The following is a 71,775-nucleotide window of genomic DNA, read 5'->3' on the forward strand; positions in this document are numbered from 1 at the left end:
CCGTGTTTAATCCATTGAAACTTCAGTCGCTACATTTTAATTGAACATTCTGTTTGCATTACTTTTTTTAAAAAAAAATGAAAATAGAAAAATAAATTGGCTAAAGAAGTGATGATAGCAATGCAGGCAATGAAGATGCCGGTAGTGTTGGTTGTAGTATAATGAAAGCGGTGACAATGGCTATAGAAGTAGTAGCGGTGATAGGAGTACTTACGATATAGTAGAGACAACAATGATGGTGACGGTAATGTTGTGAAGATGAGAGTGATGATGGTGGTAGCAATGGTACCGAGTTTGTGGTAGAGGCCATTATAACGGTGATGATGGTATTTCAATATCAATAATTTTGTAATATGGATATTGACAAGATTTCAAAATAAAATTTTCTCATTTTCATTTTTTATAAAAAAATATAAAATAAAAATAATAGTATCATACATTTCTATTTAATTTTAATTTTTTAAAATAAAAAATAAGAAATAAAATAACACCAAACAATAAATTATATACATATATATATATTATTATTTGCTTACCGCCTTGTATTTAAGATGATATTGTTTATCAAAGAGTAATAATAGCAAAGTGATATATTAGATTTGTGATTTTCAAGTACTCTTGTGCATTCAAATTCTTATGGTTTTAACAAAAAATCTATAACCTTCGGTAAGCACCGAATACATGACGTCTACTTATCGCAAGCAGTCGCTACATTCTTGTGCATTTATAGTGCAAGCAATTTATATATTGCACCCATTTTTTATTTAGACTAATTTGAGCATATTGCTTTAAGATTTTCTTGATAGGGCATTTGGCAGCATCAATATATACGGTAGTGTTCGTAAGAAAGTCAAAAACGTCAACTGCATGTGCATAATACACATTTACATTCAATTTCTTAACAAATGCATGAAAATTTATATGAGTGCATGACACATAGGATAGATTATTATTCCATCCATTGGTTTATCATATCACACCCAATGAAAATTCTCTCTCAAATGTCGTCCATCAACGATGGTCTGAAATATGCAAAACTCAAATTAGCCTTTGCATAGAGCTTCTATTTATTCGCTTAAAATTTTGTCTTATTAACACAATATTGGAGGTTACTCCATTTGATCCAACTTGGCTTTCTTCTACCAAGTAGTTGTCTAATTAGCTACAACTCAACTCACTTATAGGGTGAGTTACAATGCAACCTAACACCATTGTTTGGAAGCTTGTGAGTTATAGGTTGAGCTGCAGCCTATCTGTACATTAGCTTGCAACTTAATCTATGTCTAAAATAGTAGTAGGTCGAACTACAACAACTCAAGGGATAAAAAATGGCATTTGATGTGGTTCATCTCATTTCTTCTAACCCTCTCTTGTTCACAAGTGAAATTTTGAGGACCCTCGTTCGAGAGAAGGCCACATTAGAGATGTTCTTGGCAAACCTCATCTGTATGCTGGAGACAATCTCGACATCCCTCATCTCTATGATAGAGCCGATCTAAATAGCTCTTGTAGCCCTCTGGCCATGGTTTGTCAAATTGGTACCAAGGGGTGTACCAGTTGATGACGTTTTGGTATAGTACAGACCTATATCATGTCGATTCGATATGTACTGAACTAGGAGAGGGAGAGAGAGTTAGAGAGAGACAGAAAGAGAGGCCCATAGGGATGGGGAGAGGGAGGACTAGGAGGGAGAGAGAAGGGCGATTGAAGGGGTCAACAGTTGCTAGAGAGGGGAGGAGTGGGAGAAGAAAAGGGAGGGAGAGATGAGAGAGAGAGAAAGAGAGAGAGAGAGAGAGTGAAGGGCAGTCCACAATTACCCCAAAGAGCGAAGAGGAAGAAGAAGATGGAAGAAGGAATGGAGGGAGAGAGGATAGAATGACAATTGAAGGGGGTTGATAGTTGCCGAAGAGTGGGGAAGGGGGGGAGCATGAGGGGACCTAATATTGAGAGAGAGTCAGAGCTAGGGTTCCGAAAGATCTTTGAGCTAAGGTGGATCACGAAAAGTCCATCGAATCTTGGAGAGAAGCGCCAAAGAATAGTTTAAGAACTAAACTGACTCGTATGACCATACCTGATGTTAGTTCAGTTCAGTACAGGCCGAACCATTCAATTTAGGTCTGTTTGGTATTTCTTGCCTTCAGCCTTTACAATGAACAAGAAAAGAAGCTCGAGGGCAAGCAAAAGGTTGCTGTCACCGTCCCTTGGTTTGACTCCTAAGAAGAGAGTAATAAAGTTGACGATGTCCACAATCCTAAAATTGGCCATGATGCCGTCCCCTCCAGATCGTTGTAATACCGCTATTGCTACCCTCTTCTCGTCCCTTGCTTCCTGCCCTAGACCTTGTCCTATAGTTGGTGCCTCCTACATCATTGCTGACCCCTTTTCCTCCCTCCCCTCAGGCATTGCCCCTCCTCCTCATCGATGGTGCCACTCTCTCCTGCCCTGACCCTACCCTTCCTTCACTTCTACCCTGAACCCCAATGCGGCGCCAACCATTTTAAAACCCCTGCAGGTGGAGACTCTAGCGGCATTGCAGTGCAACTCCGCCAATGGGGGTCAAACCACCCCTAATCGCAGGGTTTGTCCGCTCCAAATTATATTATTATAGCCTTCTCATTCTCATTATTTAAAATATCAAGCAGGGCATGTTATGGCCATCACACCAATCCTCTAATGCCATGTTGGCATGAAAGGCAGATTGTTTTCCCAAGTTAGTAACCCAAATTTGTCAGTTTAATAAATAATTATAATTTATAAAAAGGGTCGACATTAATTTAATTAAAGTTCAAGACCGCGCGAGGACGGAGACCTTCCTTCCCCTCTCCTAGCCTCTTCCCCCACCCCAACCAACCCTATCTCCCGAGTCGTAAATTTCGTACCACCCGGTTTTAGTAAAAGAGGTTTTTTTATAGCTAAAATCTGGAAAAAAAATTCGACATTTTTTTGTCCTCCTCCCCTCGCTTCCCGTGACATTCTCACGAAATCCCCTCTCCAGTGATGATTTCCGGCGCCGATTTCTTTGCTTTCTGATCAAATTCGTGGAGGGGTGGTTCGATTTCCTGCGGTCGTTAAGTTGGATATCGGTTTTTCTCTGTTTCGCCTTTTGTCTTGTCGCTCTCGTCCGAGTCGCTCTTCCTGTAGCTCTCCGCTGGATTTGAGTCCATTTGGGGTTTTCGATGGGTCGTGTCGGATTGGATGGGCATAAGGAATTAGGGTTTTTAGCAGCCGAAAGGGAGTTTTTCTAATTGTTTTTGGTAATTGACTCTGTGGCGAATGTGATCTGTTCTCATCTGTTTTTCTCTCTCCCAAAAAAAACTCATTTTGCAACTGATCTTCCTCATTTATGATTTTCCCATCATTCTTTAGCTCCTATCGTTTGATAATTCTTCACAATGAAGCTCCTGGTGCATGTTATTGAAGCCCGTAACCTCCAGGCGTTGGGTCTCAATGGCCTGAGTGATGCCTATGTAAAATTACAGATCGGAAAACAACGGGCAAAAACTAAGGTGGTCAAGAAGAACTTGAACCCTGTATGGAATGAGGAGTTCAGCTTCCTAGTCGGGGACCCCAGCGAGGAGCTCACGGTCTATGTTTTGGATGAAGACAAGATCTTCAGTGATGATTTCCTGGGACAGGTCAAGGTGCCATTGTTGAAGGTCTTGGATACAGATGATCTTTCACTTGGGACGCAATGGTATCAGCTGCAGCCCAAGAACAAGAAGTCTAAGAGCAAGGACTATGGTAATATATCTCTCTTAATATCTTTTCTATATTGGTGGATTTTTATATGTGTTTTGCTTGACTTTTGTGATCTTTATTTTTTTTTATTTTAATATTCGAAATAAGTTTCCACCAATTGAGCTTCATAATAGTTTCCCTTGATTACAGTTTTAGTGAATATTGAGCAATCTATCTATGTGGCATTTTGCTATCTATGTGCTGCATTTGAATATGTTTGTCTCCTAGTTGAAATTTAGGATTCTGTTTCATGATTCACGGTTTCCAAGTGATCCAGGATACAAAGGGTAGGCTAGCAGCCATTTTGATCCAACTATTTGTTCATTGTGTTAAATTTATCTAATGATCTGATACGCTAGTCACGATTAAAATAGTAAATAGATGTAACATTGTCATGTGCTGTAAATGTCTAAGTATGAAGAAGAAATTAATGGAGACTTCAGATGGAAAGAATGCTGTGACTGTGTGGTTAAAGGGTCAAGTTTCTTCTCTTCTTCTCTCGTAATTGTATTCTTTTGGTTTTGTCCTGCAGGAGATATTCGTCTCACTGTAACTTTGTCTCAGAAAAACACTGATGAAATACCCATAGTCACTCATTCATTTTTTGTTGATCATTCATCAAACTCTGATAAATCATTCGAATTAACAAGAGGACCAACCCCACTATGTTCTAATAGAATCTTGGAAAGATATGCTGTACCAGTGATTGACAAAACGGAACCTGTCAAGGGAGACAAGTTGAATGCACCGACATTTGTTGATCGTCTGTTTCATATTTTTGCCGGGAAAAATGCAGAGGCTGCATTGCCTTCTAGCAGGAATCTTGACTGCCCAGAAGACCTACAAGAAGCATTTGCAAGCCCTGAGACTTCTGAAAGACAAACTAATGATACATGCTCTAATATCACATTTGATGAACTACTGAAAACAATTGAATCGAAGGATCAAGGAAGCGAAATGCCTGGAAATCTACGAGGAGGAGTACTTCTTGACCAATCTTATGTTGTTGCACCTCGTGATCTGAACTCTCTTCTCTTGTCACCAAGTTCAAATTTCTTGCAATCACTTGCTGAGCTTCAAGGAACTACAAGTCTGCAAACTGAACCTTGGAGACTTGAAAATGGTGGAGAGAGCTTGAAAAGAGTGATTACCTACACAAAAGCTGCGACCAAATTAGTAAAAGCTGTGAAAGCCACAGAGGAGCAGACTTATCTGAAGGCTGATGGAAAAAATTATGCTGTTTTAACAAATGTGAGTACTCCTGATGTTCCTTTCGGTAATTGTTTCCGGACAGAGGTTCTTTTCTGCATAATGCCTGGGCCTGATTTGCCATCTGAAGACCAATCTTCACGTCTGCTAATTTCCTGGCGCATGAATTTCCTCCAGAGTACTATAATGAAAGGTATGATCGAAAATGGAGCAAAGCAAGGCTTAAAGGATAGCTTTGCACAGTTTGCTGATTTGCTTTCGCAGAATATAAAACCACTTGATCAAGAAGACACTGGGCACAACAAAGACCAGATCTTAGCTTCTTTGCAAAATGAGCAGGAGTCAGACTGGAAGCTGGCATTTAGATTCTTTGGAAATTTTACTGTTATATCATCAGTTTTTGTGGCCTTCTATGTTCTTGTACACATCTTGCTTGCAAGCCCTAGTATAGTTCAGGGGCTCGAGTTTCGTGGCCTAGATCTGCCTGACTCAATTGGGGAAGTTGTGGTTTGTGGTGTTTTGGTTCTTCAAGGACAGCGTGTTCTTGATATGATAGGACGCTTCTTGCAGGCCCGGAAGCAGAGAGGTAAGACTTGATTTCCCTGGACCATATCTTATATTTCAATCAACTTTTTCTTTTAAAATTCTATCAGTATGAAGAGTTTTTTTTTCCCATTACTAAGAGATATTGTAGTTTCTCATAATATTAGTGCAGTTCTAATATTGAATTTTATGTGATTCAGAAGGTGTTCGTAACCTTTAGTTATTTGATATGTAAGGTTAGTACTAATATAGTATTATATTTATAGCAAAGCGTAAGACATCCTCCTTCTTTGTTGTTTTCAAGCCATTTGTATATTGTTCAGAGGTAATGATGCTATATTCAAGGGGTAGTATCACTTGCTGGAACTTTTTGCTATCCTTGAAAATTCATGCCTCTATCATTTTGCTTGACTTGCTGAACTTAAAACATCCGAAACAGGTTGACGAGTTAAGTCTTCTATCGTCCTTACAAGGAAAACCATAATATGATACATAATATGCATATATCCTTAGTTCTAAAGCTTAGATACTTCCCTAGAGGAGACATGCTGGTGTCTAATATGTATCAGATGCAAATAGTTCTCAGTATACAGTACAGCACTTGTTAAATATTTTCGTACAGACTCAATTATTTAATAAAAATATTGTGGTATCTAATTACTTTACCTGATTTCTTCTTGCATTGTTAGATGTTTGTTATATAATTAACTATGTAAATGATTTTTTTTTAATTTCCATGCAATGACCATTTTCTTGACAATTTTTTCTGGATTTGCCGATACCAACATGTCCATTATGTGTTATACATGTAATTTGTATCCATATACATGCTTCATAAATTGTAAGACTTCATTTATATTGGTACCTTTATCAATTTCAACTTCGACTTATGGTGAATAAAGAATTAAGTTTTCCTGCTTATAGCAACTGCACTCTGTCTTAGGCTGGAAACCATCAGTCTTAGTTCCCTTGTTTTAGCTTGCCAGTAACATATCTTATTCTTTTTTCAGTTAGTTGGAGACTATCCACATGCTGTAGAAAGTAACTTATTTTCCTTAATGCAGGCAGTGATCATGGAGTCAAAGCACAAGGGGATGGATGGTTGCTAACTATTGCCTTAATTGAGGGCAGTAATTTAGCAGCAGTGGATTCAACTGGTTATTCTGATCCCTATGTGGTTTTCACATGCAATGGTAAAACTAGAACCAGTTCAATAAAATTCCAAACTCTGGAGCCTCAATGGAATGGTAATTAAAGATATCTCTAATTCTTGAAATTCTTTAATATTCTGCATAGATTACTACTTTATATTACTAAATTGAACCACCACCATATTTGCATTTTTCAGTTTCCAGCCTAGAATTTTCTTAAATAACGGACTGTTGAGACTTGCTAACTTTATGTTTGATGGACCAGTAACCAGTGAGGATGCCAGCTAGTGTAGTTGGCTGGTAAAGTCATTGGGGGTTGGTATGCATGACATGGGTTCAAGTCCTGGAATCACCTGATTTTCGGTGAGGTTTCCTTCTACAAAATTTTAGATGGTCATCAGTTAGGGAGAACAAAAGACATATGCAGACTTAAAAAGTATTGATAATACAGGTGAGAGTGTTCAAATTATTAAAGCAATTTATTATATTAACAGTATAATAAAGATTTGGACTACCCAATTTACATTAACTCCTTGAAAAGAGGATTTTAATGGTTCAAAATCAATGGACTATCAAAATTCAAGATCCAAACTTAGAAACCAAAGTTGATGTGTTTTGATGGTCTCTAACTTAATTATCAAGTAGGTGTCAAAATGAAAGATTTTAATAATATGATACTATATTTTACTATATTTTGATGATCGAAACATAATGAATTTAAATCCATCCACCCATGTTTTAAGATGTATGGATCATGATCCATAAATTGGATTTTCAATTTATGTACCTCATTATGTATTTTATCACACGCTATAATTGATATTCTTCATTTTTGTACCAACTTGGTACAAGATTAGAATTTAGAAATCATAAAAGTATTTGAATCCTGGTTTTGAGCATCTTTTTTATCAATGTTTGGATCTTCGTTTTGGATGGTCATTAACTCATTTAGCAAGAAGTTAACTTAGAGTGTGTGGTCCAACTCTAATATAAATTACTTATATATTAAAATGATATATGGCATTGTAATAAATTTTTATGTTTTCACATATAATAATTATCTTATAATTTGTACACTACAATATTAGGTGCATCCTAATAATATGACTTTATTGTAGGAATAATATACTGCATAAACTGTTGGTCAGCTGTGTCAGAATAACTAAACAGTTTACTGAACCAAAAGAGTGTAGCAAGGTCATTTCCAAGGTAATCACAGCTCTTTCTATCCTAAACAACCAAATATAGAAATTAAGCTAGTCAGTTGTAGGTGATGAAGACAATAGTTCCTGCAACTGTAACTGCTAGCAAATTAAACAGAAAGTTGTTAATTGAATTGTTGCATTATTAGTTGCACCTGCAACTTAAATTGGAAGCAAGTGGAACTATAGGCAATTAAACAGTCCTATAATAGTTCAAGAACATTTTTGACTCTCTTCCAGTCTGATGCGTTGTTCATTTATAAATTGGTGTCAAACTATATAACTTACTGACCTGCACTATAATATATGATCAATATACAGAGATAACACATTGACTGAAACCTTGTGTGAATGAAATAACAATATATGAGAGGTAGGATACTATTATCTCTAATCTATAAGTTTTCCATTCACTAATTCATTTTCTGTTGATTTTTACAGAAATCTTTGAATTTGATGCCATGCATGATCCTCCATCAATGATGGATGTGGATGTGTATGATTTTGATGGGCCTTTTGACGAAGCTACATCTCTTGGTCATGCTGAAGTCAACTTTGTGAAATCTAATTTGTCAGAACTAGCAGATTTTTGGATTCCTCTTCAAGGGAAGTTAGCTCAGGCATGCCAGTCTAAGTTGCACTTGAGGATTTTTCTGAACAACACACGGGGCACTGATATTGTGACAGAGTATCTAACAAAAATGGAGAAAGAAGTTGGAAAGAAGGTGGGTACTTATCTCTTATTTGGCATCTCTCATAACTCAGTGTGAAACTGTAGCTTATACATTCCTATTTTAACTAAGTTCGGGACAAATCTATGTGTAGATAAATTTGAGGTCTCCTCAGACAAATTTTGCATTTCAGAAGCTTTTCGGTCTGCCACCAGAAGAATTTCTCATCAATGATTTTACCTGTCACTTGAAGCGCAAGATGCCCATGCAGGTACTTATTTACTTCCATTATGTTGTACTCTATTGGAATCCTCAGTTTGCCCCCATACTTCACAATGCTGTCTGAAAAATTTGTTCTCCTCAATCATTTCACATAGGATGGCAATAATATATTTGGTCTGCTTGTTAGCTACTCAGTCGTCATCACTGTTACAGTCATATAGTGGGCCAGTCAGCTTACTTCAGCAATCGGCAGCTCACCATGCCAACTTGCAGTTTTTAAATTTTTGACGACTCGGGCAATTTAGACAATAGTTTCTTGGCATATTTATGGTCTGAATGTCGAGGTAGTGATTAAAGAAAATGGTAGCCTTCAAATGTTTGACATTGTCCAATCAGGTTCAATAATGATATGATCCAATTACATCTATTGGTTGATTAATGGAATAATGTGAATGCAATTTTGATGGCCTTTTATAAACTGAGTCATGTTATAAATTTTGTATAGTTCGTCAGACTATATGACCCATGCCTTATTGAAAGTATATAATGTTCATATGATATAAGGATCAGCATACATGCCAACTGAAAAAAATTACTGGTTTTTTTTACTTTTTCCTTGCAGGGCCGCCTCTTTCTATCTCCAAGAATAATTGGGTTTTATGCAAACTTGTTTGGACACAAAACAAAGTTTTTCTTTCTTTGGGAAGATATTGAGGACATCCAGGTGATTCCTCCAACTCTGGCATCAATGGCTAGCCCATCTCTTTTGATTATTCTCCGCAGGGGAAAAGGTATGGATGCAAAGCATGGCGCAAAGACTGTTGATCAGGATGGGAGACTTAGGTTTCATTTCCAGTCATTTGTATCATTCAATGTAGCCAACAGGTAATACTCTTCACTTATTTCCTTGTACAATATTTTGAATCTTATGTAAGGCATACATTCAAGTTAAAGAAAATTTGTTTCCTTTTTTACTCTTATCAGTTTGTTTTCTGCATGGGTTGATGATACATTAGTTCCTTATTCTATTTAATTTTTGTACTGCCCTTGCTATTAGTGGTTTATAAACCTACACAACATGCTCATACATTGTTTTTCTAGTCCTTTGGATTAAGAAAGTGCTGTTTTTTGGTTTAATGCCTACCAGGGTTTTCATGTATTCAGATCTGGATTTTAGGTTTTTTAAGTTGCATGTCTGATTCTCCAATACTTCACCTCTTGATAAAGAGAATATATGTAATTTTAATGCCTAACAGGACAATCATGGCATTATGGAAGGCTAGGTCCTTGAGCCCTGAACAAATAGTGCAGATAGTTGAAGAAGAATCTGAAGCAACCCTCCATAGTGAGGAGAGTGGATCTTTCTTAGGGATAGAGGATGCCAACATGTCAGAAGTTTTCTCATCTACCATTTCAATTGATGTGAGTTTTCCTCCTTTTTTTTGCCCTTTCTCCACGTATATATATGATATGTGTGTATTCTCAAATTGAGCTTGCCTGGGGATCACCAAAATGACAAGGGAACTGCGACCATTGATGTGTCATCAGATGAACTCATTGATGGAGGTATTTGAAGGAACTTCATTGGAGCGAAGGGTAATGGAGAAAGTTGGTTGTGTCAACTACTCTATATCAGCGTGGGAACCAGTTAAGCCTGACATTTACCAAAGGCAAGTTCATTACAAATTTGACAAGAGTTTATCTCGTTATGGAGGTGAAGTAACTAGCACGCAGCAAAAATGTCCCTTGGCTGATAAAAATGGATGGATTATTGAAGAAGTGATGACACTCCAAGGGGTTCTGCTTGGTGACTACTTTAATGTAAGAACGTCTTTTTCAAACTAATGTTTTCGCTGTGGCTTTAAGTGTATGGAAGTACTGTATATAGATTGTACAGATTCTCAATAGTGGCTTTTCTGAGATTTTTGTCCAATCATGTGCTCTTTTTTCTCGTGCAGCTTCACTTGAGGTACCAAATGGAGGATCTTGCCCCTAAACTGAAGGCCTGCAATGTTCAGGTATCCTTGGGGATTGCTTGGTTGAAGAGCACTAAGCATCAGAAGAGAATAACAAAGAACGTAATGTCCAATTCATCAGCTCGACTCAAGGAGATGTTCAGTCAAGTTGAAAAGGAATTCATAGGGGGAAAGTAGAATGATTCTTTTCACTGCTACATGCAGCTATTTGTGAATAGCAGCACCACATAAAAAAGATAGTGTGAATATCAGCTTGGATTCTGAGCATCAAAAAACAGATGATCCGTATTCAGAAGTTTGATTATTTTGGTTGGAACGAAACAACTTCAAAGGTTCGGCTGCGAGCCTGAGAATTGGTTCTGAGCTCTAGATTTTGATTCTTGCTCATTCAGGCATCAAATAAAAGAGTACCAAGAGTTTTCATTATGGATTCTTCTGGATATCGTATGATGGATCATCGGCGGCTTTCTCCATTCTCCTGTCAATTAGGGAGCTTTGGTAAGAGAGGGGCGTGCCGCGCTGGTGAAGCATGATGAAATTCTTGGGGGCATCAGGGTCTGAAGTGGTAATGACTTGGAAACTAGCTGGCCAGTGATATTTCTTGCTAACATGAGTAGCAAAATTATTGAAAGGAATATTGGTTTCATCCTGCCTGTACACCTATAGTCCAATCACAAGGTAAAAACATGATAAATGATTCTTTTCTGCAAGTAAAAAGGTTTTGATGATCTTTTTTCTTTCCTGGTCCACATACCAAGTATGTAGAGGGAGGTAAAAAAATTTGTATTCAGAATTTATCTTAGATGAACATGTTTTTCCTAATTTTTAACAGTGGGCACTGTTGTTAAGCCCCTAATTTTCTTCCTGAAGGTAGGCTGAACAAAAGGAGGGTCTTCTTAGCCTCTTAAATGCAGAGCAATTCTTAATGCATCCACATTTTGACAACTGAAGCCTTTTCAGGGGTCTCATATTTGGCCTATTAGAGGATTTATCCAAGTAATCATCACAAGTCGTTCCATCTTTTCTTTAAAAAGCTAACTTCGATCTATAGGAGGGCCAGGATGCCATAGCCTCCAATTTGTCATCCAGGATACTAGGATACTAAAGCCCATATCCTTGATTTGACCGTCAATTCACTTCCCGAGAGATTAAACGGAAAATAAGCATTTTCCGACATTCTGGTTTCTCCGTGGTCATCCGCAAATAGAATGCCAGTAAAAGAGATGCTCTTTCTCGGTAATAATCTTAAAGTCCTTGCATTTAACTAGCCGAACACCCTCTAGCTTTCTTCTCGGCGATAGGCACTCCACCTCCAGGTCCGAGGCGGCTTTCACCACCACCTTCCGGCGGTCCGCATCCCCGACCCTCAACCCCACCGGCGCCCTCACCGTAATGTCCAGCCGCACGCTCCGTGTCCTGGTCCCGCTGCAGCATCGCCGCTACCCCAGCTTCCAGCTTCTCCCGCCCCTTCAGCGACACTGTCATCATCGCCAAGCTATGCGCCTCCTGGTAGAACACCGGCGGCTGCCCCGAGCATAACTTCACCCTGTGGTACGCCACCACGGCCCACCCTCCCTCCTTGTACTCTACACCGACTTCTTGTTGGGGTTCTCGGCCCGCACTATGGCGACCGCCAGCTCCGCTGCGACGCTCCTGTTGAAATCACCACTTGTCCTAAAAGCTTAAGGTCATAGGACGAGGTAGATTTATTTATATACTCATATTTTCTTACACTCCCCCTCACATATGGGCAAGACTTTTTTTTTAATGGGCGAGCCCAACATTTGATTTTTTTTTAATAATGAGGTTAAAGAGTGCGGAGACAGGATTCGAACTCAGGACCTCTGCTCTGATATCATCATGTTAAAATCATCATTTGTCCTAAAAGCTTAAACTAATAGGATGAGGTAGTTTTATTTATATATTTATATTGTCTTACAGCTCCGTCCTTGGGATCGATGTCGAGGGCGGCTACGTACGCCAAAGCGCTCGACCTCGTAGGTGGGTTGATGATGTGGTAGATGCAGAGGAAGGAGGCGACGGAGATGAGGAGGAAGAGGTTGCAGAAGCAATAGAGGCGGCGGCGGTGGCCACAGCCCATGGAGCGGTGGCTGCAGGGATGGTAGTAGCTAGGGGGTGTAGGACAGCGGGCGAGGGACGCCCATGCTGGGTGGAGGGGAGACCTTGGAGAAGGAGGAGGTTGTGAAGGTGGTGGCCTCTCCCTGTTTGGTTCGCGGAAAGTATTTTCCCTCCTAAGAATATGATTCCTGGGAATCAGATTCCTAGGAAAAGGATACATAGGAAAGTACCCATTTCATTACTTTCCCGTTGACCACACTTTCCCCCCTCTTTTTCCTGCGTACACCATTAGAGAAAGGTGTACGTGTTCGGTTTGACGTCGGGTGGCTGGCTGGAAGGGATCAAGGGATGCAGTGGTTTTGGGCAGCCTTGAACAAGAGAAAATGGCCTTGCTCTTGCCTCTTGGCAAGCAGGCCAAGCATTGAGCTAGTTGTGGGCATTTGCAAATACAAAGTTGTAATTGGGCACAGCAGTGTAAACTTCGTAGGGGTACCATACCAGCTCTCAAAAGTCTTCACCAGCTACACTAGTTAACATTAACAGACAGCAAGTTTCTGTGCTAACTGAACTTCTTGGCATCTCTTTTCATTTGACAAAAATATAGGATTAAGCTTAGGTATGGCATCCCGGCCGCAACTGCAATGTCCCTGCAGTAGAAGCAGGGATGGCAATCTATAGTCCGGACCTGATCGATTAGTTGTCTAGGCTCATCTGAAATGAATAGACGAGTTAAAGATTTTTTATAACTTAGTCAAGTATGGAATATTTGACTGGGACTTGCTTGATTATAACTTCCTGAGTTAAACAAATCTTAAAATTTACTACAAGATCCAGCATGTCAGCGCATGCTGTCATATACCATCTCCGAATTGATACATAATACAGAGGGCATACTGAATGTTAGTATGCTGAACCAACTCTTGTACCAGATATTACCGATATTGTACGGAAATATGAAACCGAAATAGGTGAATCTTGATTTATTCCTACATCTCTAATAACGATAGCAGAGTAAAGGTTTGTTTCGCATTATTCTAAAAGTTATTATTATGTATAAATCTCTTACTATGGACAAATTGCAAACTCCAAATCTTCTCCCGTAAAAATTTCTATGCATACATACCAGAAATATACCATCACCATATAGGGCTGAAAGCGAGTCGGATTGTATCCAACAGTATCCATTTCCTTATCCGATTTTTGTCAGATTCAGATACTATTTTTTTTTTATCCGATCGGATCCAGACAGTCAGTTCAAAAATCTCCCGGATATGGATGCTGATACATCTGATTTTTCCAAATTCAGATCCAGATCCAAATATCCGTATAACAAGAATAAGTAAAAAGAAGATGTTTAAGTTAAGTTAAAACAGAAAACTAATTAAGTAATTATCCAAACCTAAACTAAAAGAAACCTAGATATCAAATGACTGTCACTTAAGATAGTAACTCAAATACGAAATACTTGATTTAAATAAAATCCTTCGAATCACTCTGCACGTCTTAAAGGCTCAAACCTCTCATTCGTTTGTTTCATCCTTCTTTCTTCTTTGTCATTTTCAAACAACTAGAATTTCTAAAGTCCTATCCACTTCTTAGTTTTCACCCGACAATTATAACCAGTGATAGCTGTGAGACTTTTGGAGGTGCTATAGATCTCATCTACTTTAATGATGAACACTCTTAGGCTGGGTAGGAGCTATGCCCGATAAATATTGCGGGCCAAAGCAGTGATGACGTAAAAGGCTGGGTCTATGCCCAATCACTGCTGTGGCCCGCAATATTCATCGGGCATAGCTCCTACCCAGCCCATGCCGCTGCCAGTTCAATTTCCGACGCCAAGGTTGTCTTTGATCACAATCCTACAAAGGGAAGTAGGGAGGGTAGACACATTCAATATTTGAAATTATCAAATGTGGTATTCACTTACACATCAAGAAAATCAGCTTAAATCTTTCATTACTCAAAACCAGCTTATGATCAGTATTGCAGCGACCAGAAATGTTTCGCATATGATGCAGCCTATATATCAACCAAATAAAAAAAAAATCAATCAGCACTTTTGAGTTCAAAATCGACGTATCATCCGAATTTCAAAGGTCTGACAAGTGACAACTCAATTGAACCTTAGAGACATCATCCAACCCAGACCAAAATACAAAGCAATTTCACATGCAAGCCTCCCACTCAAACCAGAGCTCGAACCAGATTCCTCGTAGGTCTGGTACATGTCTATTAAGTGGCTAGAGTAGGCCCAAATCCAAATCCTAAACACGATACGAGATTCAGATAAACATGCACCCAAATCCAAGAATTAATCTTGATTAACAAAATCCCAACAAGATGACAAGAACCAAATAAATATTCAAATTTAGAGAAAAAAGGGCATTTTTAGTTCCTCACAGAAAGTTTAACCGTACACACAAAAGTCGTCATATATTTACAAGGAATAAAACTACAATAGGAAAAAAAAATCTAAAAAAAGATACCGCGTATCATCACCAAAAGTGTACACACAACAGTCGTCATATATTTACAAGAATTACGACCACAAAAAAAAAAAGAAATCTGAAAAAAAGATACCGGGTATCATCACCGAATCAAACACTACTGAGAACCCTCTGCGCAGTGGCAAGCGCCGTAATTACTACTAATACCAGAGCGAAGAAGAGGCGGCGGCGGCGGGGGGGACGGTGGCTCGTCGGTCGGAAGGAAGTGGGACCGGCAGAGGGGACACGTGGCGTGATGGTAGTCGAGCCAGCGCTCGAGGCAGGCCTTGTGGAAGAGGTGGCCGCAGGAGAGGCGGTTCACCACCGACTCCGGCTCGAACCGGGTTAGGCAAACCCGGCAGTCGACCACCTGCTGGCGCCGCCGCTCGAAGGCCGACCCGAACCGGATGGGCTTGAACCGGCTCCGGAAGCGGTCGGTGAGGGTGGGCTCCGGAGGCCTATCGGAAGCGGAGACCAAACCGGTCGGGTCCGGAGCCCGGGGGAAGGGGCGGAAGCCGAGGACGTGCAGGACGAAGCGGACGATCTCCTTGAGGACGGAGACGATGAGGGCGGTGTTCACCAGGAGGAGGGTCAGCATGCCCTCCGAGGGCGTCGGCAGGCTCGAGAGACCCATCGCCGTCGGATCAACGAGATCGAACGGCTCCGATTCTATCCAATGCCTCCTTGGACCTCGTCCAGATCCGGCCCAAGCAAGCTCAGGGATCACGAAACGATGCTTTCCCACTTCTCGATCTAAGCAGCTGCGATCTGTGAGTAAACAACAAATACCAAAAGAATTAGATCAAATAGTTCCCCTTCTTTCTATTGAAGATGGAGGTAAAAATTGGATCTTTGATTGCCAAATACATCGAGAAACTTATCAGAGCTCTCGAAATTTGAAAAAATTTGGGAATTATTGAGAAAACCAGAGAAAGAGACAGAGGATTACTCTGCTTGAAAATTTTGAGCTGAGATTTTGCTTCTTGGGTTGGCTTTGGCTTCAAGTACAGGGAAGAGAGAGAGAGAGAGAGAGAGAGAGAGAGAGAGAGAGAGAGAGAAGAAGGTGAGAGAAGAGAAGCGAGAGGGCGGAGTCACGGAATCCAATTCCCGTATGGGGATGGGAGCCTTGGTCTCACCGCCCCCTACTTAAAAAGCCGCCCTTCTTTCTTGGACCGGACTCTAACTACGGATTTAACCATAGTTAGTTCCACCACTCCCACCTGGGGTTAATTTTACTCCCACTCTCTGGCTGGCTCTATTAATGATACCTAAAACTCAATTATGTAAGATTCCTCCATCCATTAGTGCTATTGATGATATGGTTTTGCCGTTTAGGTTAGAAGATATAAAGTTACTTAGTACATCAACCTCCATTAGTGCTAATAAAATGATTTGGAATAGTCGATGACTAAATATAGAGTTACTTATTACACCCACCTCCAAATCACCCAACACTAGACCTTATGGCTGAATAATGGGTCCCATTAGAGGGTACCATTAAGGATGTGGGTGTGGGTGCGTCCAATAGATGTATTAAATGTCCTTATTGAGACTGCAAGCAGCTGCATTGATTAATAATTGAACTGGTGTTCAATATGGCTATCCATAGAAATATCATAGATTTGGCCATTGAAGTGATGGTGGTGAAGTCGAGAACCCACTTTCATTGTCAATGGAGCCTTCTCGTTCAGCCGGAACAAAGACATTCAGGGGAAGAGTTTGGTGATATATAAGTTGTTGTCTTGATGACATGCTTGTTTTGTTACATTGTAGGATAAATAGTTCATATGTTGTTGTCGTGCATCATGTATTTTTTTTTTCTTCCATATCTTGCACCCTTTGTTTTTATCATTGTTAAAATTATAATAATTTAAATCAAACAATGTAGGTAACCCATTATGAACTGGAAAACTAGATGAAAAAAATCTCTCCAGCTCATAAGTGAGAGCCAAAAAAACTTGCAAATCTTATAAATTAATAATGAAAAATTCTCAAAAAAACTGATAATATCAGGTAAGCAAAAATTCTCATTATATCATTGAATTGATCAAATCAAAATCATAGAATAAGGAAAAATTTTAAATATATTATGGAATCGATCAAATCAAAATCAGAGATGGTATGATATTTGAAATGTTAAGACTAGCTCCCTGTAGGAGAGGATAGGCAAGACTCATAATGGTTTTTCTCTAACCAACAATCTCATAAGATTGAAGAATTAAAAAAATACGAGCTACCTTTCAGGTATGCGATATCTGTCTAATGCTGATAGAATGTAGTGCCTTTCAAATAGTGCATGTGTATCAGAAGACGAACAGGGCTGCAGACTAGGTCGCTTCCTATACTACGCAGCATTCTGAAGAGGTTCTTTGGCTATATTAGGAGCACCTCCTCACATTTGTATTAGATTATAATTCTTGATTCTGCTGGCTGTACTTATATTAGAGCTAAGTGAGCAGCCGTTGTACCAAAAAAAAAAAGAGCTACTTTTTCATGTGCCATATATTATTTTATGTACTGATTATTTTAAAAAATATATATAGAAATCCCTATGCTAAGTGTGCTATGGAATCTTTAATTTATGAAATATCATAAATTTCCTTGCCTCGTTGATGGTGCATTGCACTTGCTAGAAGACATGAAGGCATATGCGTAGGGTTCATTTCCTGCATTCTAAATTTTTCAATTCATGCATTTATTCCAACGCCCATCAAAGATGGTCCCTGGGGATGGCACGGTGACATTTGTCCCAATCCTCATTTCCACCGTTCAGCAACGCGCCACCTTTGCAAAGCCCGCCAAGCTGATGTTGTCTTATAGCAACGCTAGAGTGCTAGGTTTGTGGCATTCGTTGCACCCAGCCCCTTCGGTAGTGTCCAACGTGGCAGGCTCTTAGAAAATGTCAGGCCATCATAAGCCTCTTTGGCGACACATGTACACGTTGTCAACATCAAAGTTACGAATGGGAGCTCATGCATTTATCGATTCCTTTACTTCTTTGGATTCCTGCCCGTGTTCCACCAGCCAAAGAAGAAGACGATAACATATTCCCTATGTCACTTCCTTTTATGTTGGAATTCCTCATTGGTGGCGAATTTGAATCTTTTGAAGGTAGGAAAAAGAAAGGCATGTATATATGTGTGCCGATAAGGCTATGAGTTGCTATCACAAAAATACCATCCAAAAACTCTCTTCCCCTTCAGTAGGCCCTGTGATGAGATTGCACAAAAATGTCAAACCTAGCATTCTCTAGCTATATTACTGCTACTACCATTGACTGAAAGCGATTCCCCGAACAATATATATATGCACTAGATTATTTGATTGCTCCCCTATAAAGCTATTAGGGTTCTAAATGAACTGAATAGCTCGTGAATTACTAATTGAGCTCGAATAGCAAAATACTCAGTTTGAAAGCTTGCAAGTTTAGTAAAATATTTTTTATTTTTAATAATATTATATTTTATTTATAATATATTATTAGTTTAATAATTTAGAATATAATATTATGTTATATTTTGGTTTAATCATATTTTTAATTATGATCAAGGATTGAAGTTGAGCTCAAGCTCGAGTATTGCTTGGTTAATATCCACATCAAGTTGAGTCGATTTTGAGTACTATTTATTTTGGATTGATTTGAGTATGAGCTTAGATATCAAAGCTCGATTGGTCTCAAATGAAGATTCGAGCCCAAATATTTTGGACTAAGTTGAGCTCGAGCCTTTAACTACTTAGCCCGGCTCATCCCGATCGATTGCACACCTGCGATGCTGTCTATGCAGGAATAGTTTCGGCATTCATTAATGTTATTAATTCTTCGAGCATGGTTAGGTAAACGTCGCTGCATGATCTCTGGGTTATCTTTTGGTTGGCTGCGGGATATATATATGTACGAGTCCAAATGGGTCCACCCATCAAAAAGAGCGAGTTTGAGTGTAAGAATGTTCTCGATCCGGAGGCCAACCTAACCCATGCACACAAAGGGCCCTACTTCTTTGCGAAAGATGAGGAGAATGATCGGCGGTGGGTTGTCTTCTCGTGGTAGCGATGACTCCTTGCCTCGTCAGTTGCACGATGCCAATGCAATGGTCGTTCTGTTCGAAAAAGCAGTTAAAAGTGAGTCGAGGTGTGATTGCTGTAGCTCCTGAGCTGGGCTCTAAACGTCCCATTGGTCATGTTGCTGCAGAGAGAAGTGCACTACCATCGCGGTGGTAGCACGGTGGAAACGAAACTTTAATTCCACAAGAATGGTTCAAGTTCGAAACGCATGGGCATCGATTAAACGTAGGAATCAGATACCCCCTGCCAGGGCCGGCCCGAGCCTTAGGCGACCGAGGCGGTCGCCTAAGGCCCCGGGCCAATGGAAGGCCCCCGGAAGGTGGAGAGAGAGAGAGAGAGGGTCGGTCTAACCGTGACCAAAAGGAAGCAAAGGCCCCATATCGAGTCTTCCCCCTTGATGGAAGGGAGGTCGAGAGTTTCTTGACCTGCAGAGGGGAAATTTAGGAAGTTGGGGACGGTAGTTTTGTTTTGGATGGAGAGAGAGAGAGAGAGGAGGGATTTGGTTGGCTTGATACACGCCTGAAGCCACTCTTATCTTTCATCCCTTCTCTTGTTTGGTTTTGGTCTTGGTTTTCCTTCCCTCACATTACTCCTGATCCAGCTGGGCCATCAGGAAGAAAGGGGGATTGGAAATGGACTTCTTGGAGGGTGGAGATTCTTTTAATTTTCTCCTCTCGGTTTCTTCTCCCCTCTTGGGTGGTAGAGAGAGAAGGAGGGAGGGGGTTGAATGGCTGCTGTGCTGTGATGTTGCGGTTGCTGCTTGGGTACTCACTTGAAGGGGAGATGGGGGGATGGGACTTTTATTAATTAGATGGAGTCAATTTCCCATAATGCCCCTACTTTCTTTTATAGAGAAGCTCCTTTCTGGACAAATACTTTTCTTTACCTTGACCAAGAAGTGCGATGAGATGACCTTTTCCTATTCCGCTCTTGCTTGGCATGATAAACAATATTGCCAAGCATTATCTCAGTTATTTAATCAATTTTATGGCCCTTTTTTTAGGATAATTACTTTTCTGCACTTCCATTCAAAAATAATATTAAATTAAAAAGATTTCTTGCCTATCTTTGTTAGATTCATGTATCTTTGTTGAAATAGTGTACTTGATAGCTATCCATTTTCATATCATTTTTTTAAACATTTTATATTTATTAAAAAAAATTATTATTAAAAAAAGGCCTCATTCATTGGACTCGCCTTAGGCCCCCAAATGTATTGGGCCGCCCCTGCCCCCTGCCATGGTTTATCTAATGGAATCGCTATCTAGTCCGCTGTTACTTAGGTGGTGCTGGTATGACGTACTCACACGTGAGGCAATCTATGAGTAGGGGAAGGTATGAGTAGAACGAAGTCTATCCGCATCGAACATTCTTCAGTGCGGGGGGAGAAACAGTGGGAGTTGCTACGCGGGTGAGGTTCTCCTCACCCTGCTCTTCCCTTTTGTTTACCGAAAAAAATAAAAAAGAGAAGTGCACCCGGTCGCCAACTTGTTATTCATGCCGATAAGGAACCTGCAAGCGTTCACGGCCGATGGCCACAAGCTTGTTATGAGCGTCAGAAAACCTATAGGCCTGCATTTGCTTCCCGACCTTCAGCAAGCCGCCGAGGTTGATTTCCACCACCTTGACATTGCTATCGCCAGGGAATGGTTTCGGTGGATCGTTTGTTTTGTTGCAACTGATGTCAAAGCCATCGTGGTAGCCGTTGTCAATGATGCCGAGGGGGGTAAGGGATACTGAGGGCTTGTTTGGTTTGCGGAAAAAGAAAGAGGAAAGTGTGGTCAACGGAAAAGTAATTAGATGCCTCTTGTTTGGTTTGAGTTTTCAAAGAAGAGAGATGTAAAAGTTGTATTCCCATGAAAATATGATTCTCACATTCATGAAAAAGTCTTTCTTATGAGAAACATGGGAAAGTTACTTTCCCATGAGGCGGGAATCACTCCATTTTTATTTTTTCCCAAAAAAGCCCTTCAGCATTAAAGAAGTATTAAAGAGGTATTAAAGACCTAATTTTTATTAAGGGCATAATAGAAATTATACATAACTCTTCTAGGAAAGTGGATGGCCAACCAAATATAAGCACTTTGGAAATTTGTCACTTTTCCATGGCCAACCAAACATGCCAAAAGTACTTTCCTAGGCATTCTCTTTTTAGGAATATGATTCCTACGAACCAAACGAGCCCTGAGGGTGCGGCAAATGCTGCGGTTGAAGCAGTATCACTCGGCAGACTATTTCCTTCGTCGGCGATGCTGCTATACTTCTCATTCTTCCTCTACTTCTCCCGTTGCTGCTGCTTCTAAATTTTTTGTTGTTTTTAACTTTTTTTTATTCCTGTGCTTCTAAATATATACTTCCGCTTAAATACTGCATATGCAGAATCCGGGGAGCAGTTGACCGGATTCTTTTTGTTGTTCTTGCGCTTCGTGTTGACTTTTTTCTGAAAATTTCATGTGGTTGACCTGGGTTTAGAATTACATGAGCAATGATTGCTGTGATGTTGGACATTTTGAACAAAAAAATAATGGGGTTTGTGTTCAATGGAAAACTTGCCAACCAACGGCAAACAGCGGGAAAAAGAAAAATCAAAGTAGTTGAAGGATTATAATACTAAAGATTGCTAATATGCTGAAAAGTTGACCACGCTTCGTTGTTGCTGGTCTTCTTTTCTTCTTCTTTTTTTTTTCCGAAGGCGGGTGAATCATAACTAATGAGTATGGATGCATCCAATAAAGTCAAAAAACAGAATGCCTCGGAGTGCCAAGGGCAACTCCCCATCATTAGCCCATAGGGTGCTATAGGAATGGCTGGCTACATAAGCAGTTACCTAATCTGCAGCTTCATTAGCTTCATGGAACATATGCTGAGATACCAAAAATGCTGAGATAAGGAAAAATCTAGAATGAAGAGGTTCTGGTTATATCTTTCACGCGGAAGAATGACCAATCACCTTTCACAATATCAACCGTTGGATGGAGCCTCATGTAGATCTCAAAGCACGGCAAACAACATTATTCACTGCCTGCACAAATCTCAAAGCAGTTATTGCGCAATCCAACAGCAGTCGCTTGAAGGAAGGTGATTCCTTCTTTCACACAAAAGATACAACCCAAACCTGTTATGTAAGATACCTATGATTGCTAATTTGTTGAAGAGCTTCTTTGTGGCTAGTCTTCGGTAATTGAAAATGCTGTCTAGAGGTAAGAAAAGATATGCCCTATCGGACTAACCAAACAAACTAGCGGCAAAGAATAGGGGCGAATCGGCCGCCAAGCAAACTTGCTGCGTTAAGTTAAGACAAAGACTTCTTTTTTATTGAAATTCCTTCGAGCGTTAAACCCTTAATATATGCTGATACGCATGGTATTTTGCTCTTAAGAACTTAATTTATGGGAGTTTAAGGTTGAGGTTGTATATTTGCATAAAAGAGTGATTCATCTTCTTGCACAATGAAAACCATTGGATCTCATCTTACACAGATCTCAAAGCACTCCAAATTTTTTTATTTATTTCTACGTAGAACTTAAAGCACTCATTACACCATTCAATGGTGGATTTGTGAGAATGAAGGTGAATCCTTCTTTCACACGAAAGATAAAACTCGAACCTGATTTATAATGCCAAAAATTAATTACTAATATTCTTAAGAGTTGACAAAGCCAATAAGGAAACTAGGAAAGGTCTATTATGTCTAGATGTAAGACTATGCTGCCAAATAAATTATTAAATTTAATAATTATTTATAAAATAAAATATAAATAATTTTAATATTAATTTTAGATTATTTAATAGATATTTATATATCAATATTTTAAAAATGATTCTTGGTGCGATGATAAAGTTGTTTCAATATGGCTTGATGAGCAGGAATCCAAAATATAAAAGTAGTAGCCTTTCTGTAAATAGGATAAGGTTGCATATCTAACCAAGTTTACTGTTTCTGAATATTTTAGCATCCAACCAACCCAACTTTCCGAATCCAACGAGCTTGCATAAACCAAGTTTACCGACTGTTTTAACATCCAATTAAACCTTCCGGATTCAAGAAGCTCCCACCTCCACCGTCCTTCATCTTGAACAAATTTTGCTTAAATTCTTGTTGGGTCTATAGTCTGTCCAGGTGCATAGAGCACGATCATTTATTGGGTACCCACTCTGTTTGGACTCCGCACATATTAGATGGAGATGCAGGTCCTAAGCAGATAACATTATTTAATAAGCTTAGATTGAATTTGGTATTAGTATTACTTTTCTTTTTAAAAAAATAATATTAGAAACAGAAATTTAGTTACTATTTTTTCAGATTTATAGCAATAGAAACATGTTTGGTAGTCACTATATTTTTTTTTCACTAATAGAACTACAAGGACATATTTAGTAAGTAGGGTCAGAAGTGGAGATGGCCCAGGAAGTGGCGCATAATAATGCGTTCAGCCTTGGCAAAGCTGAAAACTATTGCGTAGGGGCGATCAGAGAAGGCGCAAACCATAGCAGAAGAGGAGGGAGTGGCGGACGCGAACAATAGAAGCCTCAATAGAGGTCGGCAATGGTGGAGGGAGGAAAGTGGGAGGTGAGAAGGTCGGCGATGACAATGAGTGGGGCGACAGAGGACAGTGCAATGATAGGATGCTGAGGTTGTTGAATAATGCTTTTTTTTCTTTGTATTCAATAAGTATTGCATGACCGAATAATTCGAGGGGCGCACAGCGGGGAGGGTCCTTTTTAGTAGATGGCTCATCGGGCGCGACTTCTTTGGTAAAAAGAACTTGAATTGCTAATCCATGTTAGGTCAACATCGAGACGGAGCATCTAAATTGGCTCTGTCAAGGAAGTGAAACAGGCATTCCTAGGTTGAGGTTACCATAGGATCGACCCTCAGTCAGGCCTCCAATTCCAGAGAGTTGATTCAGCAAGTTCCCTTTGCTACTTCGCGGGAAGTCTAATCGGAGCAATCGGTGGTTCCGTATTGAGTAGTCGAATACACATTTATATTGGAAGGAGTTGGGAAAGAAGCTGGAGTAGACGAAAAGTCAAAGAGAGTCGGGGTAGAGGGAGAGTTGGAACACATAGAGGAAAAGAAGCCTCAAAAAATATTTTTTTAAAAAATAGAAGTAAAATTTTTTTACGTCCATATTGTTAGAAATACTAAAATATTTTTTAAAATAAAAAATAAAAACAAGACAACTAAATAATTATTTTTATCGAAATTTGTATTTCTATTTAATAAAATGAAAAAAAAAAGGCCCGATTTCCTTTCCATCTTCAAGCTATTTTACTAGTGGCACCGTATTAAACTAAAACTAATAAATTGCATCAGAAATGCGAAAGGCACAAGATAAAAGCACAAATTATATATCGACTAGATAAGCTTTCAAGTTTTTCCTAAAAATTAAATGGGTTATAATAGGGCGATGAGATATCCAAAAGCATCGGAAGATTGTGAACAGAAAGAATCGGACTATTTCAGCAGACCAAGTGATGTATCGTGGATTAGTTCTTGGAGTTATGATGATTGTAAGCAATCTATTCTTTTATTGTAATGCATATGTTTTGTTTCCGATAGCATGTACTGCAGTTCTCGTTCCAGGCATGCATGCATTATGATGTTGGATTGCTCGCATGCGATGTAGAAGTGTGGTATCTGCTAATTAATCAGTTATTGGCTTGATCATTCTCAAGTAAATACTAAATGGGATGACAGTATTAAATCCTTTGATCTTGTCAGATGCCAAAGTAGAGTCATTGGACAACAAAGTTTAGCAAATATTTAGATAAAATCCAAATAAAAGGTTTTGCATTGGAAGCGTTTGCTCAAGTTGCCTGCCTGGATTCATGGTTCTAACATCATTGTTGCTTCCAACACTATCTCTGCCTTCGTTTACTCCCATCCCTCGAGGGAAGGAAATCAAGCAGCAGATTTTCGCACCAATTTCGCTTCTTCCTCGGCTACAACCCATATCTGGATTGCTTCGCTTCCGAATGATCTTGCTTATTTAGTTTGGGCTGATGTTTAGCTTTTTCAATTTTAGAGTCAAGGTTAAAGAGTCAAGATGCAGAGCAACCACCATCCAAAGGTGCCTTTAAAGGTAAGACCGATATCTATTAAGACAATAGAGTCCAAAATTACCATATGACCACAAATTAATTATGAACCTTTTAAATATTTATTCAAGTAACAACTAAGCCCGTATTATATAATAAATCAAAGTAAAATCAGTCCATAATCAAAGAAAGCCTAGCTTACAAAAAAAATTACAGCCCAGCTCTACATCTTTATTGCCGCCCAACACTATATAGAAACAAAAGAAACAAAAAAATTTCAAAAAATAGAGAGTTTTATGAAAGGAAGCCACAAAACCCTTTGTGGCTGATCACAGTAGTTTATGACCTCTTTTCTACAGGGTTCTCTCCGAGATATTATAGCTACCGATGCAAATTGTTGTATTTATTCAAGAAATACATAAAATAGACAGATCAACAACAACAATAACAAAAAATGTCAGCATTATAACAACAAAATTTCTCTTCTTGGACACTCCTCTTCATAATGATGTACCGCTAGTAGATTGGGAAACAAAGATTCTGTCATGAAAGATGGTGCAGATGTTTCTAAAATCTTTGCTTGGTCAAGATCTATGACACTCCTCTTCATAATGATGTACCGCTAGTAGATTGATCAGGAAACTGGAAGCAAATTATACAAAGAAATAAACTAGATTGCTTCCATCCATAAAGGCAAATGATGGCCACTAGATAGGACCCGAAACCTCTAATTAATAGTTGAACCATTAAGGCAAAAGGAAAATAACAAGTACTTAAAACTACGCAAGTGAAATAGGCTGGCTTGGGAATTAAAATCATCCTGATTCACAAGATCAGAACATGAAGTTCCATTCCATTCACTCCACCAAAGTTACAGGACTGTTAAGCTATTCAGACTAAACATTGCTATGACAAATATGCCTTTTTATATGTTAGGATGAACTTCCCATTCAAAAACAAACAAAAAAAAAGTTAGGATGACTGGCCTCGAAAATGGAACAAAGGAAACATAGAAAAAAATGAATAACAAAGCTAGCATGAGCAGCAGCAGCAGCAGTAGCAGATAGCTAGCACTAAAGAGTCATGACTGAAGGGAAGCTAGAACTTAAGGGAGCATGGTAAATAAGACCATACAAATAAGATTTTTTAAGGATTTTTGTAAATATAAGAAATCAATCGGCTTAGCTATAGACTTAAACAGAGATCTACAGAAATTCAATTACAGTATTTTCTACAGTTAAAGGCAAAAAAGACCAACTTTACAGCTTTTCCAAACCTTCAGTTACATAAGTAGTTCTCTTTCACATGTGAATAAATACAAAGTGAACTCTCTCAGTTACAACAGACTGTATACTCTACAGATTACACAAGAAAAAAATTAGTACGTACAGACATCTTAAGTAAAGCCAAAGTTGGTAGGAGTGCTCTGCACAGGGCAAGGCATGGAAACTGGATCCAAAATTGGAGTCAGGCAATAATGAGCAAAGATGAAGAGGCATGAGATAGGATGGAGGATAGGATCGATGAACCAGAATGGATACCTGTTCATATGTACTGGAAGAGCGGCTTAAATGCCTCCTTGTCCAAAATTATAGAAAATGCATGATCCATCAGATAGAGCAGAGAAAAGGAAGAACAAACTACTTGAATGCTGGGCTTCTGGGGGCTGAGTTGACCCTAATGCAGCTACATGACTCAGCAAATTTATCCGGAATGACTACTTCAAGAATTCTGAGCCAACCATTGCAACCTTCGTCTTTTTTATCCTCTTGCTTTCTTTCTTCTTCTTTTTTCATTTTTTTCGCCTTTTTTTGTTTTTGATTAACCGATGGGCATATTAATTCAAGGGAAGGGTACATATCAGTCTGGAGTATCCCAAAATATTTATCAGCTGAAAGTAACTCTTACACTAAGTAAGGATGTTGGGCTGCTATCAACAGCTTCATGCCTGGCAGAGTGGATCATAATCATAAGCTTCACCTGCCTTAACAAATCGTCCCTTCACCCGCCGCCTGACATCTGCCCTTGCTTTCCTAGATGCATACCTAATTTTTTTCTCAAACCTGTTTGAAAGCAAGAACAAAATTGTTGGTTTTGCAATTCAAATTCACCTACAAGTTTTACTAGCAATCATTTTGTCAAAACAAACTAGAACATCGAGAGTTACTCTAGCTACCTGTAACATTGTATCAGCATAGCTGATATACAACCAACTATTTCCATGCAGATAATTCTACAACTACAATGCTTTTTGTCATATGCCAAAAATGGTGCATGAAGATAAACAATAGTATTTTAATTGAATGATAACATATTTCTAGGGTTTAGAAAATAACAGCAATAGCTAGCTGATGACAACAGGAATGATGATATGGATGTTGTTTTGAGGTTTTATGATATTTTTATGAAGTTGACATACTCAAGGATATAATTCAGCAAACCTGTAAGCAGTAGACAGGCTCAGGGAGCTGTGGAATCTAGCTTGGACACAAAGTTTGACACAAGGAGGTGAATATGAATTTGGACAGTGGGTGTGTTGCATAAGATGCAGACTTCATGTTCATTAGTTTCACGTGAGGCATGTGGTCCATCTGAAAACTAGTCAACAATCCAAGTCCCTGAAGTGCCTATCTTTTAAATAGTTTAATCCTAATTATTCTTTTTGGAGGATCCTAAACTATCAATTGCATTAACGGAATGCTGTTCAATAAATATGCTAACGATGGTATAGGATAGCAAACAATAAAAATATAAGAATGAATAATGATATATATTCTAATGCTCATCAGAATGTCATGGCATTAACAACAAATCAGTGAAACATAATACACTGACAGAACCTGGACTTCATAATATCTGATTCATAACTTCCCAAAAGTGGTTGATGCGAATTGACTAGCACGTGTAAATTGTGCTGATACATGGTCACAGACAATTATATATTACACAAGAACAACTTCCATATATATAAGGTTTAGAGCCATGAAGTCGACAAAGATACTGGCATTTAGATAATGATATGAGAAAAGCTGGGCTCTTGGACAGAATAAAGGGAGTTTATTCTGACTGGGTGATTGTAATTATCCAATCTAAGCATCTTTTAATGGAAAAAGATAAACAGTACAGCCAATAAATAAGCTTTCATTAAGCTAAGCAGTCAGTTGACAATCAAATTTGGGCATAGCCCACTTGGGAGGCTTTGTCAAAAGCATAATTCATGTTATTTGTCAGGTAACAGGCTACCAAATGGTTTGTTTACACACACCGCATATCCAGAGAATTTGATATCATTTTCTTGTTCATATGTGAACTAAGGATCCGTAATAGATACTCCCAATGCTTTTAAATTTCTGATAGGTTTTGATGGCCTTGGTACTCTCAAATAAAGAAGATCCATGTGCAACTGAATTGGATGTTCTAAAATCCCATATTTAAGACCAACACCTATGACAATAAAAATATAAATATAAAAGGCATAAAAGGCTGGTGTGTGCGCAAACCTGCTTGCATCTAAGAATGTAATGACAGATGTATGTTGTTAAAAACTTACTGGCGTATTTTCTTCTTTTCCTTGTAACGCATCACAGCACTGTCCCTGCCAGCCGGAGTGTATGAGGAACTCTCTGGACCAGTAGGGCACCAAGGAGGCTCGCCCATAAAAAGCATCGATGACATCCCACAATCTTGATAATCTCCAGCACTGCTCTCACCAGTCAAACCAGAAAAGGAAAGAGATAGGCTGGACCGAGCTTGCCTTCCTGGGAAACACAGGTTAGGATCTGCTTTACTTCCAAGATTTGGCATCACAGAATCAGCAGATACTGCATTGCTAAATGTAGCTCGCATAGGTTCGGCCTGTCCACCAGATGATGCCTGAGAAGTAAAAAAGAGAATAAGGATCTAGCTATCTATCATATATACGTAGTGTGTATGCGTGCATATGTATATGTATATGGATATAGATATATACGAATACACACAAGCGCTCAGATATGCCTATGTAAAGTGTGCACGTGCACAGAAACCTATTCGAAACTCCAGAAATCTAGTTTACAGTAAATAAGACCATGAAAAGATTTTTGACGGTTGAATTGAGGGCATAAGATCAACTTTTGCAAGCAAATTCTCATGAACATACAAGGAAGAAGATGACATATTAACAAAGCATATTTAATGTCGAAGAAAAAAATTCCAGATCAGATAATGCAATAGAAATTTATGGACTTGAGGAATAAAAGCAATTTCTTAGTAAAGTGTATATACGAAAAAACACAGGCCACGAGCTAGTTTTTTAGCTACTTTTTTATTTTCCTTGATCATTTCCCTTGGCAGTTTCCACTGGCAGTAAATCATTGTAGTTGACATATGTCGACTATCAAGGGAACTATGAAGTTTAGGTCATCAAGAAGTCCATTCATTTGCTAAGAGGAGAAAAAATAAATAAATTGGGATGATTCAATTTTTGATTTGAAGACTGCTAAGAAGAACAATATGCCAAAACAAACTGAAAATTTATGGGAACTACAAAAAGCTGGAGCTGCCAATACTACTAAGTATCTGGGATATAGTTCACTCTCTTGGCTACTATACCTGGATTTCTTTTTTCCAAGTTACCATGCAGCTGATTCCTTACAAGAATAATTTAGAAAACCATGCATTATGTTTTGAAAGTTGTAGAAATCTCACTTTTATGGCCATAGCATATGAAGACCCCTACCAGAGGCACTTGAAAGAATTTATAACATGTACCTCTGCAATAAATTCATCCTGGCAGTTGGAATTGAAAGCTGACATTTCCTTCAGTTCAAAAAAACTGTCAATTCCTGCATCATCAAAAAGCTGTTCAGCAGTACTATGAGACGCACCAAATAGTTCTTCATAATTCCCAAAAGTCAAGTCAACATCATCCATGTTGAAATCATCATAGAGGTCATCCTTGCAGAAAAGATCCTTTGTCCCAGTAGAGTATAGCTGCAATATTGAATTATAGAGTAACTTAGCACTTAGCAACCACAAAGGAAGCAAACAATTTTTCAAACAAACACAAAGTGTTGAGAACAGCATCACGTCTTGTTGTTTTAAATGACTGTCCATAATTTTTATGCACTCAAAAGTGATAACTTAATTGAGTTTGAAAATAACATAATTTTTTGTTCAAAGTGAAACATCACGTCCATAAAAATGGTCATTCCTTTCAAACTGAAGTGATGCCCTATGTAGTGGGCTCAGATGAAAAGGGAAACAGAACATTCCAGATGCTTTATTTAGTGTTTTGGGGAACACTTGCGATGCTTTATGAAGCAGGCTCAGATGAAACTTATTGCAACAAACATGAACATAACTGCAGCCAAAACTTGGAATGGACCTTCACATAGCAGCAAGTAGTACACTATACACTTGAGTGTGAACAGACCAAGATAATTTACAAAGCATGCTTGATAAACAACCTTTTTATTAGTACTTTCAAGAAACAGAGAATTCTAAACAGATACTTCATATGCAATAAGATAAAGAAAATACAAAATAAGAATTAAAAAAAGTGCATAAGGTGTTCAACAGATGAAATAGGAGAAGCTTTGAACATGGCACGTGAATAAAAAGACTTCCACCAGAATACACATACATAAATACATATACAAAAAAAAATACACAGACATTCAAAAACACATATGTCTACACAGACTAACAGACTGATCATTCATTCAAATCAATAAATGGAAATAGATTCTTTCAGCAAAACATGACATAACTGATTGAAACCAAATCTAAGTGACAGAAGTCAGAAACACTCATTGTTTGGCGGTAGAGGGGTATTTTAAAGCCTTCATGCACCTTAGGAGTAGTAGAATCCACTGAACCAGCTGGCTGATCTGCACCGCATATCATAGGATTTACTGCAGTTATTGAAGATGAAACAATCCGAGGATTGAGCTTATTAGCAGATTCCATATCATCCATCTTGCCTGTGCTGGCTATGTCTATGGTACTGCTGCTCTCTGGAGCTCCCCAGAAGTTACTGACACTGTTATCATTGATGCTCATCAAGCCCATCCCCTGTTCACAGTTAGAATCTAGCATGGGAGGAAACTCCAGAACAAAGGACCAAATTCTCGAAAGTTCAGCTGCTGATGGGCATCCTGTGTAGCTGTTGATTGTCTGCTTTTTATGACATGAAGCCGAACCACCATGCCCATTCCAATCACAGTTTTGGCAAAGTGAAACATTTTCTTCGATGCACCTAACTATGGCTGGTTGTGTAATGCATCTATCACACATAAGAGTGCGAGAGTGACGTCTAGAAAGTGCATTTGCAGAATGAACATTGCGGTCACATGACAAGCATAAGCTAGCAGCATCAGGCCTGCAGTACACCACAGATCTTTGCTCGCCACAGAAATCACAAAGAGGACCCATGCTTCCTTTTCTGGAACCAGATAGGTGGCCAAACCAGCAATAATACTCCTTGTTTTGCTTTAGAAAAGTTCTGCAACCTACACAAGAGTCTTCCAATTTAAGATTATTCAGCATCAAAGCCACTAGCATTTCCTGCAACTTTCAAGCACCGTTACAGGGATACTAGGTCATGCCTGAGAAAATGAACATCGGCATGTGTGCACGTGTGCATACAACCAATAGAGCATAATGAGCACAATTTTGATCATTTTTCACACCAAAAATAAAGAAAGAAATATATAACTCTTTGAACATCAAAAGAATAATCTCCCGATGCAATCACCTCAGATTTGCTAAAAGCATAGTGCATCAAAGATGGATGAATCTCACCATAAACAGTTCATATTTGATATCCATAGCTATTAATTATAAAAAGCAGACATATGTGCAGCTCCAATTACCCAGATGCCCAGCTTATACAATTGCCTATCCACGTTCATATCATATTTCAATAAGATATTCCAGTTCATGGAGTCATAAGCAAATGGACTCTCCCAATTTGCCGCCCCCACCTTATAAAATTCATCAAGAGTAACAGGACATGAGTACCTCCAAGCCTAGAATCTTCCAATTCCAAAAGAATTTAAAAGATTGTTGCTTAGTGCATATTCATTTAAATCACCCTTAGAACATAAGGCAAAAACAAAAGCTAATCACGTCAACTTCAAAGAGTGGTTCAGCCCCCAAAGTCTATCATAAAACATAGGAAATCGCCCAAACATTTCCAGCGGATCTCATAGACTCACAACCGGAGGAATTACTTATATTAGCAGTAGGATCCTCGCAACAAATTTAAATAAAAAACAACATGCGGAAAAATCTAAAAAAGATCTTCTTTTCCAAAAATTCCACAGATTTCCATAAAAAATAAGCATTCTAACATCAAAAAGAAAAGATAATTTAAAAAAGGAAAACAAAGATGAACCAATCTAAAATATACAAACAAAAAAGTTAAAAAATCTTTCTTTAACATAAAGATTTAGCTAAAACACGTAATCTCTCGTCAAAAATTCAAAAAGAAAAGAGAAAAATCACCTCAAATTCTATATTTGCACTCAAAATCCACATCCAAATCCAAAAGAGAAGACAATTCATAAGAACGTTACTTCAGAAAACAGTCAACTACCAAAATTCTTTAAATTTCTCCAAAAAAACTGAAAAAATAAACACAATTTCTACGCAAACAAGCCGCTGAATATCCAAACCTGACAAGAAAGATTCCAAGAATACTTGCCGATACCGATATATCTCTATCAAAAGGAAGCTCCTTTTTCCCTTCTTCGTGCCAGTTCGTCTTCAAACCCTAGAGAGGAGGAGAAGAATTCCGGGCTCCCTCTTGGCTCTTGCCAAGCTATGGAGAGAGAGAGAGACGAGGGGGTAGAGATATGATGGTGGGGTTTGGCGGGGCCCAAAGAGCTAATGGGAAAAAAAAGCCTCGCAGCCTTGTTGCGCTTTTATGGGGCATTTCCGCAAATAAGGGGGAGGATAAGGGGGGGTTAGTGTTGGCGCGGGTTACAGGCCCGACTCGAGATCCAACGCCAACTCGAGACGTACGGCGTCAGGACGACTTTTTCCATGGCCCTGCCGAATGACCCATTTGCCCCTCTCCGTTCCGTTATAATGGACTTCCCGTGTTAAAAGAATAAAAAATAATAATAAATAAATAATAATTTAATCATGACCATTCAAAGCCAATGATCATTGTCTGCCATGTTCTTAAGGCCGTTCGAATTCGGCTTAAAGAAAACTCAGTATTATCTGTTGGATCTAGCATCATTGCCTTATTTAGTGGTGAACACTTTTCTGCAGAATTTTTTGGATACTTGGATCACCTACGTACTCCAAAGAATGAATAGGACGGCCGACTAGGTGGCATTCTTCGTTGCTCACCACTTCGATGGCCTGATTTGAGATAATTTGAAAATTTTTTTCTTTTTTATTTTTTACATTTTTTGCACTTGCACTAGATGTGATGCTTTTTGTGTTAAAAAAAAAAAAAAAACATGCCCACTATTCTAAACGCAGGAATTCCGTAAGGCGTTCAATGTAAATAATGCATCCAACGATGGTACTAGGTGTAAATAAAAACTCTGACATGGACATCTATGACAAAAAGGCACCAACATTTGGAAGCTAATGACAATAACTTTTTCTCCGGAATAAATAACCCGGGAAAAATTTTGGGAAATACCTCAAATACACTTTTACCCCTCCTCCACGAGAGAAACCGATCGGAGTACCCCTCGCTTATTAAACAGTCGAAAGCGAAAAAGGTCGACCCCACCACGACAAAGAAAGCTTACGCTCGCGTACGGTCCCCACCGTCTGAACAGGAAGACCACTCAACAGACACCTTGCAATCAATGGTCCCCTCTACCAATCAAAAAATCATTAGTCTTCCATTTGGTGGGACCTATTTCTGTTTCGACATGTAAAGTGCATATTTTATAGTGGTGCACTAAGATAAAAATTTGATGGATAAGATCTATAAAAAAAACAAGTCTTCGATGATTCATGGTGTGCACCATAACATAATACATACCGTATAAAATATAATTTCTAGCTATTTAGTATTTTTTAAAAAATATATATATATTACTATAAGCATCATATGGTGGCACATGTAGATCTAGTTTGAAAGAGCTGTTGGTAGTAGAACTTTTGGAAACTATCGGAAGTAGAGTTTTCTGAAATAAAAAATTTTTAAAAAAATATTTGCTGTTTGATAACTATATTTATAAAATGCTGTGGTACTTTAACATGTGTTTGGTAAACAAACTGAAAAAATACTTTAGTTAGGACTCTAATAAATTTTTCTGTTCGTAAAGAAACAAAGTGTGTAATTGTTATATTTTATTATATAAATTTTGGTAAAAAAAGATAAAGCTCAAAACAGTTTTTTCTAAAATAATTTTTTAAAATTTTTATCAAATATTTTTTTATATAAAAGCATTTTTTGGAGGGCCAGAAAGTGTCTTTTGGACCTCCAAAATTTTTTCGGAGTCGTAGTCAATTATAATTATTTTTTCTATAAATTTTGTTCATCAAGTATTTATCTTGATAATGGCCGTAAAAATAAGTGGCTGTGATTATTTACGCTGGTAGGTAGGGATCTAGAGTTCATTGATCCGACGGTCAGGATAGGATCCACTAGATAAGCTGCCGGGAGAACCTACAACGGCCGGGTCTAGCGGCGAATTTTGTCACGTACGCAGCCGCCAGCTTTATGGGGAAAGGTGAGGGATCTTTTCCTGGGAAAATTATACTTTTATGTTCGGTGCATGATGACCGTTGGATGATCAATCATCGTGAGAACTTTAATTTTCGTAAAGTGGGCTACCACGTGTCAGCATCTGCGTCCTTGTCGTTGCTCCTGCAGATCTGAGCGAAATTTCGGACTGATCATTTCAACTGAAACACCGGATCACAGCGGTCTGATCAGGATCAGATGGATGGAGAGACAGAAGTCGGCGAAGCGATATTTAGTTTAATCCAAGGGGCATAATTGTATCGATATTTCCTAGGAGGATTAGGTATTACCGGACGGCGGGACGGGGCGAGGTTGGGCCACGTCATAGGCAATATTGGATGGTGACGTCAGCGCCACGCGGCTCTGTCGCTGCTGAACTGGCAAGATTATCTGCAACGCCAACGGAAAAGTGCGTCTCGGTGGTGCACGTGTCGTTAGATGGATCGCTCATGTGGGGACCGCAAGGATAGGAATGGCTAGCTGGTGGGTTCTGATTGGCTGGTCGGGGTAGTGGGAACTGAGATTCGGGCGATCCAGTGAATGGTAGAAATATTCGGAAGTGTGATATAGACGCGCCGTTTATTTACTCTGGATGCGGAAATGAATGGTCTTTATCAGATGACGTGGCGCACTCGACACCGACGTGATTTAGTTAAACGGGAAATTGGGATTCCAGGTGCTTCCTTAAAACGTTATGTACGGTCCTCTTCGGTCAAATTATTGCCAGGAGGCGTTTAGGAGAGCATCATTTGAAAAACCGGAGTTGGACACGGAAAAGAGAGAAGTGGGCATGTGATAGTGTCACGCTGGCATGAGATGCTGCACTACAGTCTATTTTTCTAAATATGAATGAATTTCCTACAAGAGCTGTTATTATGGCCGAAAATAGGCTCAAACCGACTCGGGTCCATCGGGCCTGGCCTACTTCTGACCCAGCTATGGACTAAGCCTAAAAAATTTAAGACCGATTTAGAATTAAATATATAGCCTATTTATTTTTTATGCCAAACTGTTCGGTCTAGGATCGAGCCTGAGCCCAAACAAAGTCTGAAATGGAGATCGAATTTAAGCCCACATCATCCTTCCTTAAATCTTTAGGCTCGCAATTATTGAATATTAGCATTCTCAAACTTCTGTAGAATCTTCTGAATGTATAATAATTGGATACAATTCAATATATGTTAAAATGACTGGAACTCTGAATTATTAATGAGAAAATCGTTTGTGATTTAATGAACTAGAGTCCATTCCACAAATTTGGGCCGACCAAATCGAGTTCAGGGCAGGCTTAGGCTTAGGCTGGCTTGGGCCTAAACTTTCCAAAAATTTCCAAACTTAAGTCTAGCCCAATGCCCGAAAAAAATTTGGGTGGGGCTCAAGTAGGGGTGTAGCCCAACCTAGCTCGGCCTATTTTCAGCCCTAGTTGTTATATAAAAAAAAATAATTTCATATCTTGGTCTCTATTAAATTATTAAAAAAAACATGCAGTCATAAAATAATCCACATCCTGATAGCGAGTGATTATTGATTGGACCAGGTCCACCGCTTAGCTAATGGACCAATCCAACTATGGAGCAACATCACAAGAACATACAACTTAGAAAAGAGCGCAATCTATGTGCTTTAATGCACATTGCTTCGTGGTTGGACTAGTCCGCCAGCTCAATGATGGATCTAGGCCAATTAAAAATTATACCTTAATAGCTACAATTTTCAAACTATACAATTCTAAATCATCTGATGACCTACCGCCAACTGCTTGTACACACCTTACCTCTAAAACTTGTCCTTTAAAGAATCCAAGATTGATATTGCTAAAAAAAAAGTTGATTATTAAATTCTCCATATAATACACTGCACAATGTTTAAGATATGTAACTGATGAAAGTATAAGGGCATGTCCAAGTGCTATATATAAGGTTATAAATCTAGACACCCAATAATATAATGTGTGGATGAGGAAGTAATAGCAAATTTAGATCACCCAAAATTATTTGAAAAAAAAATTACAGTATGTTCTTAACGCATATTCACGGGAATATAGATTTAGGATTAAATTCTCAAAAAAATGATATAATTTATTTTGTCCAAGTCAAGACAACGTTATATAACAACATAGATTTGCATGTAGACAGTTGTAGTTCACCTCGACTACTTTTTCATGTATATATCACTATTGTTTATATACTTGCAACTAGGCAACAATGATAACCCAACAAAAAAAATTAAATGAACATGGTTGAAGGGTTTCTAGCATAAATCCATGCTCCATTGGGCTAGGATGCAATGCTTGTGAACACAACACTTGGATCATAATTTTACTTTCTTTTCCCCCCCTCCCAAAGTAAGATTTTTGTCGATATATATTGTATTCGAGGTAAATTTTCTTTAGTTAGACCTTCATTATAAAACTCTTGTACATAAACTCGTAAGCTATAAATCTTCCTAAAATTATTAGCTCTATCTAAGATAATCAAGTTCTTAATTTAAAATCAATCATCATTAAATATTTAGAGCATCTCTAATTTAAAGATGTTCATCCTGCTACTCCTTGCATATTATTTTGGACCAATGTTTGACATACCTCACAATGCGGTATTTTTCAGATGTAAACAAGTAGAGGTGGGGCTGAGTAAAGACTGACTAGGACTCAAGTATGGGTTTTAAATAATTATCGTTGTTTGGAAAGTTCAAGTTCTTTCCTGTCATCATAGCATGGTCTAAATAACAAACATTACCATGTCAAATGACTGTTATAATGTTCCCCCATCATTACTACATGAATAATATCAAGGAAAAAATAATGGCCATTACAACAAGTTACTTAGTGTTATTATAAATATAAATAAATGTCACTGTCTGGCATTTGCATGTTCCCTTAATAAAATAATATATATTTTTATTTTTTTCCAAAATATTTTTTTCATGAAAAGGTTCATAAAAGAAGAAAATTATTTATTATTAAACCTAGAGAAGGACAACAACATTTTACCCATCATAAAGGCTATATAACCACTCTAAAATCACACAAGACGAGATAAATAATGTCTATTATAATCACTATAATGACCAATTATAGTTTCTAAGATCGGATATAACAGAATATCATGTTAATGGAATCCTATTAGAAACTTTTAACCAATAACTCACCTCGTGTGGATTTTATTAAAAAAATTTGCAAGGGATGTAAAAATTAAAATTACACATTATACGCCAGGCTGAGATTACACAATAAATGCTATATCATAACATTATATATATAGGATTTTTTGCATAGATGCTTTTTTAAAAAATTAAATTTACATAAATATTCTTTTAAAATTTATATTTATTTATGTACTTTTATAAAATACTGTTTTTTATAAATATAACGAATTTTCTAACACCATTAATAAAAAACATATTTATTTTTAATTTAAAATAAAATAAAATTTTAAAATTATTTTTTAGTTTTCCATCGCGATCGCCTTATAAATATTCCTTTTGCATATTTACCTATTAAAGATATTTTAATTATTTTATTTTAAAATCGTTATTTTTTTAACGTTGTTAGATAGAGTGACTATATATGCAAAAAAAAAAAAAGGATAAAAAAGAGAGGATAGAATAGCAAAACAAGTATTTTACAAAGTTATACATGCAAATATAAATTTGGAATGGCGTTCATGTAAATTTTGATTTTAGAAAAGTATTCATGCAAAATAAAAAAAATCTATATATATATATATATATATATAAAGTTAAGATATATATCCAATTCTGTTGGATTAGGATTGGGGATAGCCCCAAATCTCCAAAACGAGAAACATCCTCGGATCTGCCTTTGGACCCTTGCTTAGTCCATGCGCTTACCGGCCCGGGTCGGATCTGGTTAGAGTCCGGATCGGTTGCGGTTCGCGATAACCCTATTGGGAACCCGCGTCGGGAAGGAGAGCCGGCCGGGGTTCGCATGCTTCTTGTCCCCCTTCACCATTCACGTGCGATGCACGCGCATACGTAGGGTGGGAGGGAGGGCCGGCCCGGGTTCATATGCTTTTTGCCCCAGGCCCAGGGCGGACCAAGGGGGTATCTCGCGTTTTCGGCTCTCTCCGCGCTTCCCACCTCATCTTGGCTTCTTCCCCCCTCCCCCTAAAAAACCCTAGTTCGACTGGAATTGGATTTCGTAGCATCTTTCTCGGCCTCGAGAGAGCTCGTTATTGGGATCGATGGGAAAGAGGAAGGAGCGCCGCCTTGCGGCTATGATGGCTGCGAGTCGGAGGGTAAAGCTCGATCTCTGCGCGGAACCCTCTGGTATTCTCCAATTACCCTTCCCTCTTTCTGTTGTCGTATCTTTGCCCCCTACCGCCCCCCGGGGGCCTTTTTTTCCAGGGTTTCGGGGCTTCCCTTTGTTCTTATTCTCCTGGTGGGATTCTAGACGTCGATTTTCTGGAAAATCTGGATTTTGGTTAAATTTTTAGTTGCTAATTGATTTTACGAGATCGATATTTTTGTCGACGCTTATCTCTGTATCTCAAAAAAAGAGGGATTTTTCTTTTTCATCCAATTAACCTTTTTTTTTCTTTTTTCGTTTCTCTCTCTCACGACTCTCATCTCCTCCATTTAAACAATCTTTCTTTTAATCCTTTTGAAAAAATATAAAGGTTTCCTGGCTTCGGAAACTTATATGAATCAGCATCGCGAAAAGTTTCTTTTCTGTTGTTTATCTGCCTGAGGTATTTAGCCTCATAATTTTCTCGTGCGATGGTTCGACAAAAATTTCGACACGAGATTGGGAAAAAATAGAATAATTTGAAAAGAAAATTAGAACTTTTCTTTTTTTCTTTTCTCGACATCCAAAATAACAAGTGGTTCCCACTTTGTTATAGACTCATTTTATCAAACAAAGCTTATCCACTCTAGTAGTTTGAAATCGGTGATTTTGAACTCAGTAACACAGCGAATAATAGAGTTGCTTGTTTGGGAATCCTTACCCCCCCTCTCTCTGATACCTGATTCGACAGGGAAATGGTTCAGCTATGATCATATGAGAATTGAGCTGCATGGGACCTAGCTTAATTGCATGGAATCCTCTAATTATTGGCATACATTGTTAGATTTTGGCTATTGCTTCTTTTCTGGAAGCTTGGGATTCTCTGTGCGCGCGAACCGTGATTGTAATGTCTATACTCCAAAATTCAGAAGATTCCTTTAATTGCTAGCATGCTTACTCCATGCATGTCATGGCAACACTTGGAAACCATTACTTGATGAGGTGGAAGAAATTTGGTCCAATTCAACAGCATATGATGCATATATGCATTCTGACCTATATCTGGATATAGGACCCGTACGATCACCCATTCATATTAACATGCCTATAAATGCAATGTACCTCAAGGGAAAAAAGGAGAAAAAAAAGGAATCACATACTTGGGTTAAAGCATGGTTGAAGGTTCTCTGCACCACCCTGAACCGTCCGGTTAAGGGCATTACTAAACTGTACCGAGGGCAAACCAGCATGGTTTTGCCTCAGTTCGACAAATCAACGAGGGAGAAGGAGAGAGAGGAAAAGAAAGAGAGAGAGGGAGGGAGGGAGGGAGGGAGGGAGAGGGAGGAAGAGAGAGAGAGAGAGTGGCCGAGAGAGAGCGAGAGAGACTTCGCTAAGTAAAGTTGGAAAATCAATTGCGGACTTCAGTTTGGAAATCTCAAAAAGAAAAAAAAATTTAGGTCTCCCTGTTGCAAAATGAAATAGGGGCAACTCCAACCACCAACGAGATCTCGCTCTCTCTCGGCTTCTCTCTCTCTCCTCGTCTTCCTCTCTCTCCTTCTCTCTCTCCCCTCCCTCTCTGGCTCTTCTTGTGTTGGTACACCCCGGAACGTCACAGTATGGACTGTATCGTATTGTATCGCGGGTCAATTGGTAGGATCCTGGTATTGGTACAACAAATCTTACTTGGTTCCCCAAATCAGTGGAAGTGAGAACAACATCAGGTGAATACTTGTGAAAGTTGATCTTTTAAAATAATCTAGGGTGAAGAAGCGCTTATGTGACAAGGCTGATAGTGAGATCAGGAAAGTATGCAAAGAAGATAAAATATTTTGGCTGAAGTTTGTAGCTACTAAAATATCAAGCTTGCAATAATGTTGGAGTTAGTTCATCAGGAGACTGTTGTTATGTGTAGTCACCTGACGATTGATATACCTCATGCTTTCTGGACAAACTATCACTAGATCATCATATCTTCATACACATGTATTTATGTATGCAAAAAGAGGTGCATGTAAAAAAAATAGGAAGTTATTTATCAATATTCTCAGTTGAAAATAGGAATTCACTGGCACCCTTCCTTTTCATGTTAATTAGAAACAGTACGTGTAAATTTATATGTCTAGGAATGCAATTATAAATGCACGGATGCATGCATGCATGTATGTATCTATAGTCTTTCAACGTATGCATGTATGTATGTATCTATCTATCTATCTCGAACCCTATAAACATAGGTTTTTATAGATTTGGGGTCATGCATATGATATATTTAAGCACATATTATTATGTATGTATACATTTATATGTAAATATAACTATTGATTCAATTGCTAAGAGTGCTAGGCACCTATTAAATGAAATCTCCCTAACAGGGAAAAAGGCGAAAACATGATTTGTCCAATCATTCCCTCCCTCAGAGCTAAATAGCATTGGACTAACTCGCCACGGGAAAGCTAGCCATGAGTAAAGTAAGGTTATACATTTATATATGTATGTACATATCTATAACACACACACACACACACACATATATATATACAAATGTTTGTTCTTGTAGTTTCTAATTATAAATAATACATGGATGCTATGAAGAGAGCATGATATATCAAATTGGAAAGAAGTTTCACATTGTATTAACAAGGGGAAAACTTAAAGTGTCAAAAAATTTAACTGCAAAGGGTCTTCCATTCAAAACCTTAGATCCTAGCTCTGGCCTCCAACAAGATGGATGATCGAGGAATCTCAGCAATTTCTACCACTTATTAAAACAATAATATTCTATCTTACTAATATTCTTTTAGTACGAGTTTGGTACATATGTTCAAAGTACAATATATCTTGAAAGTGTTTTTGATTATTTACTTTTACTGCATATTCATGAAGCCATGCTTAAATGTTAATTTATTGAAATAGTACAAATTTTGGATAGCATAAATGAAGAAGCGGACTGAAGAATGATTAATGTAAAGTGGACTGAAGAATGATTAATGTAAAGTGGACTAAAGAATGATTAATGTAAAGTGGACTAGAGAATGATTGAATGCTTTTGTACTAAATCTCCATCGGCTGGGCTGTTGCTTGGGATATGTGCTCGGTCATTGCATAGAGTCACCTGGGCATTATCAGGTTTCAACAGCTCAGCAAGATAATTTGGACATGTTTTGATAGTTTTGGTACCTGCGCATGTTTTTGCATTTATATTGTATTGGCTTCAATTAGTACTTGATATAGCCGACCCAAAGTAGTAGGGACAAAGCTTGATGGTTGTGGTTGTGACTTTAATTAGTACCTTATGGTTCAAGTCCTTAGGTACGTTAGCTTGGGCTCTATTCAGCCTATGAGAGGCGCTTCTAAAAACAAAAAAAAAAAGTTAATTGCCAAAAAAAAACAAAAAGAAAAAAGCTAACTTTGTACACTTCACAGCTAAATTTTGCTTTTAAGCTAACATATGAGTTGTTTGGCCATTTTTTGTTATGGCATCTTGTACACTTGGTAAATCAGCAAGTTTCTGTTTATGCTGTAGTGACACTTATTCTCTTTTAATTATAGGAGAGATGGTGGGCAGTTCTTTACATGATGAAGTAGGAGGGGAACTAGATAAGGACCACCAAGCTGGGGTCCCGACTTCACCATCTCCTTCAGGTGGGTTTCATCAGTTTCTTTGAAAGGGCTATGTAGAGAAGATATGCCTGCAAAGCATATTTTTGGTGGAATTTTCGAAATGTTGTACAAGCTTGTTGTATGCACCGAGTGTCTGGTTATGTAGGGTGGCTGAGGTCTGAGGAACATTCAGTAATCATTTCAGATCAGGCTGCCATTGAGAAAATTGAATGACTTCCGACCTGTTATTATCTTTTGGCATCATCTAGGCGTGGAGATTTCAGGAGGAAAATATTGCCTTCTCGGTTCGTATGTCTCTAGCTTTATTTGGTTTCTACCTCCTGACATGATTTTTGTTTATGATTGCCAGGTGACTGTGATAAATTCTGTATTCACTTAACAGAGAATTAAAGGCTTATAAAGCTTATATTCCTTTATATTTGACTATTACTGAACTGGAAATTTTGTCTATTTCTTTGTTGTACCTAAAGTGGTTGCTCTGAGCAGCCTTTATTGGTTTTTGAGATATTTTACAAGTGAATTCGTTTCCTCAGGTCAGAAACAGGAGAATCCCTTATTGTTACTTGGACAGTATAGCGATGACGAGTTGGATAAGGAAGTAAGTGAACAGCTAAAGCATGCTGTTGAAGAAAGTTCTTCAGTTAATATGGATGACCAGGTGATTGCTAGCTTGAATTTTTCTTTTGCCTTCTGCAATATGGATTCTACTTGAGAGAGCTTTGATAGAAACTGTTGAAATCATGTACCTTATTATTGTCCTTAAGCTTATACATAAAAATTACATGTTTCTTTTTGTTGCTTGTGCAGGCAACCTAATAAATACAGCATATTGCTGTGGAAAGCCATTTTAGACACCATGTGTAATGTGCTGTCATTATATTGCTTCTAAAACATGATAATACCTGATGATATCTCTTTACATTTTAAAGAAATCTTGGATGTAATGCTGTCATAATTAAGAATCCAATTTTGAGAACACTAATAAGCTTGTATATTGAGTGTTATAGACTTATCAAGCTTCAACTTAAGTTCTCATCTAGCTGCATTAAAAAAAAAGAAGAATGGAAGGCGCATTTTATGCATCATATCCAACTGCGAGGCCAGTGCTCATTGCTTAACCATGGAAATCTGTTTTACCAGTTGAATGGTTATTATTTATTTTATCCTACAAATTATGACATGGTGAAAGTGGTCCTTAAAATAAAGCTCCTTTTGTCATACATGATCTTTATATAGTGTTTTATTCAATAGGAACAATTGAGCAATTTTAGCTTAGGGAGTCTGAGCTTTTTTAAATGCTGTCCTTTTTTCTTGGTTAGTATTGAACATTAGCAGGGGCATGTAGTCTGGTCTGTTGGCGATTATATATGAAGAGCTGTTTTATGGATTTGCGGCCGGCACGCTATGCATGTTCAGAGAATATAATACTTGAAAGACAGTATTAGTGTGGCATTTTATCCTTTACATTTCTATACAATTAAAATCAGTAATTTACATAATCAAGTGTTAATTTAGAATAATGAGCAGGTTCACTTAGATATTTCTTTTTTGGATTTTGGTCAGTATCCATTTCCCTGCAACCTGCATTTATCCAGCCTCTGTCAGGCATATATCAACTAGGGTGTATAGGTCATAAAAATTTTGTGCCATCAAGAATCGCAAGGAAAGAAATGTTGTTCATAAATTTGACATTCTTTTAGTATAGAACACATTTTTTTTCTTCAAGCATTACTTTATATCTGGTTACAGGTAATAACAGATTGTTTAGTTCAGCAACAAAAAAATTTCTAGAGCACCCAGTTTCTGTTTCCAACTGTTTGATGTTTTATGATGTCTTTGCTTGGATCTCTGGCCCCTACCTTTGCTATGTGACAAAAGTATTTCATTAATCCTTTGGTTGTTTTCCTGTGGTGTTGCCATGAGACAGCTGTTTTGGACCATTTAGTGCCCTACTATGGCTTGTTTGTTCATGTATCTTGCGTTTTCTTTTGGTATCTTTTCATGGCCCATCCAGATTTTCTCGTTAGGCTCATTTTTCAGTTAATGAGTCGTAAGCATGCTTACATTTTGTGGCAATAACTGTCAGCTGTGATTTATTTGTTCTGCCAAATCTATCATATGTAGGTTTTTTCATTGGGACCTCTTCATCTGCCCAGTAATCATAAAATATTGATTTTGACAGGTTCAAGAAAGTGCGCATGCAGGTGGGAATACAGGAAATAATAATGAGAAAGCCTCTACTTCTGGTGATGTTAAACAAGACTCAGATCAATTGGATACCCTCAAGAATGTGGATGGCCATGATGCAAATGAATGTAAGAATACTATTGTGGCTACTCAGTACAGTGAATCTGATTCCGTAGCTAAAACTGTTCCTGATGCTTCTGGAATGCAAATTATCGGTGATATGACTGGTGGTTGGAAGGTTGTAATGCATGAGCAGAGCAATCAATGTTATTACTGGAATACTGTGACAGGGGAAACCTCATGGGAGATACCTAAGGAATTGGCTTTAGCAGGAACGTGCAGCGAGGAAAATGTGTCTTTGGCAGTTGATGAAAAAGTAGATTACAGTGTGCCTGCTCATACTCATTCTGACACCCAATTGGCATCATATTCAAATGTTTTGGTTGCTGATGGTCATGGCAGTGGTGATTCAATCTCCAGAAGCATGGAAACCTACGGAAGTGTGGAGATGGGAGTAAACGGAGAGATTGTACATGCAGCTTATGATGTAAATCAAGGTTTAGCACATTATAACACTGCTTTAGTTGGTATATCTTGTGAGGAATCATCTGCACTGTCTGCTTTTGGTTCATTGCAACAATCAAGTCTCCTCCTTTCGGAGCATACGACTAACGCAGGGGAAGAATGTCCTTTGCCGAGTGTTGAAGATAAGCTTTTGACAAGACCTACCGGATGCTATGAAACAGTGGATGTTCATTCTGTTCGGCTTGTGAAATATGGTGAAAATTTATTGCAGAGATTGAAGGCATTAGATGGGTATTTACTGTTTTTGCTTCGTTCTAGTTTCTTTCTGCATCTTTATTTTTTCCAGTTTTTCTTTTTTGAACACATCTTTCCGAAATTATGGTGCATGTTCTTATATCTGAAAGGTATTGTGGTTTTAGGTCCCAGAGATGTGTTGGAGGACTACAGTGGATTGCAAAGGAGATTGAGATCAGAGTATCTGATTGTAAAGCACTATCATCGTATGGATCATCTCTGCTTCCATTCTGGTGGCATACAGAAACACGGCTTAAATTACTTGAATCTGCTATTGTCGAAGGGGAGTCTTCTTGTCTTCTTCAATCTAAACATGACAGCCAAGTTGAGGCTGAGCAAACTCCTTCCTGGAAGGAAGAACATTCGGTGCCACATCACATAGAAACAGGATCTGATGTGGTTGAAAGGAACAGCGCATCTGGTGATGCTGAAAATAATTGCCCTTCTTTTAGCAATGATGTGGTGAAGGTACAGAGTGAAGCCAGCAACTGCATACTCGAGACTGAAAATGTCAGGATTATAGGGCTTTCTTCTGGTTCTGTCAGCCAGGGTATGGGAAGTGAGAAGTCAGCAGAGATTTTGCTGCCCAAAGTCGATTTACATGCTGAAGATGTGGACATGGATGTGGAAATGGAGGTTGATGATGAAACTGTCGCAGGCCAGACAGTTGCTGAGGCTGGATCAAGTGCAGAATGTCCTGCTCCAACAAAACAGATAATTCAATCAAATTCATTAGCATTGGAGTGCCCTTCTGTTCCATTAGATGATTCTAGCATTCCACCTCCTCCAGATGAAGAGTGGATTCCTCCCCCGCCTCCTGACAGTGAACCAGTTCCTCCACCTCCACCTGAAGAACCACCTGCACCTGCACCATGTCCTCCAGCTTATGATAATACCCTTTCTCCTTACCAGGATCAGTATAACTTGGCATACACTCTTCCAACATACGAGTATTATGCCCCTGTGGCGAGTGAAATTACAAATGCTAATTATTATGCACAAGCTGATGGATCTCATGTTGCTCAACTTCAGCCACCATCTTATTATGAACCAGCCATTGCAAGTGCTTTTCCTGAAATGGCTGCTGATGTTAATCCTGCTGAACCTATAGCATACTATGACCTTTCAAGTGGTGTTGTTCCTCATGCACCTGTAGTCAGTAGCACAGGATCTGGGTTTTATGTTGAATCTGCACCTGTCAGTTATCATAGTGCCGTTACCGCATCAGATTATACAAGATCTGTTGGGTCTGCCATGGTTTCTGAGAGGACATCCTTGCCCCAGGTGAAGCCTACATCTGATATGTCTGCAGTTACCAACGAGACTGAGACAGCCAGTGTGCAAGCAGATTCCATTGCGTCCACGGTCCAAGCTGCTGGAACTGCTTTGGGGAATGGAAGTGCCTCTGCTGCACCATCTTCAGCTTCCCAAAAGAACCAATCCAAAGGTCAGAGTCCCTAGGAAATTTTTTACATGCATATGTATGCATGCAGACACTAAATATGGCACACATGCTTATGCTTTTACGTGCAGTGAAAAGTTATATATGGTTTTTCAATGTTAACATTCAAAATGCATCTTTGATTAAATAAGAAAAGGAACTCTGATTTAAGACATCGTGCAAAAAAAACATTAAAAGAGTGGTTTTATTGTAAAAATTTACAATCCATAAATTATCCATTATGTTACAATATATATGTGGCAGCTCAATAATATAATGAATGCTATTATATGTTATGACAACTGAATAACATTATATAACAGTCATAATTGCCATTTTTTAGTTGTTTTGCTGTTTAGAAAATGTTGTAGTCTCATACTAAAATCTGTATAAATATATTGTACTGTTAATATGAATTGGAGTCCGTTCATTTATGAGGCTGTTTCCAAACTGATATAACTATTTCCATCCTAAATAAAAATGGCCCTCTCAGTTCAGTTGTCACTCCAAGGCTTTCTTTGGGTTGGAAAGAGTGTTATCCAAGTGGAATGATTGTAAAGTTTTGAAGAAAATGGAGGGATAAACTGAAATAATGTATTCTAATTCTTTTCCTGAATTGATTTATCTCTGGTAAGTCGTACGAGTTAGTAGATTTTTTTTTTCTTTCTTAAGGGCCTTTTTGCTCTTACTGATTTGTTTTAAAGAGAATAGATTGCTGTTTTGTGGGAAAAGCAGTATTTCATTTTATTTGGCATTATCTTAGGACCAAATAGGGCCTAAGGGAGAGAAACAATAGCACTGTACCTCTCAAAATTGGGAGTGTATATGAAATTACATGAATAAGAGAGAAAAGTTAGATTGGGGATCACAACTGTCGATGCAACCTCACACGTTCATTGCACATGCTTGACTCTCGTATACTTTATAAATATTGATCTCATCAGAAAGTGTTGTTATCATGCTTTCATCACTCATTTTTTTAACAGCTGGTATAAACCATTAAAATATCTTGATATCTTATTCCATATAAATGTCCGCTAGAAAGTTCTAATTTCACCTTTATGAACGAATTATACACAGATAGAATGAGTAATGGTTGGAGAGAGAAGGGTTGGTGAGCCTGATTAGGAGAGAGCATTTATACCTCATTATGGTACTCAGGAGGGTGCTTCATTTGTGAGGAGTTGATTAGGATAGGAATTGAATGAAAGAAAGAACGGGGTGGAATAGGGAGGGTAAGAAGGCTGCAATGGTCCTGAGATAGAAAGTTGGAATATAAGGATTAAATTAGATGCAACAGGAATGCATGGATTTGTGTTGGATGTTTGAGAGAGGAGTACTACACATGGATAGGCAAGACACTGGTACTTAATTCCTGAGGCTGTCATTTGAGATGGAAGAATTCCAAGATATTGCGTGTGATAAAGGTCAAATGCCACTATAACTTTATGCGGAAAAAATGATTGGGTATCACGTAATGGGGCAATGGAAGAGCGAATGTAGAAGACTGTGTGAGGAACCATATTCATGGGAGGAACTCCATTCTCCATCAATCCCAAGGTGAGAGAATGGGAAAAATATAAAGGAGAGAAAAAAAGAGAGCCATTAAGTGTGTCACAGAAAAAAGGTTTCTCAGGCTATTAGGTATAGGAGCATTTGAGAGTTATGAATTGTCCACATATAAGAGAGATTGTTACCACAGTTGCACTCACCCATGTATGGGTGGGTGGCTGTGCTTGCATGTGTGCCTGGTTGCATTTGTATATGCGGGTGTTTGTACATGCATGTGTGCATGCATATGCCCTGCTTCTACTAGTGTTTTTCTTCTGGTACCATATTCCATTATTTCTTTGCTAAATGATGTTCTATTCTCCTACCTCTTATACCAGTTGCACGTAGCAAGAAGCGTACAGTTGCAGTTGCTCCAACTTTGAGGTCCAACAAGAAAGTTTCCAGTTTGGTGGATAAGGTATGTTTCGCATCTTATGTGCTTCTTTGTGCTGAAACCATTACTTATACACTGCATGTGTGTGCGTGTGCGCTTGGCTGCACCTGAACAATTGTCTAAGTGGTATTTTCATTTGATCAGTGGAAGGCTGCAAAAGAGGAATTGCATGGGGATGAGGATGAGGAACCTGAAAATGCTTATGAGATAGTAGAAAAAAAGCGTCAGAAGGAAATTGAGGTATTTATGAATGCATTTTCTGTTTATTTGTTGTATAATTTGTTGCTGGCCCTTTTTCTCTCCTTCTAATGTTTACTTTTTCGCAAATGCAGGAATGGCGTACGCATCAGATTGCAAGTGGAGGAGCTCAAGATAATGCTAATTTTGTTCCTTTGGGTGGTGACTGGTATGTTTTCTTCGGGACCCAAAGTTCAAACCTTCATATATGATTTAGCGGTTATATCTTATAATAATGCTAAGAATTTTTTTTTCATTTGATGAAGTTACTGTTGACAGTGTGTATCTGATAACAATACTGATATATATATTGATGAAAATACTGTTGAATGAGTGCATGTGCGCATGTGTGCTTGCATGTGGGTCTGTCATACCAAAAACTAAAACACCATTATCATTCCCATGCCAGTGAGAACTAGCATACTTGACTATGGAATTGTATCACACCATGCTGTGCCAGTCATGTGCAGGGGCACAGTGGCCTTTTGCCAGCATGGACTGGCATGGAGCTGTAGTGCTGTACACGTGATGCAGTGGTGTGTAGCTTGGTACTTTGCCTTTATATGTTCTGCATGGTACATACCATGTGGTATGGGCTAATGTGGTACACTAGCTAAATCCTTGGACCAGACACTAGAAATGCATGTGATGCTTTGATTTATGAATGAATGGTTAGTGTTTCGTGCATATCTCTATTGGTAGTGGGTTATTTTCTATAAAAGAAAGTGGGCATGATGTCTAGGCCGACCATGATATAAACAGAGATGCATGAGGGATACAGCCATATATCTAGAAATTTTGCTTTTAGTTTGATGTGAGGTTCTTGTTTAATACGGTCGTTGGATAGCGGTAGCATCCTACTTCACTGATAGGGTGTCTTTGTTATGTTTCATGTATACGTTCCTAGAGTATCTGCTAGCCATTTCCTAGATTCATTGTCAATAATTACTTTAATTCTAACATCCTTTGAACTTAAAAGAAGTTAAACTACATGGGAAATGCCAAATTGCCTCATTGAGATTCTACATCTGCTTTAGTTCATCTTGTCTATTTGGACTTGGTGAGTGTGCATCATTTCGTGTTTCATCTTAAGGTTACGGAAGGTGGAACAAACACAATAATTTGATTGCATATGGATTGCACAGGCGTGAACGAGTAAAACGCAGGAGAGCAGAAGCAAAAGCTGAAGCAGGTGAAGCACCAAGGGAACAGGGAGTTGAGAATGAGAAAAAGCAGCCTGATCTAGTACAACTCTCCAAAGATCTCCCTTCTGGATGGCAGGTTTGCAGCACATCTACGTTTATTTTTCCTAAGTAGGGGCATCCAAATTTTCATTGCAATGCTTCTTAAGAAATCCAATTTGAGTGACCGGATGCATGTTTTTTTGTTATTCTTTTTCTTTATCTCTTTTTTTTAATGAAAAAAACTTGCTTGAAAAATGATGCAACTATTATACTGATGGGTGTATCTAGTTGTGATTTTTTCACTTTTTGTACATAATAAAAACCTTCTCTTGGCTTTTGTTTAAGATCAAGTGTAGTACATAGAAATACTAGAGTTTTCAACATGATTCCATCTATTATAAACTACTTATAAAGAGATGTTTTAAATCTTGGTTATTGTCTAATGTCTTGAGTCTAAATTTGTAAAAAGGTGGCATGTTTGCAATTGAAAAAGAAAAAGACTTTCTTTTGCTGTATTTCCCTTTTTTTCTCTTTTTATTGGAGGAAGTACATTTGAGCTTGTTCCTAATGCTTTGTTTATCTCCAGGCTTATTGGGACGAATCAACAAAGGAAGTCTACTATGGAAATAGCATCACCTCAGAGACAACCTGGTCTCGGCCAACAAGATGAAAAACCATTTCTTAACAATTAGTTTTCAATCTTTGATGTTCTCACTCCATGTATGGTGGCACTCAGAGAAGTTTTTTGTCGAGAGAATTGTGTTTCACGAGCTGCCTCTTTGTAATACAAATCTGAGTCACGTCCCTCGTGTTCTCTCCTTGCTGGTTGGCAAGTAATTTTTTTTTTCTCCATATTTATCCATACTAATGTTCTGATTGTTTTATGCTTTTGTTCATGTGTTTTTCTTATATTATTTTCTTTCATGTTGGAGACTGGTCATTTTATCGCTGCCCGGGTCATTTTATCAATGGCCTGCTTAAGCACCAGCACTTCTGCAATGCATGGATGGCTGGAGGTGGAGAACTGACCCTCTCTAGTTTTACTGTGACTTTGAGGGGATCTGGGCTTTCACAGGTAGGATCTTTAGGAAATTGTTCATTACACTTGCTCTGTCAACCTATACACTTTTGATGGAGTTCACTTGATTCCCCTGACTCTGTTTTCGCACCACATATGGTCGGCTTATGCAAATAGTTGTGATTATATTAACTTACAAGCAGTTAGAATTATTAATCAAATTTCTTGGATCTTGACATTTGAATTTAACTGAGAGTCTGTATTCCTCTTTCATAAAGGCGCACTACTTTTTTTTTTTAAGAAATTCTTTTAGCTGCATTTTATAGTATTGAAAGCTTAAAGCTTATATAATTTCTTAGGTTGTTGGGGACTGTTGGCTGATTTGTTTGCTTTCTTCGGGTTTGAATTTGGGGTCATATATCACGATGCAGATTTTGGATTTTTTTTGTCTAAGTTAGGATGTGAAAATGTCGTCCCCTAAATTAACGTTATTTTACGTCAACATTTATCTATATATACCAAAATAATATGATTTGGATGTATCTTAAACATAGTAAGGAAATTTTAAGTATATTTGTGAATCATTGAAATAAATTTTTTATATACAAATTCTTTTTGTATTATACTGATCTGCATCAGGAACCAGGTTTTTGTCAAATACTCCACCCGTCTCTTAGTGCGTTGGATAACTATCAGCATATCTTATTCTTTATATACTCCTTTTTCAGAAAAATGTCTCATTTAATCCAGTTATTTACCATTCAAGCATCCCTTTCTTTATAAGTGCGCTCTCACAGTATATTTGCCATCCAAACATCCCCGTAGAATCTTAGATAAACAGTGTGAATCACCAAGTCCCTGGTCATATCCCTGAATGGAGACCCCAACTGCGTCATGTTCGTAGATCAACAGCCTTGTCATCCCTAGGCCCAGCAATTGTTCTTGACACTGGTGGCTTGGGGGCCTGCATCTGCAACCAAAGGCTCAGTTCTGAAATGGTTGAGCATGATATTAGGCAATACCAATCCGTTCAGGTCGGATAAAGGATAAGCCAAAAATCTGGAACCAAACCTATCTATTAAACAGGTAAACAATTCTGACCTAACCTAATCAATTTATTAAACAGTTAAATCTAACCCAGTTTACAATGGATTAAATCAAGTTAAAAGGGTTAAATGGGTTAGGCATTGCCACAAGAGATGCCATGTTGTTTAGAATACTCGCATTGATTCCTCATGGAGTCTCTCGGGAAGATTTTATTGGTTCTTCTGGATGCCAGACTTTCAGTTCAGTCTTTGAAAGGCAGAATCGAACAGGAAGGAGTGGATGAGTGCAAGGAATCTTGACGATCAAATGCTAATCTTGGGGAAGCTCCTCTTATCTGAAGATCCGGATGCTGGTATTGTATAGGGCCAGGCGCACACCTCGAGCAATGGTGCTGGGTTTCAATAAGAATGCAGGATTTTCCTTAACAGAAATAAGCTACAATGGATAATTCCTACTATTTGACAAAGACTGCACTTTTCCCATACCATTGATTGCCAGTATAGAGATTGGATGTGAACTCATTCAGAAAAATTATCATTTTCTCTTTTCTTTTCTTTTCTTTTCTTTTCTTTTAAAAAAAAAATGTGCACGTTGACAGTTTGGAAACCACAAAGGATTAAAAATTTGTTTTGAAATCTACAAAACCAATTCACACATAACTGCATTTCTGACCGTATCTCTTCTCTGCCTCAAACTTTGTAAATGAATGTGGAATAACGGTACAATTCAAAAACTACCCTCAACATGCACACCATATCCAATCTTTAAATCCCAGGAAATGAGAACTAAACAGATGAAACACCATCTTGATTAAGAGTAGCTACTTAATATTTATTACCTAATCTAAGCTTCAACTCTGCAGATTATCCTCAACTAAAAGCATAACCACTCTGTTGGTATGCCATGGCTTCAATTTCTGAATTGAAAGTACGTGCTGTCTTGCATTTTCCTTGATAGCTAACTTAACAATGGAGATCTTTGCAGCATCAGTTTTGCAGTTGATGATACAGCGGTCAGTGCTGTAGCTGCCAGAGTTTCAACCGCCCCAAGTAAATTCCCTTGATTGCAAGAGTACAGTTGACATTCAGAGCATCACCGCTCACAGCAACGTAACCTAAAATACTCAATTACAGAAAAACATTAGCATGACTTTCAACTACATACGAATTTGATGTGGTTGACCGCCAGTTCCACTTCCCCAAGTTATGTATCTCACATAAGTTGGAGAAGTTCAGATCCACCAGCTGTTCCCACCTCAGGTCATTCCGCAGCACCTGTTCAAAATGCACAAGAAGCTCTAAATCACGGCAGAGGATAATATTCATATGTTCGTATTTTGTTGAATAGCATTATACGCTTATACTATTTTGACAACTTAAATAAGTAGAAGTTCATTGAATTATCTGATACAAGAACCAAACAGTTGGATATTACAATCTGCCAAATATATTTTTCCAGCATCAGCTGATAAACTGTCAGAGTCAATACAGGAAGTAGCATATTTGCTTATTTATAAACAATGCAGTATCTCAATGAGTAGAAAAAGAGACACCATTTGTACAATCTGCAAAGAGGCGCTGCATTTTGTGATTGTTATCAATTCATTTAAAAAAATTATTTGATGTACATACTGTATATTGGAGGAAGTTGAGGTATGGTAGCATTGAAAGATAAAAAGTGATGGGTTGAGCGTATCCAGCTTGGACAAGAGAGGGAGGCATCAATATGGGTTTCAAATCCAGGGAAGGGTCCAAAAACCTGTAGATCAACAGATTATGGCACAAGTGCCATTTCCAAACATCTTCTCTTGGATAAGCACAAATGGTAAAGGATCTGCAAAAAAGTTTGTCTTGACGGGAAAAGGATTGACATAGAGTTTTAGCTTTTTAGATCAAAGGCTGAGCTGGCCCGGCAAACCTAACAGATGTGCGAAGGCCTCTTCTTAAAGTAAAACTATGATAACAAAGGGAAAAATTAAATAAAATAAAACAAGTGCTCGTATTTGTCTTCCACTTTTAGGAAACCATAAAAACTTACTGGTTGCCCATAAACTGCAATGTATTAGCAAACAAACTGGAAATATTCTTTAAGAATGAAATTCAGTGAGAAAGCACTCTGCACCGAAAGACCATTATATGAACTACAGTTGCCTGATAAGGATAAATTATCACTGCTTCATTTGGTTTGCATCCATGAGCTTATCATCATGACAATTTTATTGTTCAGTATGTATAAACCACAAGTTACATTCCTTGTCATTGATGTTGCTACAGAAATTATTTGAGGCACAAGCATTTCAAAAATCTGTAGGAAAACCAATCTTTCTCCACTAAGAATAATTATTGTTTAAATTCAGCTGCTATTAAACCTTCTATAGTAAGTTAGTAACCCTAAAGAACTGCATTAAAAAAAAACATTAAATCAGTTCAAATTCCATCTTGCAACCATGATTTAATAAAACTAGATATTCTCTACATAAAGGGATAAAGCAATTAAGCAAACAAAAATCAAATCTTTCGAGTTTCAACTGACAGTAAATATATTTTATATGGCATAGATAGTGTTTAGCATGTCTAGAATAAGAAAAAGGTTAGCTCAAAACTAGTTCTTCTGCAAACAGGAAAAGAAATAGATGATCATTCAATACATCAAGCATATCAGTAAGCAGCATTAACGAAACCCATTAATAACAAGATTGACTGTGCATCATACCATGCAAAGATACAACTTCATCTGCCATGCCACTAGATTAGACATCAATGAAATGGGTTTTCTGAGAGATCAATGTTGTGACATAAAGTAAAGATAGAAGGTTGTACCATCAAATGCTATAATACGGCTCTGCTCTGAAAACAGAGAGACTAGATCACTTGAATTTGGTCAACTGAATTCTATCTAGAGAATGCTACCTGCTCCAGAATCTCATCTCTACCACTTACCCACTTCGTTACATACCACATATTAAAACGAAATTCTTTATCTCGACCATTTAATTAACACTAATATCTATTTTCTTTTCTTACAAAAATTAATATTTATTCAACAAGGAATAAACTTTTTCTCATTTTTCCGGTCACCATGTTATATGTTAGTTCAAAATTTAAAATAAGGGAGTGACAATATCAACGTTACAAAATCATGGACAAAAGGTACTTTGTGAGATTTTGGTGGGGAAGCTTGCAAGTCAAGTTTGTGGGGAGGCAGGTGTCGACCCAACCTTATGAGTGTTCGGACTATAATAGTTTTGAGGAACAGTTACTCACTTTTGACAGTTATACACTCCTAGAATGACCTAGAATAGGTCAGCTACATTCTCGTTGATCTATCATATAAAAGAATGATGAATTTGATGAAAACAATATTAAATGGAATCAGCATAGAGTGGATGACATGGTGAAGTGTCTCTGGGTTGCTATGCGACATATGCATATCATGATAGCCTGGGTAACTTATAGAACAATACAGATGCATACCATGACAACTTGGGGTAAATCTCACAAGAGAACAAATTGGCACTCCATGTTGGACAACAAGGAGGGTTCAAACAAACAAAGATGGTGGATGCAGTTGTGGATGACTACATCGAAGGAGGTGCGAGAGGTGCACCAATTGACAAATTGGGGAACACTATGAGAGATTGTTCTGGACTTCAACAAATATGAAAAGACCCTGATAAGAATTGGTGCTCTAATGTGCACCTGTCTGGGGAAGGGGAAAAATTTTAATCTAACATAGACAGAGTTTTCGATAAAGGATTTAGAAAAGTTTGTAATAACAGTAGGGATAGCTTTTAACACGTACAAAGTCAACCCTAAAAATATTAAGACAAGGCTTGATGGTTAAGGTTATCTGATTCTATTTTAGAACCATTACAAGCCTTAGGTGAGGTAAGAAGGTGTTGCCCAAGAAGACAACCCAAGAGGGGGGGTAAATTGAGTTTTGATTAATTTTCGATCAATTAAAAACTATGATTAGTAATTAACTAAATCTATCGCAAGCAAATTAGTTAAGTTACTAGATGAAGTGAATGAGGAGAGAGAGAGAATACAGCAACCAATACAAACACGAACCAATTTATAGTGGTTCGGAGCTAACCCTTGCTCCTACGTCCACTCTCCAAGCTTCACTTGGGAGTTCACTATAATCCCTCGGATTACAGCCAGTTGTTTTACAAGTTCACAACCCAACTTGTTGTTTTACGATATCACAACGAACTCGGTCGGTTTTCACAGGCTCACCGACTAAAACCACCCGATTGTTTTTCCGGGATCACAATCGAACCCTTACACCGTTGGTTTTAACTTCGGCTCACCAACAAACCTTAAAACCCTTGATTCAATCCCCTGATTGAATCAAGTGAGAAAACAGTTTGGGAAAAGTTACAAGGAAAGCTTCTTAATAAGCAAATATTAAACAATATGAAAAGAGAAGAGTTAGAAGCCTTCAAACAGAATTTGGAAGAGGAAGAAGGGGAGTCTCCTCTTTAAATGCGCTAACAATTTGATGTCAGAAGGAGAGACTTGAATGCGAAGGAAAGAGTTTGTTGGATGGAGTTCAATGCACTTCTTTCTTCTTTCTCTTGTATTTACCCTTGAGAGCCTTTGGTAGGTGGAAATCCCTTTTTGTTTGAATGGAATAGCTCTCTTAGTGTCTACTACTGTTCATTCTGACTATTTAAGCAGTCCCCATTGAAAACTAGCCGTTAGACACCAAATTGTAGCCGTTCTGCACATTCTGTAACTCCTGACAATGTATCCGTTGGGGTCGGAGTCGACTCGCTCGATCTGGAGTCGATTCGGCTGTTGCTGGAGTCGACTCATGCTTTACTGGAGACGACTCGCCCACTGGTCAGGATTTGAATTAAAGTGCTGTCCCGTTCTGGAGTCGACTCGGCCAAACCTGGAGTCGACTCGCCAATATTCGGAGATGACTCGGCCCTTTGGAGACAACTCGTTCTCAGGGTTCCAAAGATCTATTTTTCTGCAATTCTTTCTCGAGTCGACTCGGATCATCTTGGAGTCGACTCGGCTCTCAGAGCCCAAAAACTGATCCTCTGTCTTTGGAATTGAACTGCCTCGGAGTCGACTCGGATCGTCTTGGAGTCGACTCGGCTCTCAGAGCCCGAAGTTGGTTCTCTGACTTTTAGTCTTGCTTTCCTCTGAGAGTCGACTCGGACGTAACTAGGAGTCGACTCGCCAAACTTCGGAGTTGACTCGTAACCTTCTGGAGTCGACTCGGTTGCATGGTCTGAAATACATCGTTCTGTCTTTCTTCTGTTAACCTTAGGAGTCGACTCGGAAACGTCGAGAGTCGACTCGGAAACCATTGGAGTCGACTCGAAACCTTCTGAAGTCGACTCGCTGACAGGGTCTGAAAATCAACTTTCTGTTCTTCTGTCAGTTCTCAGTCGGAGTCGACTCGTAGTGTACCGGAGTCGACTCGAGCATGTGCCAGAACTTCTGAAACACTTGGAGTCGACTCGTAATCTTCTGGAGTCGACTCGAGCTTCAGACTTTGGTTCAAACTGAGTTCCTTACTTAACCAAAATATATTGAACCAAAGCTAGAGATACTTAAACATAAATTCACAAATATTTGCCTGAAACACTAGATTGAATTCATTAGTATAACATAAGATATACTCAAATGCTTTGAGCTCATCAAAATCAAATAGGGATATAATCAATCACTCCACAATCTCCCTCTTTTTGATGATGACAAAACATTGAGTATTTGTAAAGTGAATTGCTCAACCAATAGGAGATTTATAATAGAGTTTAGAAATGAATTCAAATGTCTAGTCATTTAATTTATCCAAAATTGAAAGGTTTGAAATAGTAAAACCTGAAATTAAAGCTCCCCCTTTCATTTGGAATTATATAAGCCTTCATATCATGCAATCAATTGTTTGGCTTATACGTTTAATGAATTTGCTTTCTTAATATTTCAGATTCTCCCCCTCAACATATGCATTCAATTTTGTTTGGGTTCTCTGAATTTTCTTTTAATGTCTTGAAGCTTTTGATCTTAAATTCTTACTTTCAGAGGGAAGATCTGACAATTTGTTCTTGAGTATGATTCAACTAATCTCCGAATATTCCTTGAATAGATTCTGGAAATTACTTCTTGAGGAGCCCCAATAGAGAGATAATGAGCCTCGAGGTATCGAATCCACTAAGAACAAATTACATTTTGCTTTAAGGTTGTTCTTTTTAGTGATTTCCTTTACATTTCAATTCATATTTACATTTTGCTTTAAGGTTGTTCTTTTTAGTGATTTCCTTTACATTTCAATTCACATATTTTCTCCCCCTTTTTGTCATCATAGCAAAAAGGGCACAATACATAGAAAAAAGTATTAGAACTCAAGAATGCACAATTTTGAAAGAAAATTTCTACTCATTGTATTAAATTCAAATTTGAGTACAAGTGTGATTACATATCAAAAGAGTCCTCAAGGGACTGTACATCATAAAAACAGATAAAAATACACTAATTTTTCTTTGTAGTGGAGGATGTGGCTCCCGTTTTCAGTCTATTCATTTGCATGACTAAGTTTATCCTCTCAGAGACGTTCCCTAGCTGCTCGATGATCTCCGAGGTGGCACTAGACTGTATCATGGTGAGCTGGGTCACACTTTCTTGGAGGGTGTCAAGCTTGGAGATCAAGGCATTTGCTAGTCTCTCTGCTCCCTGACTCTGGCTACCTAGCTCAATTCTGATGCTGTCTCGCATCTTCCTTGTGTCATCCTTCACATCGCTAATGTTCCAGTATTGAGCTTGAACTAGGCTCCTTATGTTGTAGATTTCCTCCTTCAGGTCTGCAACCATTTTGGACACAGTTGCCAAGGAGGGGACTATCTCGGTGGAGGAAGCAGTCTGAGGACCTCGTAGCTCCCTCAGCAGATCATCCCTCAGCTCTCCCACTATCTGCTGCCTCAACTCTCGGAGCTGCTCAGAAGATATCCTAACCTCCAAGGGCTGCTGCTGAGAAGGTGGGGCAGTGGAGGTGGAGGGCTCAGTATGGGTAGGACCAGAGGTAGAAGGATAGGTGGGAAGATCTGTATAGTGCTCCTGGTCATGGTCAGGGCTAGGGGAGTGGTGAGTGGTAGGGTCAGATGGTGTGGAAGTGGATGGTCTCTGTACCCAGACTCCCTCAACTCTATGAAAGCCCATACGATGGAGAGTCCCCTCACCCATGCGATCTGTGTGACGCAGTGAGCGAGAGGGTTCCCCCTCAAGAATAGGGACCTCTAACTTCCTAAAAATGAGAGTGAATAGCATACCGTAAGGGAGACTCAACCTAGGCTTATCTAGGGGTTCACAGATATATTTGTAGATGAGTTTAGGAAAGTTGATAGGAGTGTCCTGGAGTATATGGAACATCAAGGCTAGGTCCCTCTTAGAGATAAAGTCGAATCGGCCAGTTTTTGGAAAGAGAGTCCTAGAAATGATACTGAGGAGGAGCCACATTTCAGCTGAAAGCTGATTTGCAAACACTTCCTCTATAGGGGACTGAGGGGGTCTCTCTAATACTGCCGTAAGGGCCTCAGTCCTATCAAGGGGGTGACTGGAAAAGATCCCTTCTCGGGAGAGATGGAGGACTTGAGCAATGAGGTCCTCCGAGATGAATACAGAGACACCCGCTACGGTTCCCTGGATTCCACCACTACCTCGGGCTACAGTCCCATAGAATTCCCTAACTAACCCCGGGTAAATAGGAAGGTCTAAGGAACAGAATAACTCTAACCCTTGAGCCCTGAGACGATGCCCTAGGGTGATTCCTTCCTGGGAGAGAAAGTCAAAGTCGACTTTCCTCCCGGTGGAGACTGCCCTTCCGGCGCACGGACGCGAGGGAACCGGCCTAGGCGGGGAAGGAACCGGAGGTGGTGGCCTCGCGGGTTCGTTCCGAGCCTTTGACCGTCGCTCGGCGCCGCTCGCAGAGAGAGGTCTCTTCTAGGCATTTTTGACCTAAACACAGGGGAAGGACAAGAAAGATGGAAGAAAACTCGACGGAGATGACCTAAAATGGGTCGGAGACAAGGTCGGAGACGGCTCTAGGGCTTTTGAATAGTGGCGGCTAAAAATAGAAGTGGAGAAAAAATATTTCGCTTAGGGTTAAAAGTCGGATTTCCGACCTCGAGTCGACTCTGGTAAGTCGCGAGTCGACTCGACCTCGAGTTGACTCCGAAATATGCGCGAGTCGACTCGCCCACGAGCCGACTCCAAAATTTATTCGAGTCGATTCGAACTCTGGCACATAACCAAAATAAACTTGTTATTTCTGTGCCAAAAGAAAGAGTTATGGAACTATCAGAGATTTAAGAACTGATTTGATGATCATAGATAAGAAACCCTATGTCTAACATAAGCTAATCATCAAAATCAATGAATTAGAGGAGAGTATCACTAAAATGGATCAATCACTCCTAACCCTCTTCTAAGTATACAAAATCGATCTTCACTCAAGGGTTTTGTGAAGATGTCAGCAAGTTGATCATCAGTACAAACAAATTGAAGTGTCACATCACCATTCAGTACATGATCTCTTATGAAGTGATGTCTTATCTCAATGTGTTTAGTTCTTGAATGCTGAATTGGATTTTTAGTTAGATTAATGGCACTTGTATTATCACAGCTAATGAAAATTTTATCTTGTTTAATGCCATAATCTTCAAGTTGTTTAATCCATAAGATTTGAGCACAACAACTTCCGGCAGCAACATATTCGGCTTCCGCCATAGATAGAGCAACCAAGTTTTGTTTCTTGCTAAACCAAGAGATTAAATTTTCTCCTAAGAATTGACATGACCCGCTAGTGCTTTTTCTATCAAGTTTACAACCAGCGAAGTCTGAATCAGTATACCCTATTAAGTTTATGCTTGATTTTTTAGAATACCATAAACATATGTTTTTTGTTCCTATTAGGTATTTAAAAATTCTCTTAACTGCAATTAAATGTGATTCCTTAGGATTAGATTGGTATCTAGCACACATGCATACACTAAACATGATATCAGGTCTACTTGCTGTAAAGTATAATAAAGATCCTATCATACCTCTATACATCTTTTGATCCACTGATTTACCTGATTCATCTTTGTCTAGTTTGCATGATGAACTCATGGGTGTGCTGATTGGCTTGTTTCTATCCATATCAAACTTTTTAAGCATCTCCTTGATGTATTTGGCTTGATTGATGAAGATCCCCTCTTTAGATTGTTTGATTTGGAGCCCGAGGAAATAGTTCAGCTCTCCTATCATGCTCATTTCAAATTCACTCTGTATTAAGTCGGCAAATTCTTCGCAGAGGCGATTGTTAGTAGCACCGAAAATAATATCATCTACATAAATCTGTACTACTAACATATCTTTGTTTTTCTTTTTTAAAAACAGTGTTGTATCAACATTCCCTCTAGAGAATTCATGGTCTAATAGAAATTTGCTAAGTCTTTCATACCATGCTCTAGGGGCTTGTTTTAGACCATAAAGTGCTTTGTTTAGTTTATAAACATGATTGGAGTATTGATGATTTTCAAAACTAAGGAGTTGTTCTACATAAACCTCCTCATTAATATACCCATTCAAAAAGGCACTTTTTACATCCATTTGAAATAGTTTGAAGTCTTTAGAGCATGCAAATGCTAGTAATAATCTAATTGCTTCAAGTCTAGCTACAGGAGCAAAGGTTTCATCAAAATCTATACCTTCTTCTTGATTATAGCCCTTTGCTACTAGTCTAGCCTTGTTCCTAACCACAACTCCCTTCTCATCAAGTTTGTTTTTGTATATCCATTTAGTTCCTATTATTGAGTATTCAGTGGGTTTTTCTACCAAATTCCATATCTTGTTTCTAGTAAATTGATTTAGTTCCTCTTGCATAGCATTTATCCAATTTACATCATTTTCAGCTTCTCCAATGTTTTTAGGTTCTAAGTGTGAAACAAAAGCTAGGTGATTATTTAAGTTCCTAAGAGAAGCTCTAGTTCTAATAGGTTGTGATGGATCATCTAGTATTAATTCTTTAGGGTGACCGTATACATACCTCCAAGCCTTTGTAAGCCCATGATCATCAATTACCTCTTGGCTTGTTGAAGTTTCTCCAAATTGCTTTGGTTCAATTTCTTGTAATGTCATATCATCTAACTTTTTCTCAAGTATTCCTGCATCATCATCAAGAGCTACTCTCTTGCTAGAAGAGACATCATTAGTATCATCAAAAACAACATGTATAGACTCTTCAATAACAAGGGTTCTTTTGTTGAAGACTCTATAAGCCTTACTTGATGCAGAGTATCCCAAAAAGATACCCTCATCAGATTTGGAATCAAATTTACCTAAGTTATCTTTCTCATTATTGTGAATGAAACACCTACACCCAAAAACATGAAAATAGCTTACTTTGGGTTTTTCTATCTCTCCAAAGTTCATAAGGTGTTTTCTTTATAATTGGTCTCAGTAAGATTTTATTTAATATATGGCATGATGTGTTAATAGCTTCTCTCCAAAAATACTTTGGGAGGTCACTTTCACACAACATGGTCCTAGCCATTTCCTCTAGGGTTCTATTCTTTCTTTCCATAACTCCACTTTGTTGTGGTGTCGTAGGTGCAGAGAAATTATGATTTATCTCCTTTTTACTACAGAATTCATCAAATAGATGATTTTCAAATTCTGTTCCATGATCACTCCTAATAGCTATAACTGAAGCATTTCTTGCGTTAGTTACTTCTTTATGAAATTTCTTAAATGCAGAAAATGCTTTATCTTTATGAGCTAAAAACATGACCCATGTATATCTAGAAAAATCATCTACAATAACAAGACCATATTTGTTTCCACCAAGACTTATGGTTCTAGTTGGTCCAAATAGATCCATGTGTAGTAGTTCAAGGGGTCTAGTAGTAATGACACAATTTATGGATTTAAAAGAACTCCTAGATTGTTTGCCATATTGACATGCATCACAAATTTTATTTTTCTCAAATTTTAGTTTTGGCAAACCAATTACAGAATCTCTTTTGACTAATTTAGATATTGTATCCATATTTGCATAACCTAATTTACGGTGCCATAACCAACTTGCATCATCAACCTTAGTATCACTAGCTACTAAGCAAGGACTGTTTTTAGCAAGATCTTCAAGATCCACTACATAGACGTTACCACGTCTAATTCCTTTAAATACTAAGCCATTGTCAATTGAGTTGGTTATGATGCATAAAGATGGCTTAAACAAAACATCAAAACCTCTATCACATAATTGACTAACGCTAAGTAAGTTATGCTTAAGACCATCTACAAATCGTACATTATCAACGAAGGTTGAAGAGGTGATTTGTACTTTACCTATACCAACGATGTGACCTTGGTTATTGTCTCCAAATGTCACAGCACCTCCCTTCTTAGGCTCTAGGGTGAAGAATTGCTCCTTGTCATCCATCATGTGTCTTGAGCAGCCACTATCCAAGTACCAACAGTTTTTGTCGACCTTGGCTGCAAGACACTCCTACACAAGGAAATCATACAATCTTAGGTACCCAAGTTTTCTTGGATCCTTCATGGTTAGTAACATTAGTTCCTTTTGGAACCCAAATCTTTTTAATCTTTCTTTTAATTTCAGATTTTTTGTGATTACACACATTAGCTATATGTCCTACTTTACCACAACGAAAACAAGTTGCATTTTTGGTTTTACTTTCTTCGGCCTTTACAAAAAAGTTTTTAAGAAATTTTTGTTTGTTGTTAGGCTTATACCCTAAGCCAGCTTTACTAAATACAGCTCTTTGACTATTAAGTATCATGTCTAGTTTTTCAGAATTAAAGGTAAACTTCTCAACTATAGGTTTATACTTTTCAAGTTCTTTTGTTAAGTTTAGCTTTTCTGTTTTTATTGAATTTAGATCTTTTGTAAAGTTATCTTTTAGAGTTCGGTTACTGTTTTTAAGTTCTGAAACTTCCTTAGTTAGTCTTTCATTATCTTTAATTAAGGTATTAGTTTTTTGAGTTAGCAATTGGTTGCTTGTTTTAAGTTCTAAGTTTTCCTTGATGATAGAGTTCTTGTCCTTAATTAATTTATCGTACTTATGAGTGTAAGATTGATTAGTTAATTTCAATTCTTTATTTTTAAGGTTTATTGTCTTATATTCATCCATTAATTTATTAAAAGCATTATACAATTCATCAAAGGTAAAATTTAAATATGTTTCGGATATTACCTCATTATCATTTGCCATGAAACAAAAATTTGCTTTTCCTCTTGTTCCTCATCCGATGATGATGATGATTGATCGAAGTCTGTCAAGGTGGTGACAAGAGCTTTCTTCTTCTTGTATTTGATGCTCTTCTTTAGTAAGGGACAGTCGATTCTAAAATGTCCCGGTTTCTTGCATTCATAGCAACCGGTTCCCTCACTTTCCCTTTCCTTACCTTTATCCTTGTTGTAGGAACTTGAGGGACCTCTCCTCTGATGAAAGGACTTCTTCCGATTGATGAATTTTCGGAACTTTCGCACGAGAAGAGCCTCATCATCATCTCTCTCATTGTCTTCTTCTTCGCTGCTGCTACTGCAAGATGGATCTTTGTTAGAAGAAGTAGATTTGAGGGCTATTATCTTTTTCTTATGAGAGGATTCTTCTTCGCTATGTTGTTTAATCGTGAGCTCATGCGTCATCAGGGATCCAAGAAGCTCCTCAAGTGGCAGCTTGTTCAAGTCCTTGGCTTCTTGGATTGCCGTTACCTTGGCTTCCCATGACCTTGGCAAAGATCGAAGAATTTTCCTGACAAGGTCACTGTTAGCATAACTTTTGCCAAGGCTTTTTAGACCATTGACAATATCAGTAAATCTAGTAAACATGCACGTGATAGTTTCATTAGAATCCATTTTAAATAGTTCATACTTATGAACTAGCATGTTTATTTTAGCTTCCTTGACTTGATTCGTGCCCTCGTGGGTCACTTCAAGTCTGTCCCATATCTCTTTTGCAGAACTGCAAGTAGAGACTCTATTGAATTCATTACGGTCTAAGGCACAATAAAGCACATTCATCGCTTTGGCATTTAGTTGTGCCCTCCTTCTATCATTGTCATCCCAATCTTTTTCAAGCTTGGGAATAGTAATGTTATCTACAAAAATAGAAGGAATGTATGGTCTATTAACTATGATGCTCCAAATCTCATAGTTTTGGGCTTGGATAAATATCCTCATCCTAGCCTTCCAATAGGTGTAGTCGGTTCCATTGAAGAATGGAGGCCTATGGGTGGATTGCCCCTCAATAAGTGAAGATCCAAAAGGGGTTGTCATTTTGATCTTTTACTCTTTTAATAGAAGAGCTCCTGCTCTGATACCACTTGTTGCCCAAGAAGACAACCTAAGAGGGGGGGTGAATTGGGTTTTGATTAATTTTCGATCAATTAAAAACTATGATTAGTAATTAACTAAATCTATCGCAAGCAAATTAGTTAAGTTACTAGATGAAGTGAATGAGGAGAGAGAGAGAATACAGCAACCAATACAAACACGAACCAATTTATAGTGGTTCGGAGCTAACCCTTGCTCCTACGTCCACCCCCCAAGCTTCACTTGGGAGTTCGCTATAATCCCTCGGATTACAGCCGGTTGTTTTACAAGTTCACAACCCAACTTGTTGTTTTACGAGATCACAACGAACTCGGTCGGTTTTCACAGGCTCACCGACTAAAACCATCCGATTGTTTTTCCGGGATCACAATCGAACCCTTACACCGTTGGTTTTAACTTCGGCTCACCAACAAACCTTAAAACCCTTGATTCAATCCCCTGATTGAATCAAGTGAGAAAACAGTTTGGGAAAAGTTACAAGGAAAGCTTCTTAATAAGCAAATATTAAACAATATGAAAAGAGAAGAGTTAGAAGCCCTCAAACAGAATTTGGAAGAGGAAGAAGGGGCTTCTCGAACTCTGAGTCTCCTCTTTGAATGCGCTAACTATTTGATGTCAGAAGGAGAGCCTTGAATGCGAAAGAAAGAGTTTGTTGGATGGAGTTCAATGCACTTCTTTCTTCTTTCTCTTGTATTTACTCTTGAGAGCCTTTGGTAGGTGGAAATCCCTTTTTGTTTGAATGGAATAGCTCTCTTAGTGTCTACTACTGTTCATTCTGACTATTTAAGCAGTCCTCATTGAAAACTAGCCGTTAGACACCAAATTGTAGCCGTTCTGCACATTCTGCAACTCCTGACAATGTATCCGGTGGGGTCGGAGTCGACTCGCTCGATCTGGAGTCGACTCGGCTGTTGCTGGAGTCGACTCATGCTTTACTGGAGACGACTCGCCCACTGGTCAGGATTTGAATTAAAGTACTGTCCCGTTCTGGAATCGACTCGGCCAAACCTGGAGTCGACTCGCCAATATTCGAAGATGACTCGGCCCTCTGGAGACGAGTCGTTCTCAGGGTTCCAGAGATCTATTTTTCTGCAATTCTTTCTCGAGTCGACTCGGATCATCTTGGAGTCGACTCGGCTCTCAGAGCCCAAAAACTGATCCTCTGTCTTTGGAGTTGAACTGCCTCGGAGTCGACTTGGATCGTCTTGGAGTCGACTCGGCTCTCAGAGCCCGAAGTTGGTTCTCTGACTTTTAGTCTTGCTTTCCTCTGAGAGTCGACTCGGACGTAACTAGGAGTCGACTCGCCAAACTTCGGAGTCGACTCGTAATCTTCTGGAGTCGACTCGGTTGCAGGGTCTGAAATACATCGTTCTGTCTTTCTTCTGTTACCCTTAGGAGTCGACTCGGAAACGTCGGGAGTCGACTCGGAAACCATTGGAGTCGACTCGAAACCTTCTGGAGTCGACTCGCTGACAGGGTCTGAAAATCAACTTTCTGTTCTTCTGTCAGTTCTCAGTCGGAGTCGACTCGTAGCGTACCGGAGTCGACTCGAGCATGTGCCAGAACTTCTGAAACACTTGGAGTCGACTCGTAATCTTCTGGAGTCGACTCGAGCTTCAGACTTTGGTTCAAACTGAGTTCCTTACTTAACCAAAATATATTGAACCAAAGCTAGAGATACTTAAACATAAATTCACAAATATTTGCCTGAAACACTAGATTGAATTCATTAGTATAACATAAGATATACTCAAATGCTTTGAGCTCATCAAAATCAAATAGGGGTATAATCAATCACTCCACAGAAGGTTTGTTAAAAAAAAGGGAGGAATATAAAATTTGACATTTACTAATTAATGTTCCAAATTACTCTTACGAAGGGGTAGGTCCTGCGTGTAAATTGATAGGACGGTCAAAGACAGCAACATATATGTTGCAATTGCTCATCTATTCGTCAAACATTGTTTTCTCCAATAAATAATCCATTGTCATCTTTAATCACTCATGATAAGCCAGCTTGAGTGCTCATGATATAGCCAACCTTGTTCCCTTGATTTTTGTTTCTGAATCTTCACAAGTTCATCTCACAGAAAAATAATGATCATGTTTGGGAATTGAATATTAATAAAGCTAGTAACTTCAGACCTTTTGTATCTCTTTTTGGATCCACATGGGCAGAGAGCATTTCTGCTTATTGACCCGCTCTTCGCCAAATTAGGTCTTCCAACATCCAATGGTGTTGAGCCCATCAGTTTTTGCACCTACAAAACAAGAATAAGCTCAGTGTCTTAAAAAGTGGGACTTTTTATTTATATATCAGTGTCTTAAAGAATAGGTGGAAATCCCTTTTTGTTTGAATGGAATAGCTCTCTTAGTGTCTACTACTGTTCATTCTGACTATTTAAGCAGTCCTCATTGAAAACTAGCCGTTAGACACCAAATTGTAGCCGTTCTGCACATTCTGCAACTCCTGACAATGTATCCGTTGGGGTCGGAGTCGACTCGCTCGATCTGGAGTCGACTCGGCTGTTGCTGGAGTCGACTCATGCTTTACTGGAGACGACTCGCCCACTGGTCAGGATTTGAATTAAAGTACTGTCCCGTTCTGGAATCGACTCGGCCAAACCTGGAGTCGACTCGCCAATATTCGAAGATGACTCGGCCCTCTGGAGACGAGTCGTTCTCAGGGTTCCAGAGATCTATTTTTCTGCAATTCTTTCTCGAGTCGACTCGGATCATCTTGGAGTCGACTCGGCTCTCAGAGCCCAAAAACTGATCCTCTGTCTTTGGAGTTGAACTGCCTCGGAGTCGACTTGGATCGTCTTGGAGTCGACTCGGCTCTCAGAGCCCGAAGTTGGTTCTCTGACTTTTAGTCTTGCTTTCCTCTGAGAGTCGACTCGGACGTAACTAGGAGTCGACTCGCCAAACTTCGGAGTCGACTCGTAATCTTCTGGAGTCGACTCGGTTGCAGGGTCTGAAATACATCGTTCTGTCTTTCTTCTGTTACCCTTAGGAGTCGACTCGGAAACGTCGGGAGTCGACTCGGAAACCATTGGAGTCGACTCGAAACCTTCTGGAGTCGACTCGCTGACAGGGTCTGAAAATCAACTTTCTGTTCTTCTGTCAGTTCTCAGTCGGAGTCGACTCGTAGCGTACCGGAGTCGACTCGAGCATGTGCCAGAACTTCTGAAACACTTGGAGTCGACTCGTAATCTTCTGGAGTCGACTCGAGCTTCAGACTTTGGTTCAAACTGAGTTCCTTACTTAACCAAAATATATTGAACCAAAGCTAGAGATACTTAAACATAAATTCACAAATATTTGCCTGAAACACTAGATTGAATTCATTAGTATAACATAAGATATACTCAAATGCTTTGAGCTCATCAAAATCAAATAGGGGTATAATCAATCACTCCACAGAAGGTTTGTTAAAAAAAAGGGAGGAATATAAAATTTGACATTTACTAATTAATGTTCCAAATTACTCTTACGAAGGGGTAGGTCCTGCGTGTAAATTGATAGGACGGTCAAAGACAGCAACATATATGTTGCAATTGCTCATCTATTCGTCAAACATTGTTTTCTCCAATAAATAATCCATTGTCATCTTTAATCACTCATGATAAGCCAGCTTGAGTGCTCATGATATAGCCAACCTTGTTCCCTTGATTTTTGTTTCTGAATCTTCACAAGTTCATCTCACAGAAAAATAATGATCATGTTTGGGAATTGAATATTAATAAAGCTAGTAACTTCAGACCTTTTGTATCTCTTTTTGGATCCACATGGGCAGAGAGCATTTCTGCTTATTGACCCGCTCTTCGCCAAATTAGGTCTTCCAACATCCAATGGTGTTGAGCCCATCAGTTTTTGCACCTACAAAACAAGAATAAGCTCAGTGTCTTAAAAAGTGGGACTTTTTATTTATATATCAGTGTCTTAAAGAATAGGTGGAAATCCCTTTTTGTTTGAATGGAATAGCTCTCTTAGTGTCTACTACTGTTCATTCTGACTATTTAAGCAGTCCTCATTGAAAACTAGCCGTTAGACACCAAATTGTAGCCGTTCTGCACATTCTGCAACTCCTGACAATGTATCCGTTGGGGTCGGAGTCGACTCGCTCGATCTGGAGTCGACTCGGCTGTTGCTGGAGTCGACTCATGCTTTACTGGAGACGACTCGCCCACTGGTCAGGATTTGAATTAAAGTACTGTCCCGTTCTGGAATCGACTCGGCCAAACCTGGAGTCGACTCGCCAATATTCGAAGATGACTCGGCCCTCTGGAGACGAGTCGTTCTCAGGGTTCCAGAGATCTATTTTTCTGCAATTCTTTCTCGAGTCGACTCGGATCATCTTGGAGTCGACTCGGCTCTCAGAGCCCAAAAACTGATCCTCTGTCTTTGGAGTTGAACTGCCTCGGAGTCGACTTGGATCGTCTTGGAGTCGACTCGGCTCTCAGAGCCCGAAGTTGGTTCTCTGACTTTTAGTCTTGCTTTCCTCTGAGAGTCGACTCGGACGTAACTAGGAGTCGACTCGCCAAACTTCGGAGTCGACTCGTAATCTTCTGGAGTCGACTCGGTTGCAGGGTCTGAAATACATCGTTCTGTCTTTCTTCTGTTACCCTTAGGAGTCGACTCGGAAACGTCGGGAGTCGACTCGGAAACCATTGGAGTCGACTCGAAACCTTCTGGAGTCGACTCGCTGACAGGGTCTGAAAATCAACTTTCTGTTCTTCTGTCAGTTCTCAGTCGGAGTCGACTCGTAGCGTACCGGAGTCGACTCGAGCATGTGCCAGAACTTCTGAAACACTTGGAGTCGACTCGTAATCTTCTGGAGTCGACTCGAGCTTCAGACTTTGGTTCAAACTGAGTTCCTTACTTAACCAAAATATATTGAACCAAAGCTAGAGATACTTAAACATAAATTCACAAATATTTGCCTGAAACACTAGATTGAATTCATTAGTATAACATAAGATATACTCAAATGCTTTGAGCTCATCAAAATCAAATAGGGGTATAATCAATCACTCCACAGAAGGTTTGTTAAAAAAAAGGGAGGAATATAAAATTTGACATTTACTAATTAATGTTCCAAATTACTCTTACGAAGGGGTAGGTCCTGCGTGTAAATTGATAGGACGGTCAAAGACAGCAACATATATGTTGCAATTGCTCATCTATTCGTCAAACATTGTTTTCTCCAATAAATAATCCATTGTCATCTTTAATCACTCATGATAAGCCAGCTTGAGTGCTCATGATATAGCCAACCTTGTTCCCTTGATTTTTGTTTCTGAATCTTCACAAGTTCATCTCACAGAAAAATAATGATCATGTTTGGGAATTGAATATTAATAAAGCTAGTAACTTCAGACCTTTTGTATCTCTTTTTGGATCCACATGGGCAGAGAGCATTTCTGCTTATTGACCCGCTCTTCGCCAAATTAGGTCTTCCAACATCCAATGGTGTTGAGCCCATCAGTTTTTGCACCTACAAAACAAGAATAAGCTCAGTGTCTTAAAAAGTGGGACTTTTTATTTATATATCAGAAGTAAAACATAGTTGATATTCAAA

General features: G+C 38.6%; 3 protein-coding genes and 1 pseudogene across 12 annotated transcripts; 2 read left to right on the forward strand and 2 right to left on the reverse strand.

Moving 5' to 3' along the window:
- Window positions 1–2,519: 2,519 nt before the first annotated feature.
- LOC103714699 (C2 and GRAM domain-containing protein At1g03370-like) lies at window positions 2,520–11,541 on the forward strand. Of its 2 annotated transcripts, none has more exons than XM_039122472.2 (9): window positions 2,520–3,741; window positions 4,271–5,533; window positions 6,555–6,737; window positions 8,285–8,568; window positions 8,669–8,785; window positions 9,359–9,621; window positions 9,993–10,158; window positions 10,285–10,557; window positions 10,695–11,541. In XM_039122472.2, exons 1-9 carry the CDS (start codon window positions 3,393–3,395, stop codon window positions 10,887–10,889), a joined length of 3,093 nt encoding a protein of 1,030 aa, XP_038978400.2. In that variant the 5' UTR covers window positions 2,520–3,392; the 3' UTR covers window positions 10,890–11,541. The 2 variants fall into 2 exon arrangements, with proteins under 2 accessions (XP_038978400.2, XP_038978401.2); XM_039122473.2 differs by having other exon boundaries at window positions 2,897–3,741; window positions 8,708–8,785.
- A 3,667-nt stretch (window positions 11,542–15,208) lies between these two features.
- LOC120108765 (putative E3 ubiquitin-protein ligase XERICO) lies at window positions 15,209–16,054 on the reverse strand (annotated as a pseudogene).
- Window positions 16,055–26,621: 10,567 nt separating this feature from the next.
- On the reverse strand, window positions 26,622–33,211 carry LOC103714696 (zinc finger protein CONSTANS-LIKE 10-like). Of its 4 annotated transcripts, none has more exons than XM_008802057.4 (5): window positions 33,072–33,211; window positions 31,217–31,875; window positions 30,134–30,355; window positions 28,935–29,257; window positions 26,622–27,447 (listed from the first exon to the last, which is right to left on the reverse strand). In XM_008802057.4, exons 2-5 carry the CDS (start codon window positions 31,796–31,798, stop codon window positions 27,327–27,329), a joined length of 1,248 nt encoding a protein of 415 aa, XP_008800279.2. In that variant the 5' UTR covers window positions 31,799–31,875; window positions 33,072–33,211; the 3' UTR covers window positions 26,622–27,326. The 4 variants fall into 4 exon arrangements, with proteins under 4 accessions (XP_008800279.2, XP_008800277.2, XP_008800276.3 ...); XM_008802055.4 differs by having other exon boundaries at window positions 33,043–33,192; XM_008802054.5 differs by having other exon boundaries at window positions 31,217–33,192.
- Window positions 33,212–39,073: 5,862 nt separating this feature from the next.
- LOC120108766 (WW domain-containing protein) lies at window positions 39,074–58,278 on the forward strand. 6 transcript variants are annotated; one of them, XR_015971241.1, is made up of 11 exons: window positions 39,126–39,377; window positions 42,886–43,241; window positions 43,491–43,615; window positions 45,140–45,960; window positions 46,089–47,410; window positions 49,294–49,373; window positions 49,494–49,589; window positions 49,682–49,755; window positions 50,732–50,867; window positions 51,357–51,603; window positions 51,703–58,278. XR_015971241.1 is itself a non-coding variant. In XM_039122478.2 (10 exons), the coding sequence occupies exons 3-10, from the start codon at window positions 43,604–43,606 to the stop codon at window positions 51,438–51,440; spliced, it is 2,625 nt and encodes an 874-aa protein (XP_038978406.1). In that variant the 5' UTR covers window positions 39,074–39,377; window positions 42,886–43,245; window positions 43,491–43,603; the 3' UTR covers window positions 51,441–51,654. The 6 variants fall into 6 exon arrangements, 4 of the variants coding, with proteins under 4 accessions (XP_038978406.1, XP_038978405.1, XP_038978403.2 ...); XR_015971240.1 differs by having other exon boundaries at window positions 42,886–42,978; XM_039122478.2 differs by lacking the exon at window positions 51,703–58,278 and having other exon boundaries at window positions 39,074–39,377; window positions 42,886–43,245; window positions 51,357–51,654.
- The last annotated feature ends 13,497 nt before the right edge of the window (window positions 58,279–71,775 follow it).

This window comes from Phoenix dactylifera, chromosome 11 (genome assembly GCF_051530095.1).
Source record: "Phoenix dactylifera cultivar Ajwa chromosome 11, Ajwa_hap1_PhDact_Kaust_v1.1, whole genome shotgun sequence".
NCBI classification, from domain to species: domain Eukaryota; kingdom Viridiplantae; phylum Streptophyta; class Magnoliopsida; order Arecales; family Arecaceae; genus Phoenix; species Phoenix dactylifera.

Excerpts from the sequence above, each read along its gene's own strand:
- LOC103714699 (XM_039122472.2), top strand. The coding sequence starts at position 3,393 with ATGAAGCTCCTGGTGCATGTTATTGAAGCCCGTAACCTCCAGGCGTTG. Across the intron at positions 8,569-8,668 it reads AGAAAGAAGTTGGAAAGAAG|ATAAATTTGAGGTCTCCTCA; the intron begins GTGGGTACTTAT and ends ATCTATGTGTAG. Across the intron at positions 9,622-9,992 it reads TCATTCAATGTAGCCAACAG|GACAATCATGGCATTATGGA; the intron begins GTAATACTCTTC and ends AATGCCTAACAG.
- LOC103714696 (XM_008802054.5), bottom strand. The coding sequence starts at position 31,927 with ATGCTAGTGGCTTTGATGCTGAATAATCTTAAATTGGAAGACTCTTGT. Across the intron at positions 30,356-31,216 it reads TGGATTCTACTACTCCTAAG|CTATACTCTACTGGGACAAA; the intron begins GTGCATGAAGGC and ends TCAATATTGCAG. Across the intron at positions 29,258-30,133 it reads AGGATGAATTTATTGCAGAG|GCATCATCTGGTGGACAGGC; the intron begins GTACATGTTATA and ends TTTACTTCTCAG.
- LOC120108766 (XM_039122475.2), top strand. The coding sequence starts at position 39,293 with ATGGGAAAGAGGAAGGAGCGCCGCCTTGCGGCTATGATGGCTGCGAGT. Across the intron at positions 49,590-49,681 it reads AGCGTCAGAAGGAAATTGAG|GAATGGCGTACGCATCAGAT; the intron begins GTATTTATGAAT and ends TCGCAAATGCAG. Across the intron at positions 50,868-51,356 it reads ATCTCCCTTCTGGATGGCAG|GCTTATTGGGACGAATCAAC; the intron begins GTTTGCAGCACA and ends GTTTATCTCCAG.